Here is a 72,089-nt window from a genome sequence, read left to right on the forward strand (position 1 = left end):
AATTCTTGGTTCAGTGGAAGTAATGGCCCTAGTATAAGTTTTTACGCCTGGATATGCAAAGTTTACACCTTTGTCTTATAGCAAACATTAACCACCAAATGTTGCAAATAAACAAATGAAATCTGAAGGTGAGTTGTAAACCCACTAAACTGATAAAAACCACCACATATAGCGTCATATTTCTACCTTACCTTTTCAACTGCAGAAAAATGAAATACACCACGATGACAAGCAAATTTAGTGCTGTAAGAGGATACAATTAAAAAAAAATCACCTGTAACGTAATGAAGCTATTACGCACCCACAAGGAGAGTGGGTTCGGCGGGAAAAGAAACACTGAATTTATCCATGAAATGATTATTATTGTATCACACTTTCATTCGTTCAATAACAATATCTGTCCTTATCATACTAGTCACAGTTTTTATAAACACTCTATCACGCTTAAACCTATTATGTACACAGCACAATGTGCGCAAATAATTTGATAATTGAAATCTACTGCAACAAACCCAAGACATACCCTCATGTGTAAAAAAATAAGGGTTAAACCATGACTCGGTCCTTACAGTACATTTAATAAATTATAATTTCCACTAAGTTGAATTTTACTTAAACAGAAAAATGACTGCGCAAGCGTGGCTGTGTAACGAGCGACACCAAGCACATTTCTGTTTACGTAAAACACCCAAAAAGAAAACAGGCTGGTTCGTAAAAGAAACCTTAAGTTAAAGAAATTGCAAAATAATTTACTTAGGAATAACATACAAAAAAATTACACTAGTGTAGTGATTGATATGGATTTCACTTATTAATTACCCACAGAGCGTCCAAGCAAGAAACAATCGACTGAACAAAAAATGCTAAACGAGCGTTTCTTGCACACCCTGTACAAATGATAAATAAAAACGCGTCAACAAATACACACGAGCTTTGTTCTTGCAACTTACAGTAATGAAATGAAACAAACTTTGGGCATGACAATACTTGAAACAAAAATTTCAAAACGGAAATACTACAATGAAAGAAACGTCACCCGTTCAAGTTGAACAAGTAAATAATCAAATCCTCGCTAATCCTGACGATGAAATGAATCAGGAGAATGACACCGAACATCACCTGGTACTTGCAATATTGATCCTTCGAGTCCTGACCTCAGTCTGAGTTCTGCGTGAGGGGCGGGTATTCCTGGTCGTCGTTGAAGTGGAACGGTCCCTTTGGCGGCGACTCCGTCGCTGCTGCCATCTCCCTCAGCTTCTCCGACTCTGCGCAGAAACAAACGAATCCGCGTTTAAAACGCACCAATCGACCGAACGGATGATAGCGTGATTAAAGAGACACCGGCACAGCAATTCGGGCCCGAATTCGGCATCGTTTGCTAGTGGCCAAGCAATGGAACTATAAGCAACTAAGGAGATACTGGGATGATGAGAGACGATTATGGGTGCGATGAGGGAGACAAAGACAACGCAAGAATGTGCTGCGTTAGGGGTTTATGATGCGTTTATCGATGTCTATTTATATAATTGAAACATTAAGTGTAGATTTTATACTGACCAGTACCTGACATTTGGCCCACGGGATTGCCCTTGACGATGCCGGCGTAGCTAGCTAGTATGGCAGAGCCTTGCACGGAACAGAGAAAATCATAATGGGTGCGGGTTACAGCATAACTACAGGTGGTGGGGAAGTTAAGTCACTTTCGCAGGCGGCGGCTGCTTTTCTGCTTTTTGACGGTCAACACCAAATCCACAAGCTCTTATTTAAATTTTTTAGCAGAGTCGGCTACAACTATAGAGAAAATACGCCTCACCGGTTTTACAACATCGAAAATAAAACACAGTGATTTTCACTATTAAAAAAAAAAATTACACTAAAGTATGTTTTCGACAGTTTATTAACTTCAAAGGAATGATTTCACGAGGTTTGCCCAAACAATTGGCAGGTACTGGACGAAAACAATTTCAAATTTACCTTCAGTTGGCAATTCTGAAACTGAACTAAAAATTTTAAATTACGGCATATCACACTTAAAAAACTGTTCCCCAATTATTTTTGTACATAGTTTATATAGGTGTCCTTTAAAACAAAATCCACATTTTCTGTCTGTGTCTTATCCCCCTACATAAACAAGGTGATCTTAATGATATAAATAATTATCGACCAATATATTTGCTTCCTGTCTTTTCAAAAGTTTTTGAATCATTAATGTTTGATCAAATACCAAAATATTTTGATAATAAATATTTTTTTAATAATGTGATTAAATCTTTACAATATGGTGAATACTTTTTAGCTAGACCTTAGTAAAGCTTTTGGTTGTGTATCCTACAACATATTATTACGGGCACTTTTTTTAATAATTTTGGTACTAAATTAGTACTTTCCGATCTCTCAAAGAGATATCAAGTAGTTAGTGTAGATGGTAAATTATCTAACACAAAGTTATGTACGAAATGCCATAGAGTTCCATATTAGGGCCTGTGTTGTTTTTGATTTATGTCAGAGACTTACCTAATTATTTATCCCACTTTTCAACAGTATTGTACGCAGATGATACAACAATTGGCAACAGAGAGACATTACCCCAGTCTCGACTCAGTGGTTTTTATACAATAAACTTTCTTTAAATAAAATTAAATACAAAAATATGGTGTTTACTTAAAAGAAAAATGATTTATCCGTCAATATATGTATATCAAAATATACATATTAAACTCGATATCAAAATATAGATAATCACAATCAAAATATACATATCAATTCACATACTCCATTTACCGAACAGATGGAGTTGTAAAAGTGCGTGATATTGGTATTTAGATTAAATTATTTTGGATCATAGTATTTTTTTCAAAGATAAGGAATTCCACCGTTACTTAGGCTAAAATCGTTAGTTTAAAATTTCCTCATGAGCGCTTTTACATTTTTATTTTTTAACCTAATCGTAGAAATTTGCTTTCCCTTTTTTCTTAATAATTTGATAATACTAAAGTTATATTTAATTTAGTGTAAATATTATTAAAAGTTTGCGAAAAATTTGAACCCGCCTTTAGTGGAATTGATAAATTTTCTCCATTTTCTATGGAATTGTCAATTATCATACAAAAACAGTTATATTGTTAAAAAAATCTCATTTTCGGGTTTTCAAAAACTGGGAAGAAATTTAGTATTGATTATATCTGAAACGGGGAAAAAATTGCGTTACTTACTCAATGTCATCGTTACATCCGCGAAGTTGTGAATGTGTTGTCACGGAAATAAGGAAAACAAAACTACTCAACTAAACAAAAGAAAATTTGTCTAAGGTTGTTTCGACAGAACTTCCCTCACCCCTGAAGAACAATGAAGTGAAACATATCCAGCATTTTCGAAAAATTATAAAATTTGATTTTGCAAATTTTATTTTTTTATGAGAAAACCTATAAGTTGAAATAAACACATGTATGTAATGTTAAAGCAAAAGGATCAGTTTTTTTTTTATTTTCGCAGCATCTTATCTATTTTTTTAGCGCGATGTCTTTCTTTGTTTGGCTTATGTTTGCCCTATATTCCTGCTGATATTTTCGATTGGTTGATTTTAGGTATGTGACTGCCGTTATAAGGTTATTACGTATTTAATAATCCAATTACTTAATTTTTGGATCTTTTTTCAAATAAATTTATAGCTTGTAAACAGGGTTGGAAAAATGTTTTAGTTTAATAAAAAATAATTACAAAAAACAGTTTTTTTTTTATTTTTAGTTATTCGGTATTAAAACTCTAAAAGTGGCAAAGAAAAATCAAAAGTTGGATTTGGAGTTATGTTTATTCAATTTTTGATAACACTTTATATTTTATTTAGTGATTTTAATTTTCGTTTTCACGTATTTTAACGCACTTATCATATTTTGTGTAGATTTATTGGGCAAAAATTTTAGATGTGGTCATCAATTTTTTGGGGGGAATAAGCGGATATATTTTGATTAACAACTTACCAGGCTTACAATACCTTTAAAACGTCTGCAAGATTTTAAAGTATTCAGTTTTGCAATTCTTGATTAATTCAATAAAATAAATTGACTGATCAATAATTTTTTTGAGTCACCCTGTATAAGCTAATCTAAAAAATATACATTTCATATTTTGCACATTTTAGACAGGATTTATTCGGCAAAATTTTGAGCCGACGTCATCAATTTTTTGGAGGGGATAAGCAAATATATTTTGGTTAAAAATTTGTCATGCTTAGAGTAGAAATCTTTTGAAAACAGCACTGAGGCATCGAAAGCTGCGCGGAGAAAATCGAACAGTGGCGTCGAGATTTTTGTTCTTTTAGGGGTCAATGTAAATGTTGAAAATGAAAAAAAAATTGCATTAATTATTTACTTCACCTGCAAATACAGTTGTTAACGTGAAATATTTCTTTGTTGACATTGTTGTACAGCAAAAATCGAAAAATGCACTGAAAATATACCAATTTTTATTTTTATATTTACCAATTATTAGGTTACCCTAAAGTCTCTGAAAAAAAAAACTGCGGGCTAAACAGCTGACTGTGACAGATGAAAGCACTCCTCAAATCTGAAAGTGGACTCGCCCGAACCAGAATTGGTCGTCTGCGCAACTTTATTGGTGTGCTGTTTTCAAATGATTTCTACTCATAACTTTTCAACATCTGCAAGATTTCAAAGCGGACTCATAAACTACATATGTAGGATTATGTTATTTTATATACAATTTAAAACACATTTACTATGTACAATTTTGTAACGTCATCATATTTTTGGTTAGCGTTTCATCATCCTAATATAAATATAAAATTTGATCAGTACTTTCGGAAATTATCTGAGACTTCTGAGAAATTAAAAAAAAAGAGAAACATGATTTAAATCAGTGATTTTTTAATCACTTAATTTAAATCGGGCCAATCGTATTTGTAAATGATTCAAAACATTGTAGAATTCATTTTTTCTTAAAAAATCGAGATATTTTAATAGATTTATGTCTAAATAATTTTCCTTCCTGTCCGGGAATTTTTATTCCAATAGGTCTGAATAACAAGAATCCTTCTCAAATTTTGCAACAAATTGGGGAAACGATTTTCAAAATAGGAAACATTTCTCCAAAATTGGATGTACAAATTCTGAAAGAATTTTTCGAGAAATTTAAAATATATTTGCAACTGAATTGGAAATTACGGAAATTATTAACACAACTATTTGTGTTACTTCATGTCAAAATTTTTGTTAGCAAGTTTCAGATTTTATTTTGGCTTTTATTAATGTTACAGAAGGATTTAAATATGAAAAATTAAAGTACAATACATCAAAGAATTAAACAAAAATCTCTACGCGAGTCTCTAAAAAAATGACATAATGCTACGCTCGAAAACAATTATGTTATCTTTCATACGGTAATTCTGAAATCAAATATTTTAATAGCAACGTGTATTTTGTACATTTTACAGATACTAACCAGTTATATCAAAAAATATCTATATAAAAATGCATTTTTATGGCTTTCGGTTTACTCTTGAATACAAAATGATGGGAATTCATTAGACCTAATTTACACAAGGTACTGTTATGCAAATTTCTAAGGCTCAAATTACCTGGCGCCTAATGCAAAGTATTGTTTCCTTATTGTTGTCAATTTTACAGTAGTACATTGAACTGAGTAAAGTAACTTAAGCACATTTAAACAGTTGTCACACAAAATGTCAAAACAACTTACCCTTAATGCCACATTTTATTTTTATAAATAACATAAGCTTAATTTTTATGCATCTAATTAATGAATTAAACACGGACACTGTAACAACATTATCAACTATACTTTTTTTTTTTTTAATTTGTGCTTATTTTTTGTCTGACTGCATAAAAGTTCAGCTCACAATTTAGTAGTTTATTCCAGTTTATGGGAAAATGAAAGAAATTGGGAACCTTGATTATTAATTTTATAGAAGATCCACCAACACCCAAACTCCAAAATTATTCTCTTATGCAATAAATAATACAGCTTGTAAACTTAAAATCGATTTTACATGTAAATCGTAGAAAATCCACAAATTCTTGACAATTCAGTTTTATCGATGAAATAAAACCGGCCGAAAACATCCCGTTACCGACTCTGCATCAAACATGACCCTTAAAGCAACCGCCCACCCGATCAACACAAAGCGCCCTCTGGCGCATCAGTTTCGCAACGCCCCAACGCTTGCGAAGCTGATCCAGAGAGACGGAACACATTGGTTTTAAAACTATACTTAACTGAAACAAAAACAAATCAATTCAGAGAGGACTGAAAGGTAGAAAATTAACACAAAAAGGCTAAAAGGATTGCTCAGGTTTGTTGGCGTTATTTTTGGTGAGAAGTCAAAAGTCGACTGTTCACTAGTACTTAACGCCTTTTATTTTCGCAAGACTTTCATTTAAATTACTTTATACAAACTAGACGTAAACGTGGAGACTTTTCTTAACTTAAAACCATTGCCTCACATTTACAATAACAGAAGAAGAATAAAAAAAAAAATAGAAAAGGAAACGTACGAGTTAAGATTGATTACCTCCGTCGATGCTTTGTGGTTCGGTTGTGGTTGTACCTTTTGATGAGTCTCGAGAGTCGTTTAATCGGAGCTGCTTGTATAGGGTGAGGTCGCCGCCTTCGTTAGGGTCCACGTTGTAGACGTAGAGGTTGGCTTCCTCGGTTGCTACCAATAATCTCAGCTGGTTCTGGGCCCTGAGGACAAGCGACACGAAAACCTGCTATTTACTAAATAACAAGAAACGTTTTTTATTTCCATAAGTTACTAATAAGAAAAAAAGAAACAATTTGATATCTGAAAAAGTCTAAGCTGTGATAAGCGTGCTTTGTTGTGTTTGCTATAAATAAATATACAACTTTAACGTCGTTAAACAGAATTCAAACAACTTTTTTTTTCTGAACGAAACTGTCGACACGACCCACTTACGTCATGATCGAGATGACATTCCTGACGCCCTGCGTTGGCAGATGGGCCGCAGCAAAGGCCCTGCCTTGAGTGAAAACATCCGTAACCTGCGTTGGCAAATACGAAGAAAGATACCCCATCCAGCTGCTCTCCTCGACGTTACGCCTCGGGCTAAAAAAGCGACATAAATTACCGCAAAAAAGCAACATACGCGTACTCGCACCTGTCCTTCGGCTCCTCGAATTTAAACACGTGTACCGTTTCCGTGTTACTGCTGCAACACAAGTAATTGCTACACGTGCTGAATGCCAAGCACGAAATGTCAACGCAACGCTTCACGCCTCTCCTAAATTCGAAGAGTTTTTGTCCGTCGGCCGAATTGAACACCCGGATCACGGTGCCCTTTTCCGAGGCGGTGGCGATCCTCGAGCCGCTCGGGCTGAAAGCTAGCGCCGCCAGCGGGCTGTCATGGGCGGGGATCATAGTCTTGGCGTGCTGGACAAAAAAAAATGGGTTAGTTTTGTTGGGTTTCGACGTTGATTTCATGCGATGGCATATATTTTAGTCCGTTTATCGAACAGATGGAGTGATCACGTGCGCTTCTATTTTTTTTGACGTTTTTACGTTCCTGTCACGTAGTTCAAGTAAATTGATCATTACATGATTTATGACTAGTGCTGGATGTCATTTAAATCAAAAGTGATTAAAGTTTAGTCGCTCACGAATACAATTTTATCTGCCTTTGCTCTCTGTCTTATCTAAATTGAATAAAAAACGATTCTTTTAAATTACCAAAATATAAATTTAATTTGATAGATTCTAATAAAGAGATAAGTATGATTTCAATAATGGCGGTCATAAAGTTTGATACTCTGTCTGAAAAGATTTAACGTTATCAGATTGCCTTCAAAATGTCGACTTAAAATTCCAAAAACAACGTGAACTGACATAACGGACGTTAACAATGAAATTAACAAAATGAGTTGTTTAAACAAATTTCCTCATGTCTATATTTTCTTGGAATATTTTAACAACGAAAATCCATAAAACTGAGTCTTAGCATATAGAGTTTATTATACATTCTAAAATATTGTCACCTATGGGTTTTCTAGTATGTACGGCGATGACCGGTAGCTCGTCATGAGTGACGGCGTTTTTCCGGACGCAGTTTGCCGCAAGTCTGGGGAAGTTTCAGAGGTGGGCTCCAGAACAACCACGAAAGTGTTGATTGTATAGGTTTAAATTAAAAAGGAATCAGTCTAGTCTAAGCCAGCCAAGTCAATTAATGAGTATAAGTATGTATATATTAAATACGTAAGTACTGTGTTATAATTTGATGGTTTTTTTTTGGTAAAATATTTCAAGAAAAGCGGAAAAACTTGGTAACTTTCATTTAGAATTTCAAAAATAAACAATGGTTATAAAGTCTACGAAGAGGTCGATCAGAGCATATAAAAATTAAAAGTATTTAAGGTGTTCTATTTAAGAGGACTCGCTACGTTTGGCTGCTATGGTGTTGTCAATATATTTTCATTATGTAATATCTAAATTATTAAGAGACTTATTGTTTTGAAATTTTAAATAAAACTTGTCCAGAATTTCCTTTATATAATGCAAGACCAGTTTTTTAAGATTTTTTTTTTCATTTTGGTGAAATTTTTCATCACATATAGAGTATTATTTAAAAATTAATATCTTAATTATTCTTTACGGAAATTTCGTAAAATGGTTTTCACCTCTGTTTTCAACAATAAACCTGTTTAAATCGTACCAAAAATATTGTCGACGAAATGAACAAAATTTGAATTAAAATGACTTAGTTGACACTAATCGTGTCTATGTAATTTTCCCAAACGGTTTCAGTTTAGAATGTCTAGTTTATCGAATATTTAATGTGTTGACTTTCCAGTTTTTCCATTCTTCAATTTTTCAGGTTTTTGGTTTTTATTTTTCAATTTTTCGAGTCTTTAATTTTTCCATTTTTTAAAATCTTAGATTTTTCAATTTTCAATTTTTACGTTTTCCAAATTTTCGATTTCTTGATTTATCGCTATTTCGATTTTCGATTTTTTGATTGTCCAATTTCTCGACTTTTCAATTTTCAAGTTTTCGATTTGTAGATGTTTCAGTTTTTGAATTTTTCGATATTTCAATTTTTTGATTTTTCGGTTTTACACTTTTTCTACTTTTTGGTCTTTCAATTTTTCGATTTGCCATTTCAATTTTGGAATTTTTCAATTTGTTCGTTTTTCGATTTCTCAATATTTCGATTTTTAAATTTTAGTTTTTTGATGTTTCAAAGCTTCAAGTTTTCGATATTTCAATTTTTTTAAATTTAGATTTTCCAATTTCTCGATTTTTCAATTCTTAAGACATTTTAATTTTTAATTTTTCGAATTTTAAAATCTTTGATTTCTCAATTCTTCGATTTTTTAAGTTATTCGACTTTTTGATTCTTAAATTTCTCGATTTTTCAAGTTTTCGATTCATCAATTTTTCAAGATTTTAATTTTGGGAATTTTTCAATCTCTGGATTTTTTAAATTTTAGAATTTTCAATTTTTTGATGTTTCGACTTCTCGATTTGTAGATATTCTAATTTTCCATTTTGTAAAATCTTAAATTTCCCGATTTTTCAATTTTTCAATATTTCTACTCTTCAATTTTTGGAATTTTTAAATTATGGATGTTTCGATTTTCGATTTTTTGATTGTCCAATTTCTCGACTTTTCAATTTTCAAGATTCGATATTTTAATTTTTTAAATTTAGATTTTGCAATTTCTCGATTTTTTAATTCTTGGACATTTTTATTTTTAATTTTTCGAATTTTAAAATCTTTGATTTCTCAATTTTTCGATTTTTTAAGTTATTCGTCTTTTTGATTCTTAAATTTCTCGATTTTTCAAGTTTTCGATTAATCAATTTTTCAAGATTTTAATTTTGGGAATTTTTCAATCTTTGTATTTTTTAAATTTTAGAATTTTCAATTTTTTGATTCTTTAGTTTTTTGATGTTTCGACTTCTCGATTTTTAGATATTCTAGTTTTCCATTTTTTAAAATGTTAAATTTCCCGATTATTCAATTCTTCGATATTTCTACTCTTCAATTTTTCGAATTTTTAAATTTTAGATTTATTCCATTTCGACGTTTCGATTTTTTGATTGCCCAATTTCTCGAATTTTCAATTTTCAAGTTTCGATTTCTAGATGTTTCAGTTTTTGAATTTTTCGATGTTTCGATTTTTTGTTTTACGATTTTTCTACTTTTCGGCTTTTCAATTTTTCGAATTCCCATTTCAGTTTTTAAATTTTAGATTTTTTGATGTTTCAATGCTTCAAGTTTTCGATATTCTAATTTTTCAATCTTTGGATATTTTTATTTTCATTTTTCGAATTTTAACATTTTTAATTGTTCAGATTTTTCACTTTTTCGATGCTTTAAGTTTTTTTAATTTTTCAATTTTTTAAAAAATAGATTTTGTGATTCTCGATTTTTCAATTCTTCGATATTTTTGTTTTTAATTTTTCGATTTTATGATTTTTTAACGTTTTTCGTTCTTTTCATCTGGGTTTTTCGATTTTTAAAATTGTTCAACTTTTGGATTTTTAGATTTCTCGATTTTTCAAGTTTTCGATTTCTCAGTTTTTCAAAATTTTAATTTTGGGAATTTTCAATCTCTGGATTTTTCAAGATTTCGATATTTTGATTTCTCAATTCTTCGATATTTTTATATTCAACTTTTCGAATTTAAAAATTTTTGAGTTTTCAATTTTTCGATTTTGGGAATTTTTCAATCTTTGGATTATTCAATCTTTCGATTTTAAAATTTTTTGATGTCTGGATTTCTGGATTTTTCAGTTTCTCGATGCTTCAAGTATTCGATATTTTAATTTTTCAATTTTTTAAAATTTAGATTTTGCGGTTCTCGACTTTTCAACTTGATATTTTTATTTTTTCGAATTTAAAAACCTTTGATTTCTCAATTTTTCGCTTTTATGACTTTTTAATGTTTCTATTTCTTGACATCTTGGTTTTTCGATTTTTAAAGTTTTTCGACTTTTTGATTTTTAGATTTTTCTATTTCTCAATTTTTCGATGTTTCGATTCCTCGTTTTTTCAATTTCTTAAATTTTTCAATTTTTTAAATTTAGATTTTGCGATTTCTCGATTTTTCAATTCTTCGATATTTTTATAATTTTTCGAATTATAAGATTTTTGAAATTTCAATTTTTCTATAGTCTAATGTTAATATTTCTTGACATCTAGGTTTTTCGATTTTTAAAGTTTTTCGACTTATCAATTTTTTGATTTCTCGATTTTTCAAGTTTTTGATTTCTCAATTTTTTGATGTTTCGATTTCTTGATTTTTTAATTTTTCAATTTTTTGATACATATTTTAATTTCTCCATTTTTTATGTTTCCATTTCTTGATTTTTTAATTTCTCGATGCTTCAAGTATTGGACTGTTTCAATGTTTCAATTTTTTTAAATTAAAATTTTTCAATTTCTCGATTTTTAATTCTTCGATATTTTTAATTTTTCGATTTTACGATTTTTTAATGTTTCTATTAATTGACATCTTTTTTTCGATTTTTAAAATTTTTCGACTTTTCAATTTTTAGATTTCTGGATTTTTCAAGGTTTTGTTTCTCAATTTTTTGATACATATTTTAGTTTAGTTTAATTTGTATAGAGTACCCATAAATAAAATATTTTAATTTTTCCATTTTTTGATGTTTTGATACCTCGATTTTTCATTTTTTGAAGTTTCCATTTCTTCATTTTTTTAATTTCTCGATGCCTCAAGTATTGGACATTTTAATGTTTCAATTTTTTTAAATTTAAATTTTTCAATTTCTCGATTTTTAATTCTTCGATATTTTTAATTTTTCGAATTTTAAAATTTTTGATTTTCCAGTTTTTTGAGTTTTCAATTTTTCGATTTTACGATTTTTAAATGTTTCTATTAATTGACATCTTTTTTTCGATTTTTAAAATTTTTCGACTTTTCAATTTTTAGATTTCTGGATTTTTCAAGGCTTTAATTTCTCAATTTTTCAAGATTTCAAATTTGGGATTATTTCAATTTTTGGATTTCTCAATTTTTTGATGTTTTGATTTTTTGATTTTTCAATTTCTCGATGCTTCAAGTATTGGACATTTTAATTTTTCCATTTTTTGATGTTTTGATAGCTCGATTTTTCATTTTTTGATGTTTCCATTTTTTTTAATTTAAATTTTTCAATTTCTCGATTTTTAATTGTTCGATATTTTTTTTTTTGAATTTTAAAATTTTTGATTTTCCAGTTTTTTGATTTTTCAATTTTTCGATTTGACGATTTTTTAATGTTTCTATTAATTGACATATTTTTTAGATTTTTCATTTCTCGATTTTTAATTTTGATATTTTTATTTTTAATTTTTCGAATTTTAAAATTTTTGTTTTTCCAGTTTTTTGATTTTTTAATTTTTCGAATTTTAAAATTTTTGTTTTCCCAGTTTTTTGATTTTTTAATTTTTCAATTTTACGATTTTTTAATGTTTCTATTTCTTGACATCGCGGGTTTTCGATCTTTAAAATTTTTGGACTTTTCGCTTGTTAAATTTTTGGATTTTTCAAGTTTTTGATTTCTCAATTTTTCAAGATTTCAATTTTGGGAATTTTTCGATCTTTGGAATTTTCAAAGTCACAGGAAATTTTGTAGAATATTACAGAAAGAATTTACAGGACATTGTTTCCGAAGAAGTTCGGCCAGAAGTAATGACTGGAAAACTTGATGAAAAAAAAAGAAATTGAAAATAATATTTCAACACCAATACTGTAAATTTCAAAACCACAATTCGTGAAAGAAAAGAATATTTCCAGTAAAGTCTTGGGTAATTCTTCTGTTATATTTCAGAATTGGACAGTGTGCATATAATATAAATTAAATCCTGACATTTTTTATTAGCCCTTCTTTCTAAAAAAAAAAAATATTTTACGTGTTTTCAAAATAAAAAATATCGTCGAATAAAAAAATTGAAATATAAAAACAAAAAACAACAAAACCCTAAACACACGAAACCAAATTGTGTATAAAATTGCCACACATGTTATGCATATCGCAACCCAAATCACAACCGTAAAAACCACACACCGCATAATCCAATTAGTTTCACTCACCAAGTGGTCGGCATCGAAAATCTGCACTTCTCCTATAGTCGCCGACCCCGGATACGCCAGCAAACAATTGTCGTGGTTTATGCTCAGCGCACAGAGCCCTTGAGGATTCGGCGGCGTGTCCCTGATGGTGTGCAGCACCTTCATGTCGCGTATGTTGTGTATGTAGAGACTCTCCTCCAGGCAGACCACCAGTCGCGACCTGAAAAACCCTAGTTTCGAAAAGTTCGACCTTACGGTGTTCGGGGGTTCACCTGTTCATGCGTACGGCCAGGATAGTGTTTGAATAGGAATAGTTGCATATTTCGGTCCCCTTCTTGAAATGGCACACTTTCAGCTTCCTGGGAGACGACAGCGCCACGGTCGCCACCAGACTGCTGCTGAAGAGGCGCTCGACCATGAACGTTTCCTCGACATCGTTGGAGTAGATCAGTTCTAAGTCGTCGACGTTGTTTAGGGAGTAGAGACGATAGCCGCTTTTGCTGCCGACAACTAGAGAGCTGTGGGGTAAAAAAAGAAATTAAAATTGTGCAACATTTTACAATTTAACTTTAAAATTGGAAAATCGGATGTTTTGAAACCTTGCAAACGTTTTAAGGTCATTGGAAATATAGTAAATCGTTGATCAAAATTTATCCGTCTAAGCCCCCCTCCCCAGGGAGTGATGGTGTCAATGTTATTTAGACGTTAAAAAGTAACAGTTCTGAACTTGTGATTTATGAATCCGTGTTGAATTTTTATCCTAGACATCACGAGATTTTTGTAAAAAAAAATAGTTTAGTTTTCGAATCTTCGATTTTTTGGCTTTTCGATTTCTCGATTATTCAATTTTCGATTTCTTAGTTTTTCGATATTTTAGTTTTGGGATTTTTCAGGTTTCTAATTCAATTGTGCGATTTTTCAATTTCTTGATTTTTTCAATTTTTGAAAATGTCGATTTTCAGTTTTTCGATGCTTCCATTTTCGATTTCCCGATTTTTTTTCAAGCCTTCGATTTCTCGATTTTGCAATTTTTCAATTTAAAAAATTTTTGATTTTTCAATTTTTCAATTTTAAGATTTTTAAGGTTTTTAATTCTTCGATTTCTCGATTTATCGCCATTTCGATGTTTCGAGTTTTTGATTGTTCAATTTGTCGATTTTTCAACTTTTCAGTTTTCAAATTTTCGATTTCTTGTTTGAAATTTTCGATGTTTCGATTTTTTGAATTCTCAGTTTTTCGAATTTTCTGCTTTTCCGTTTTTTAATTTTTCTATTTTCCAACTTTCGTCACATCAGTTTTGGAATTTTTCAATTTGCCTGGTCTTACATTTTTCGATTTTAAAATTTTTGATTTTTGATGTTTCGATTTCTCGATTTTTCAATGCTTCAAGTTTTCAATAATTTAATTTTTAAAATTATAGATTTCTATTGCGAGCTTTGATGATTTCTCAATCTTTCGACATTTCAGTTTCAGATTTTTTAGTTTTTCAACTTTTCGATCTTTAAAATTGTTGATTTTTCGATTTTTCAATTCTTCGATTTCTCGATTTTTCAATTTTCATGTTTTCGATTTCTAGATGTTTCAGTTTTTTAATTTTTCGATGTTTCGATTTTTTAATTTCTCGGGTTTTCGATTTTTCTACTTTTCTGATTTTCAATTTTTCGATTTTCCAACTTTCGACAATCAGTTTTGGAATTTTTCAATTTGTCCGTTTTTAGATCTTCCAATTTTAAAATTTTAGATTTTTTGATGTTTCGATTTCTCGATTTTTCCATTTTTCGATGCTTAAAAGTTTTCGATATTTTAATTTTTCAATTTTCCAATTTTCGTCATTATTAGTTGTGGAATTTTTCAATTTGTCGGCTTTTAGATTTTTCAATTTTTAAATTTTAGATTTTTTAATGTTTACAATTTAAATTTCAAATTCTTGATTTTTCAATTTTTCGATTTGACGATTTTTTGATGTTTCTATTTCTTGATATCTCGATTTTTCAAGTTTTTGATCTGCCGACTTCTCAATTTTTCGATGTCTTAAGTTTTCGATATTTTAATTTTTCGATTATTTAAAATTTAGATTGTTCTTCAATTTTTCAATTCTTTAATTTTTCGATTTTTTGATGTTTCGATTTCTCAATTTTTTTGTTTTATCGATATTTTAATGTTTCAATTTTCAAAATTTTCAAAGTTTTGGTGATTTCTCAATCCTTCGACATCTCAGCTTCAGATTTTGGTTTTTCAATTTTTCTGTTTTTAAAATTTTTGATTTTTCGATTTTTCAATTTGCAACTTTTTGATTTCTAGATGTTTCAGATTATGATTTTTCGATGTTTCGATTTTTTAATTTCTCGGATTTTTGACCTTATTTTTCGATTTTCAATTTTTGGATTTTCCAACTTTCGTCAATCATTTTTGGAATTTTTCAGTTTGTCGGTTTTTAGCCTTTTCGAATTTAAAATTTTGGAGTTTTTGATCTTTCGATTTCTCGATTTTTCAATTTTTCAATGGTTCAAGTTTTCAATATTTTAATTTTTCAATTCTTAAAATTTTTGGATTTCTCGATTATTCAGTTCGTCAATATTTCTATTCTTCAACTTTTTGAATTTTTAAATTTTCGCTTTTTCAGAGTTTTGATGATTTCTCAATCTTTCGACATTTCGGTTTCTGATTTTTATATTTTTCAATTTTTCGATTTCTCGATTTATCGCCATTCTGAAGTTTCGATTTTTTGATTGTCCAATTTCTCGATTTTTCAATTTTTTAGTTTTCAAGTATTAGATTTATAGATGTTTCAGTTCTTAAATTTTTCAATGTTTCGATTTTTTAATTTTTCGGGTTTTCGATTTTTCGATTTTCCAACTTTCGACATATCAGTTCTGGAATTTCTCAATTTGATGTTTCGATTTCTCGATTTTTCAGTTTCTCGATGCTTCAAGTTTTCGATTCTTTGATGTTTCGCTTTCTCAATTTTTTAATTTTGTGACGTTTTAATTTTTCAATTCTTAAAGTTTTTGGATTTCTCGATTATTCAGTTCGTCAATATTTCTATTCTTCAAATTTTTGCATTTTTAAATTTTAGATTTTTCAGAGTGTTGATGATTTCACGATCTTTCAGTTTTTTAATTTTTCGATATTTCGATTTTTTAATTTCTCAGGTTTTCGATTTTTATACTTTTCGGATTTTCAATTTTTCCATTTCCCAATTTTCGTCATTTCAGTTTTGGAATGTTTCAATTTTTTGATGTTTCGATTTCTCGATTTTTGACTTTTTCGATGCTTCAAGTTGTGGATATTTTTCAATTTTTAAAATTTTAGATTTCTCGATTACTCAGTTCTTTAATATTTGTATTCTTCAATGTTTTGAATTTTTAAATTTTAATTTTTTCGGAGTTTTAATGAATTCTCAATTTTTCGATATTTCAGTTTCTGATTTTTCGATTTTCCAACTTTCGTCAGTTTTGTAATTTTTCAATTTGCCTGTTATTCGATTTTTCGATTTTAAAATTTTAGTATTTGATGTTTCGATTTCTCGATTTTTCAATGCTTCAAGTTTCCGATAATTTAATTTTTCAATTTTTAAAATTTTAGATTTCCCGATTATTCACAGCTTTGATGATTTCTCAATTTTCCGACATCTCAGTTTCAGATTTTTTGGTTTTTCGATTTTTAAAATTTTTGAATTTTCGATTTTTCAATTCTTCGATTTCTCGATTTATCGCCATTTCGATGTTTCGATTTTTTAATTTCTGGGGTTTTCGATTTTTCTACTTTTTTGATTTTCAATATTTCGATTTTCCAACTTTCGCCAATCAGTTTTGGAATTTTTCAATTTGTCCGTTTTTAGATTTTCCAATTTTAAAATTTTAGATTTTTTGATGTTTCGATTTCTCGATTTTTTAGAAATTTGATTTTGCAATTTCTTAATTTTTCAATTCTTCGATATTTTTGTTTTCAATTTTCCGAATTTTCAAATTTTTGATTTTTCAATTTTTCGATTTGACGATTTTTTGATGTTGCTATTTCTTGACATCTCGGTTTTTTAATTTTTTTAATTTTTCGAATTTTCGGTTTTCAGATTTCTCGATTTTTCAAGTTTTCAATTTCTCAATTTTTCTAGATATCAATATTGGGAATTTTTCAATTTTCAAATTTTTTGATTTTTCAAATTTTTGATTTGTCGACTTCTCAATTTTTCGATGCTTTAAGTTTTTGATATTTTAATTTTTCAATTTTTTAAAATTTAGTTTTTTCTTCAATTTTTCGATTTTTTGATGTTTCGATTTCTCAATTTTTTTGTTTTATCGATATTTTAATGTTTCAATTTTTAAAATTTTAGATTTCTCGATTATTCAGTTCTTCAATATTTCTAGTCTTGAATATTTTTTGAATTATTAAATTTTAGATTTTTCAAAGTTTTGGTGATTTCTCGATCTTTCGACATCTCAGCTTCAGATTTTTCGGTTTTTCAATTATTCGATTTTTAAAATTTTTGATTTTTGGATTATTTAGTTTTTCAATATTTCCATTCAACTTTTTGAATTTTTAAATTTTAACTTTTTCAGAGTTTTAATGATTTCCAAATCTTCCGACATTTCAGTTTCTGTTTTTTCGGTTTTTCAATTTTTCGATTTTTCGATTTTTCAATTTCTCGATTTTTCAATTTTTTAGTTTTCAAGTATTGGATTTTTTAATTTTTCGGGTTTTCGATTTTCCAACTTCATATCAGTTTTGGAATTTCTCAATCGGATGTTTCGATTTCTCGATTTTTCCGTTTCTCGATGCTTCAAGTTTTCGATATTTTAATTTTTCAATTCTTTGATGTTTCGATTTCTCAATTTTTTAATTTTGTGACGTTTTAATTGTTCAAGTCTTAAAATTTTTGGATTTCTCGATTATTCAGTTCGTCAATATTTCTATTCTTAAATTTTTTGAATTTTTTAATTTTCGCTTTTCAGAGTTTTGATGATTTCTCAATCTTTGGACATTTCAGTTTCTGATTTTTCGGTTTTTCAATTTTTCGATTTTTAAAGTTTTTGATTTTTAGATTTTTCAATTTTTCGATTTCTCGATTTATCGCCACTTCGATGCTTCGATTTTTTTATTGTTCAATTTTTTGATTTTTCGAATTTTTAGTTTTCAAGTTTTCAATTTCTAGATGTTTCAGTTTTTGACTTTTTTTGTTAATTTTTTTTTTGGGTGTTCGATTTTTCTACTTTTCGGATTTTCAATTTTTAGGTTTTCCAACTTTCATCATCAGTTTTGGAATTTTTCAATTTGTCGATTTTTAGATTTTTCAGTTTCCCGATGCTTCAAATTTTCGATATTTTTATTTATCAATTTTCTAAAATTTAGATTTTTCAGTTTTACAATTTTTTGATGTTTCGATTTCTCAAATATTAAATTTTGGAATGTTTTAATTTTTCTTAAAATTTTAGATTATTTTCGATTTTTCTACTTTTCGGATTGTCAATTTTTCCAGTTCCCAACTTTCATCATTTCAGTTTTGGAATTTTTAAATTTTTTGATGTTTCGATTTCTCGATTTTTCAATTTTTCAATGCTCAAATTTTCGACATTTTAATTTTTCCATTTATTAAAACTCGGATTTTTCAATTTCTCGATTTTTCAATTATTCGATATTTTTATTTTTTCCGATTTTAAAATTTTTGATTTTTCAATTTTTCGATTTGACAATTGTTTGATGTTTTGACATCTCGGTTGTTCAATTTTTTTAATTTTTGGACTTTCTAATTTTTAGATTTCCCTATTTTTCAAGACTACAATTTTGGGAATTTTCAATCCCTGGATTTTTCAATTTTTCGATTTTTAAATTGTAGATTTTTTAATTTTTCAATTTTTTGACGTTTCGATTTCTCGATTTCTTCTCTCAGTTTTCGATATTTTGATTTCTCAATTTTTTAAAATGTTAATTGTCCGATTTCTCGCTTTTTCAGTTCTTCGATATTTCCATTTTAAATTTTTTTGGTTTTAAAATGTTTGATTTTTCAGCTTTTAGAGTTTTCAATTTTTAGATTTTACGATTTTTTGATGTTTCCACTTCTTGACATAATATCGGTTTTTCGATTTTTAAAATTTTTGGACTTTTCGATATTTAAATTTCTCGATTTTTCAGGTTTTCGATTTCCCAATTTTTTAAAATTTCAATTTTGGGAATTTTTCGATAGTTATCTGCATTTTTCAATTTTTCGACTTTTTGATGTTTGAATAGCTGGGAAGTTCTGTCGAAATAACCTTCAACCATTTTTTTTTGTAAAGAAAGTGTCATAAAATCAAGGCGGATTCATAAAGCACGCGTACAAGAGTATATTAATTTATAAATTTAGATAAACCTTTATACGCAAAATGGAGAGGACGTCATCAAATTGTTCATGGGGATGATTATACAGACACGGGCGACGTATTCTTTCGTACTCTAGGGGTCATGAAATGTCGAGAAAATACGTACCTAGCCATTCGTCAGCTTACGCTCAGAAAATAAAAAAAAAGTTTTTGAACTTAGAAATAACTCTGGAATTCCAAAAAACCTAGTACAAACAGATTTAAAAGAACATAAATATGCGACATATTAAAAATCGTTACGTAGATCACCGAATACAAATAAATTATAGTCTAAAAGCCCCGACGACAAATTTCAAAAAGTAAAATAAATAAACATCATCCATTGGGCAGAAATTTCGGTCACATGACTACAGTGCAAAAACCGAAATATTCATAAAATTTTTGACAAATTTAATTTTTCCTCATACTAATTCTGCACTGATATTTATACCTGGTTTTTGTGTCTTACTTTGCAACGAGTACCGGTTTCTTCTATGTACCTGGACCTTTTTCAACCCGCTTCTACTAAATATAATCCGGCAATAAATATCAATTGACAGACGTTTATCTTTTAAATCTATTGCAAAAATTCGAGATAAGTTCGAAATAACCTCATGGAAAATTTCTTCCAAACTGAAAACAATAAATTTTTGCCTGGCTAGGGATTAAACATGGTCAAAAGTGGTATTTCCATCGCCAGAAGGCACAATTACACAGCTGCAGTTTTGTCAAGTCAAATCGAACAGGTAGAGACGCACCTGAAGCACCGTTTACACAGTTGCAGATTTCAACTTGTCAAACTACTAAAGCGATGCTTACACAACCGCAGCTTTTCCAAGTGAGGTCGAAAAAATAAATTAAAAAAGCAAGGAATCTTCGTCATTGATTTATTGTCGCAACAAGCACGAAGTCAAGTACACCCCGTGAACGCTATACATTTGGATCACCGCCACATACTCCAACCAACATATCTTTAAACTTCTCAAACGAAAACGGCAACATACACAATTCTTTAAATTCAGCTTCCACGTCTGCTTCTTCGTAATACGGATTATTGAAGCCATAAATCGTAAAACTGTCCGGCTGCGTGAACCACAACCATCTCGGTACAGGTATTGTCTTAGATACCCCCAAAAACAGCTTCACCGTCCCTTTTTGAGAACTTTGCAGTGTAGCCACATCCAGAGTGCCAACTTGGTACACTGTGGCATTTATCCCTCTCTCACTAACAAAATTGTTAACAAATTCAGCAAACACGTTCCGAAGCGTACTCCATTGTGGCACGACATTCGCATAATTAAAAGCTGCGTATTTTTCCAGCGAATACGAAAAGAGATAGCTCGGTAAAAGTTGCCCTTTTATCAAAAAACTCTCGTTAGTGTGGTATTCGGGAAGTCCCCAGTTTGTAAATATCTGATCCTGCCTTTCGTAAAGCGCGTCCAAGTCGACGTCCGGGTACAAATGACCGTCATCGACAAAATAGTGATCTGTTGTTTCACTAGAAAACGCTCCCCATTGGTCAATTGGAACGTTGAAGGTGGCATTCACGGGAACGAGCTGTTTTTGGTCGAAACACACTGTATACATTACGGTAAATACGTTTAACATCTCGAGTCCGATTTGGACGTCAGTGCCCCCATTATGACACTTCGCATCGCTTATTTTAAGGGTAGCGGGAAGCTTTTGGACGCACTTGATGCTGGAGAAGTCAATGTAACGCGTATTTCTGAGAATCTGAAGTATTGTGCCTTTATCGCACTGAGTATTTTCACCATCATCAGAAAGCAAAGGAGTTATGGATCCAGAGGGACATCTGATCAAAAGTTTTTCCTGATAGCGCAAGCTGATTTCAGTTTTATTGGTGGCAGGAAGGCGGATTTTGTAAGACTGGTCTAGGATTATGAGGTCAGTTGTGGATACGTCAAGAGAACAGGCGTCTGAAAGGCCAAGTTTTGTTAAATAATTTTCAGTTTAATTATAGTACTCACTTTGTGCGTTAATCGTTGACGTTAAACAAAGAATTATGATTAGAAATGGGGCTAGAAGTAACATCTTTGCTCGTGGAAGTTTTCTACATAACAGGATGAACACTTAAGACTTATCAGTATCGTATCATAAAAGTTTATCTATCATATCCGTTAGTTACGAAACATGTTTTCGTTGTTTCTATGACTCATTCATTAATTTTTTTGAGTCACCCTGCATAAGTATTTCTAAAAAATATGAATCTATTGATAAATCATAAGTTTAGACAAATTTTGGAGATGATTAATAATATTTCATATTTTTTATTTGAATCGTGATTATAGAGGTGGATTATTTTAAGTTCAACCTGGTGCGTCATCAGAATCTGACAACGGACGGTCAGTCAGTAGCGTAAGATGCACACTTCAGAAGGGTTTTTTTTTTAATTTTTTTTTCAATAACACAGGGAAATACATAAATCAATTAGGCACTAATCCAAACAGGTACCCTTACGCAGGTAGAAAAGTTCGCTATGGCAGAGAAACGATGACGGACGCCTCTGACGGTGCGTCCACCCTTTAAATTTGAAAGTGGATTTGGCCCGACCGATTTTGTGTTTTTACACAGGTTTACAGCTGTGTTGATCTGACAGTGAACGATGTCTAATAAATTATGAAAAAAGCTTTCAACACGGATTCATAAACTACACGTGTAGGAATAGATTATTTTATGCAATTTAAAGCACATCTAACAAAAATCCACGCAGACAGACAGCAACGGGAGACCTACTTTTTCGCACTCTAGAGGTCCCAACACATTGAGAAAATATAAACGTAGCCGGTCGCCCGATGGACTCGATTACAAAACAAGAGTTTGAAAAATGCTGTTGTCAAGAGAGCGTAAAATGACCGCAATTTCAACTCTCAAAACATGGAAAATCGTATACTGTTTTCACTAGAAAAACTTAAAACTAATACTCACTGGAGTGGTGGTCTTCCTTCGTCGCAAAAATGATCTATCTGCATGAAATTGATAAAACGGTTCTTCCAAGCCCACATTTTACCGACTTTAAAATACAAAATTAACTGTTGAAGTAAACAGCAAACTATTGCACAGCTCACAGGTAACTAGCGTTCACCTAGCATTGTCGATAAAGGACCGAAAAGTATGTACCCCTAACCCCCACCTACATCTTTCTGTAGGTTGGGTCTAGGTAAAACAATTCTTCGTGGTGAAGGATTAAGATGGTCGAGGGTTTATTTTACCTCGTTAAATTTGCTGAAAGCTTGAATTCGAAGAAGTTCGTTACAACGCACAAAAAAAAAATTCTATGTGAAGTGTTCAAAGGACGTTATCAGTTTAGAGGCAATTTTTATCGAAGAGAGACAAAATTCGAAAGTGTTTATTGAAGGATTATGCTCCTCTTCGATAGCTTGTCTGAAAGTAACACAGGTTCTATGAATCAGACATGCATGAACACATAGATGTGAATCACCGTTTCGTCGTCCTCACCACAACTTTACGGTCTCCTCTAAAATGTTAAAACGGATCAAGGGGGTCTGGTAAGCTCTAGTGCAAATTTAATTTCCACATTTTTCACATTCACTACGTTTTTGCTATTTTTTTCCAAACAGGAAGACCTAGAACCTCAAGATTGTTTTAAATTTTTTAAAAAGAAAACGGGGTCCCAAAATTAATTAAAAAACATGTCAGGTCAAAATTTTCCAAAAATAGAACACCAAAATCTCCCAAAATTGTTTTAAACAATTTACAAAAATTTACATGGGTCCCCAAGAGTCCCCCGAATTAAAAAAAATGGTCGAATGTTATTTCCACTGAACTTCCTTCGACCCTGAAGTATCCAAATAAATTTCACTTCTCTGAAAAATTATCATTTTTTGCGATTTTTGTTTTCTGATAACCTCTGTAAAATAATAACCACTGACGTAAATAACGCTCCCGCAGCTTATTTAACTTGATTTTTTTCTTCAATTTTTCATTTTTTTGTTCCTTCATTTTTTCGAGTTTTCAAATTTAAATTTTTCAACTATTTAGATTCAATTTCTAGATTTTGCAATTTTTCGTTTTGGGTTTCTCAACTTTTCAATTTTTAATATTTCCATGTGCAGTATTTCGTTTCAGTTTTTTATTTTTACAATTTTTCAATGTTTCGATTTCATAATGTTTTGTTTTTTCAATTTCAATTTTTTCATAAAATTTTTAGATTTTGCAGTTTTTCGATTTAGAGTTTCAATTTTTAATTTTCAATTTTTAGATTTTCCAGTTTTTCGAAAAGTTATTTTATGTGACTTACATTAGGAGTACAGTCCAAATTATTGAATAATAGATTGACTTTATGATTTTTTTATTATAATATCTCTTGTTCTTTGCGCCAAAAAATTGATGAAAGATTACGTATATAAAAAAAAAAAAGATTAAGCACCACCCACCCACCCCGATCAAAATTGTGATGAGTTTTTCATTCCTAATCAAACCGAAGGGCGGGGTTTAATTGTAACATCAATATTTCTCTAAAAAATTCTACCCTTTTAAAAACATATTTCATGTGGAAATTTCTTGTAGAGAAATGAGGATTTTGCAAACTAAAGTCCGACTTTCAGCTCATGATAATAATAATAATAATAATAATATTTTATTATAACCCAACAAACATAAATGTTTTTGTAGGGTATTAAAAAGAATACAATGATGAATAAAACATTCATCAGAATTGAGAAGGGGTGGGTGGGCGGGGCTTATATTTTGTCCTTTTTTTCTTAATATACGAAGTCTTCTTTTCGCGACAAGAAACTGAAAACATGTTTAGTTATACTGTTGAAAAAAACTCTATATATTAAAAAAAATAAAATTAAGCCCCACCCACCCGCCCCGATCTCAATTGTGATGAATTTTTCATTCCTAATCAGAGCGAAGGGCGGAGTTTAACTGCAAAATCCTCATTTCTCTACAAGAAATTATCATATGAAATATGTTTTTACATCAATATTTATGTAAAAAATTCTACCCTTCTAAAAAATATTTCATATGGCCGTTTCTTTTAGAGAAATGAGGATTTTACAAACTAAACTCCGCCCTTCAGTTCATGATGAATAAAATATTCATCACAATTGAGAAGGGGTGGGTGGGCGGGACTTATATTTTGTCCATTTTCTTTTAATATACGAAGTCTTCTTTTCCCAACAAGAAACTGAAAACATGTCTGACTATTCTGTTGTTGAAAGAAAACTCTATATATTTAAAAAAAAAAAAAATTAAGCCCCACCCACCCGCCCCGATTTCAATTGTGATGTATTTTTCATTCCTAATCAGTGCGAAGGGCGGAGTTTAACTGCAAAATCCTCATTTCTCTACAAGAAATTATCATATGAAATATGGCTTTACATCAATATTTATCTAAAAAAATTCTACCCTACTAAAAAATATTTCATATGGCCGTTTCTTTTAGAGAAATGAGGATTTTGCAAACTAAACTCCGCCCTTCAGTTCATGATGAATCAAATATTCACCACAATTGAGAAGGGGTGGGTGGGCGGGGCTTATATTTCGTCCATTTTCTCTTAATATACGAAGTCTTCTTTTCCCAACAAGAAACTGAAAACATGTTCAACTATACTGTTGTTGAAAAAAACTCTATATATTAAAAAAAAAAAAAAAAATTAAGCCCCACCCACCCGCCCCGATTTCAATTGTGATGTATTTTTCATTCCTAATCAGAGCGAAGGGCGGAGTTTAACTGCAAAATCCTCATTTCTCTACAAGAAATTATCATATGAAATATGTTTTTACATCAATATTTATCTAAAAAATTCTACCCTTCTAAAAAATATTTCATATGGCCCTTTCTTTTAGAGAAATGAGGATTTTGCAACTAAACTCCGCCCTTCAACTCATGATGAATAAATATTCATCACAATTGAGAAGGGATGGGTGGGTGGGGCTTATATTTTGTCCATTTTTTCTTAATATACGAAGTCTTCTTTTCCCAACAAGAAACTGAAAACATGTTTGACTATTCTGTTGTTGAAAGAAAAGTCTATATATTAAAAAAAAAAAAAAATCAGCCCCACCCACTCGCCTATATCTCAATTGTGATGAGTTTTTCATTCCTAATTAGACCGTAGGACGGGCTTAAATTGTAACATCTATATTTCTCTAAAAAATTCTACCGTTTTAAAAACATATTTCATGTGGAAATTTCTTGTGGAGAAATGAGGATTTTGTAAACTAAAGTCCGACCTTTAGCTCATGATGAATAAAACATTCATCACAAATGAGAAGGGGGGGTGGGCGGAGCTTATATTTTGTCCATTTTTTCTTAATATACGAAGTCTTCTTTTCCCAACAAGAAACTGAAAACATGTTGAAAAAAACTCTATATATTAAAAAAATAAATAAATTAAGCCCCACCCACCCGCCCCGATCTCAATTGTGATGAATTTTTCATTCCTAATCAGAGCGAAGGGCGGAGTTTAACTGCAAAATCCTCATTTCTCTACAAGAAATTATCATATGAAATATGTTTTTACATCAATATTTATCTAAAAAATTCTACTCTTCTAAAAAATATTTCATATGGCCGTTTCTTTTAGAAAAATGAGGATTTTGCAAACCAAACTCTGCCCTTCAGTTCATGATGAATAAAATATTTATCACAATTGAGAAGGGGTGGGTGGGCGGGGCTTATATTTTGTCCATTTTCTCTTAATATACGAAGTCTTCTTTTCCCAACAAGAAACTGAAAACATGTTTAACTATACCGTTGTTGAAAAAAACTCTATATATTTAAAAAAAATAATAAATTAAGCCCCACCCACCCGCCCCGATCTCAATTGTGCTGAATTTTTCATTCCTAATCAGAGCGAAGGGCGGAGTTTAACTGCAAAATCCTCATTTCTCTACAAGAAATTATCATATGAAATATGTTTTTACATCAATATTTATCTAAAAAATTCTACCCTTCTAAAAAATATTTCATATGGCCGTTTCTTTTAGAGAAATGAGGATTTTGCAAACTAAACTACGCCCTTCAGTTCATGATGAATAAAATATTCATCACAATTGAGAAGAGGTGGGTGGGCGGAGCTTATATTTTGTCCATTTATCCTTAATATACGAAGTCTTCTTTTCCCAAGAAGAAACTGAAAACATGTTTAAGTATACTGTTGTTGAAAAAAACTATATATTTAAAAAATAAATAAATTAAGCCCCACCCACCCGCCCCGATCTCAATTGTGATGAATTTTTCATTCCTAATCAGAGCGAAAGGCGGAGTTTAACTGCAAAATCCTCATTTCTCTACAAGAAATTATCATATGAAATATGTTTTTACATCAATATTTATCTAAAAAATTCTACCCTTCTAAAAAATATTTCTTATGGCCCTTTCTTTTAGAGAAATGAGGACTTTGCTACTAAACTCCGCCCTTCAACTCATGAGGAATAAAACATTCATCACAATTGAGAAGGAGTGGGTGGGCGGGGCTTATATTTTGTCCATATTTTCTTAATATACGAAGTCTTCTTTTCCCCACAAAAAACTGAAAAGATGTTTAACTTTCCTGTTGTTGAAAGAAAACTCTATATATTAAAAAAAAAATTAAGCCCCACCCACTCGCCTATATCTCAATTGTGATGAGTTTTTCATTCCTAATCAGACCGAAGGGCGGGGTTTAATTGTGACATCAATATTTCTCTAAAAAATTCTACCGTTTTAAAAACATATTTCATATGGAAATTTCTTGTAGAGAAATGAGGATTTTGCAAACTAAAGTCCGACCTTCAGCTCATGATGAATAAAACATTCATCACAATTGAGAAGGGGTGGGTGGGCGGGGCTTATATTTTGTCCGTTTTTTCTTAATATACGAAGTCTTCTTTTCCCAACAAGAAACTGAAAACATGTTTAACTTTCCTGTTGTTGAAAGAAAACCCTATATATTAAAAAAAAAAACAAAGACAACGTTATTATACCGTGCAATTGTTTTTGTGAAGATTTGAACATTAAGTGAAAAAACTGAAAACGGATTCGTATACTGCAAGTGTGTGGGAGTTTTTTTGTATAACATTCAACTCATTTTAAAGTACAGTTCATTTAGATGACGTTATCAATTGTAAAAGTTTGTTCTACAATTTTGAAAAAAAAAATAGTAATAATAAATAATAAAAAATAATAATAATTGATAAACTACAAAAGTAGAGACATATTTTACACATTTAAGGTCATCTTGCAAAATTTTGTGATGACATCATCAAGTTTTTGGAGGGAAGATAAATTTCGATTAGCCATTTACCATGTCTGTGTATCTTATTAAATAATTAGTGAACGACGACTTTTCTGTTTCCAAAAGTGTTTATTGAAACTCAACTTAATGTTGAAAGTTATAACAGCCTGCTAAAACGCGTTCTTGCCAGTCTGATTCATAGAACCGTTGTTCCTGTCAAGCAAATCATCATTACCATAATCCGAGAGAGTTTACTGAGGGTTTCCGAAATACAAAAAATGTTCACTAATTCGTGGTCTCTACTTTAAGAGGACTCGTCAGAGAAGGTATAACAATTTTTTCTCTATAAAATCATTTAATATAGATGTACTATATATATGTGACAGAGAAATTCGTAAAAAAGCACAATTTTTTTGCTGTTTTAATATAAAATCATACACCCACACTAAGAATGTTTTTCCCGTAAAGCTGCGTTGTGTAAAAGTCTAAAATTTTAATTGGTGCTGGCACTTAAAAAACTGATCTACTGGTAGAGAATGCAACACATTTTAATCATTCAGCTCATATAACTATAATTAATTTTATCTTTAGTAGGTTGGTATGTGGAATCGAATAAGCCACTATACATTTATCGTTGTCTTTTTTTTACAACCACGCAACTGCATTATCATTTCTACACAACATACCCGAAACATTTTTTATTGTTTGTGCGTTACCGAACACCAAAACGTCATTAAATCCATGCATATTCATTGGACTCAGTAAGTCACAAGATATTCAAAATACGATCATTTTCAATCCACACACTCAACTACAAAATATATGCACATCAATTAAAATAAATTCCAACGATTCAAACTTAATGGACCATCTCACTATCCCATTTAGATATGCATACCGATGTAGATGTTAATAAAATAAAAATTCATTCGACTTAATCTTCGCTTCCGCGTGCTACCTACTCATTAAAATAATGACTTAAAATTTTATTTGATCAATCCTTGCATCAACAAAATACAAACTACTTGTTCTAACTTTCTCGAATAGCGAAAAAATTCTGGAAAAACCGTTCCCCTAGAGTTCCTCAATTTCAATTTCACCAGCCAGCGAGTTTATATTTTTCACGTGATATAATAATAGCGCAGCCAAAAAATACATATCTGATTTGGATTTATCGTCACGTTAAATGACAAGCGGTTTAATGTGCAGCGTCACGAATCATTTTCGAAGAAAAAGTTGAAAAAGTTCACGAAATTGAGAAAAAGATTGTGCTGCGGATGATCAAGCTGGAAGCGGATTATGCGATTTTGTGGGGAAAGTAATTGCTGAAACGTAATCCCTGACTGAAATTGGCTAACGTGATAAGTAAATATTGTGTTTCTAAGTTGACGTTTTTTATTTTGTGCACAAAGTTTTATTTTAAAGCCAATTGACTAAATTTGGCTTTGGATTTAGTCCCGTTCTACATATCTACTCAAAAAAATTTTAATTTTTATTTTCAGGCGTGAAAATAATAGAAGTCCAGCATTCGTACACTTTTACCTGCGAAAGAACATTGGAAAGGATTGCTGTCACAGATTACACTGACCTTTCGCAGTCATCGGAAATTATATTTGAGATAATAACGAACTGCGCCGCTTTACCTAATTAAATAACTACTACAAAGATCTGCCTGAATCGATCCTTTTATATTCAAGTTGCGTTCTTTTATACTGTATTAATAAAAATTAATTATTAAATATTACCTTGTATAAAATTTGATTTGGTAAATTTTATTTTATTTTTTTAAGAAATTTAATACGTTTGCAGCCATCTGATCCTTCCAGGTGGGGCAGACTGTATATATTTTTATAAATTGATCTCACTTTTGTCTCTATGATCAACTTTTACTATCTAAATTGATACTTATTTTCTCATTTATCAGTAAATGTAAATGTAAATAAATAAAACAGACAAAAGAAGTTCGCACGTCATTGATAATATGATAATCGCACACAACAGATGTTGTCAAAAAAAATACACCACGCAAACTATATTTTGATTAACCTAGAGCCCTGACGAATAACCGAAAATAGGTTCGAAACGTTGATAAACATATTATAATTTGCACATTGGTATTTTTCTAGTGATTATTATTTACTGTATACTGATAAACACCGAGAATTCCTCATACTAATAATCATAGTTAATTGCGCACAAATAAAATAAATTTTTCTCGGAATAAAATTATGACTTGTCCAAATCCAAGCCATTCTGAAAACGCAAAACATTTTCTTAATCTACACTTATCACCACACGCAATACAATAAACTTGACAATGAAAACGTTTATGTGTTTTTATCGCAACAACAAAAGCTGCTCACACTTGAAAACAGCCCCAAGTAATTAACGTACAATTAATGTAAAAAAATCGCGATCTTTGCACAACCCCCCTTAGGGCTTATCGAATTATCATCTGCCACCTAACATGAAAAAACAATTAAGCACCAGCTCAGCCTACGCAAAAAACTCGCTACAACACAAAAAAATCTCCAATGACGCAATTTTCGCAATTTTGTGGCAACGTGGTCAAAACGAGCTCGAGGTGGCCAAATCCTTGACAGGTGATCATGGCAAGCTGCGACCTCAAAAATTCGGTAGCCACTCGAGAGCGCTGCAAATTATTACCGACATGACAATATGATGACATCATCCAGTTTCCTTGTTTGTAACGCAAAATGTTGTAACATTAACCTTTCGAACGCCGCAAATGACACCACCAGCGAAAACTGGGAACGGGAAATCAAGTGGGCTCGGCTCGTGCTCCTGTCAAGCAATCAGCTGATTGTGCGTCCGTTTGTTTATTGTCCACGACCTACTTGATATTGTCGCAAGAGCTTTGCTAATTCGCGACTGGAAAGGACCTTTCACCTCTTCGAAAAGAGGTCATAATTCGCGCGGATTCTCGGTGTCTTTGTTGGCTTTGTTGCATCGCAGTCGGCTGGGGGGCCGCTCGGAAAAGGGGCTTACATAGCGGGAGGCGGCTGACAGCCGCCAGTTGGGGGCGCGGGGGCGGGCTGCGAGCGCTGGGGAGCAAAGGGGAGGAGACTTACGTGCTGTCCTGGTTGTAGTTTACAAAATAGTTCTTAGTCCCATTAGAATCCGATGACGTTATATTACTCATGAGTTCTACGTGATGATTACACCGTTGCAATACAAAACCACTAAATCTACGACACTAATTCGAGGATTTACTCGCTGTTACTCCAACTTTCTTGTTATTTCTCACACAAAGGCTGACCTTGCTATTCCAAACAAACACCAACTCTACTACACATCCATATTGTATTGAACAGCTGATAATTTTTTCGATTGGCGCAGGAGCGCTGGGGAGGCGGGAAATTTGAAAAAAAGGGTGAGGGTAAAGCTGGGGGGATGGGAGTGTGGATTACTGAGAATTTTGGCTGATTGTTATTAACGATGTGTATATGACAAATGTAAATGACATTTGAAACGATGACAGTGGTGCATTTTCGATATAACTTGACTGTTTTTTTTTTAGTTGAAAAATACAATATAGATAGGCAACATATTATACATACGCATCATTATTTGATGAAATAAGTTGGATATGCAACCCAACATAGACATCGAGAATCAATTTTAAAACTTTATTCACAACAAAATCATGAACATTTCATTATATTACCTATTAACGTCGTAAAATATAATGCAGAATAAAAAAAATTGGTCTAAAGTTAGTTAAACAGAACTTACTTTCCTTACTACTGCTTCTAAAAATTATATAAATTTAATTAATTACAACTATTAAAAGTTTCGATGAAAGATTAATTCTTTATTACTAAGATATGTATTATTATTATAATCACGAAATTCAACCACCTCATTCACATTCAGCCAAGTTCAGTACAGCCTCATAAACCGAAGGCGAATTCAACCAAGACAGGGAACTCATTAGACCTTAAATTACCAGACTTATGTTCACTAAATCATTCAGATAATTTCTTAATAACTTCAAGTTATCATTTGCAAATATTTCACAAAAAATGGAATTTGATAATGAATATAAATGACAAACGATGCAGAGATCCGAAATTAATATCGGAATATTTACCGTTTGTAAGACAAATTTTTCACATTTATCAAAGACCTTCTAGAGAAGTTGTAATTTAGCTGAAAATAAATATTATTTTATTGGCTTTCTTAGTTTTCAAATGAAACAGTCTGGAAACATGTATGAGTTAGGAGCCCCTAGGAATAAAAGAATTCAAACAATTTTTAATTCGTACACAGGACGTACGTTTGTATTTTATGATACTTAATTATTATTTATATGTGTTTTTTTGTAAGCGCTTGTAAGCAAGAATATCTGGCCAAATACCGTCGTTTAATAATTCAAGAAATATCGTTAGAAGCTCACATTAGAGATGTAATCACCTGATTTGTTCAAACTGGCAATGTCAACAAGGGGAGGTTTCCTGGAAGTTGTTGATGATTTGAGACCACTTGAGCAGAATCCGCAAACATCTTTGACAACATTTCCTCACCAGTCAGGAGTTCCTGTTGTTACATGAAATTGAACAGTGGGTATTTCTTAACCGTAATAGATTTGTTTATTTTTATTGTAATAAATTAGTTTTATTTTTTAGTAAGATATGAAACATTTAGGCAACCAGTTATACAAATGCGTGTGGTCTTTGTTATGCATCCTTGGGCAATTTAGTAAAGTTCAAATCTGAGAGGCGGTACGATTCATAACCTACTTGCCTACTTCGACCCTATAATCATTTATAGAAACCCTGTACATTTTTAAAAAGAAGGATAACAAAGCGATTGCGTACGAATATGATGAATTTTCAAATATGTTACTAACAAACTGCTCCGTTTGATTTTAGTGCTTTCAATTTTCACTGTCCGATTTTAAGTATATTTCAACAAATGGAAATTTTATTAAATAAACTGGCTTCTTATATTTTTGAAACTGATTAAAATTATATGTATTATACGGAAGTGTGAAAAACGTCTTTAATGGTAGAAAATAATAAAAACATATTTTTGAACGTTCTATTAGTAGAAAATCTCAGTTTTTAAGGTCTTCCCAAAAATTCGCAACCCCCAAACTAATGCATTACTTTAACAATTGCTTTTTGCACTTTGAAAAATTTTATGAAGATACAATTTTAGATATTTGTTGTATGGAGCCAAAAGGTCAAGAAAAAACGTGTTAGAATGTAGAAGGAAGTGAGTTATTTATTTTACTAACATTTGTTACATATTCACATCAGAAAATAAAAAAAAAATAAAACAAATAAATACTTCACGCAAGAGGACTATATTCATAATTTAAATTCAATAGTAACTGACATTCAAAATTTTCGTCAGCTAAGGCATCCACGGCAACACTAAACATCCTTTCCATCTTACTTGGCGTTGTGACTTACAGATTAAATTTACAAAATCTTAGAGGGTGGACACTCTCATAAATTTTTATTGTCGGATTATGAGGGGTGTAAAAAGACGAGCTCTATCAACTACCTGTTATAGATTTGAGTGGACCAGAAAAATGGCTAAAGTTTATTTGACCATAAATTTTAAATATTCTGCTCCTGTTTACTCAATTATTTATTAAGATATTTTATTTCTGTAAAGTGCAATGGATTACTACTAACAACAATTGAACAATTAAAATTGTTCCATAAATAGCAAAAACCAGATAATCTCATACTCATCAAAATTTTAACGCGTTGTAGTTTTTTTTTTTAAGAACAAAATATAAAAAACGGAAAAGCACCCAAGCAGCAGACTGTCGTCTAATTCACGTCAATTTTTGGTCATAACTCGTCGGCGACGTCATTCGCCCAAAAAATCACGTGAAAATGACGAGATTTTTATGACTTACTTCTGACGTCAATTAATGACGACAAAAGGCCGTCCTTTCTTCGTCATTTTTTATAGATTATATGATCAATTAGATGTGGGTCGTCGTATTCTTTAAAAAGTGGCCTTCATAATGCTTGATTATATTTAGAGGAAAAAATACAACGGCAAACGGCTTAATTTGAAATACACCAAAGACAAGTTTTTTCATTCTAATAATTTCTAATAAAATAATTATTTCTGAAAACTTGTTTACTCTGGAAGTGTTATTTTGTAAGTACCTGCTTGACAAATTATAAATAGAACATCTGGGGTTGAGCGAAAAAACCCAACGACACAAACAAAGTCATAAAAATTCTTTGTCCATTGTCCCTAAAACGGGACAAGGTTTTGAAGAATTCCTTCGTCGAATTTTGATTTTATAAAGACGTTTATAAAGTGATGACGGTTACCAAAAAAATTCGAGAGTGATTAATAATCAGTTTTATTAAATTTATTCTTATCCGTATTTACTATACAATACATCCGATGTTTGGGGTGTGCATTCGGACTTTCCCTTTTTTCGGCATTTATGTTTATTGCACTTCACAGAGAAGCATTCCAATATTTCCAGTTGGTTCTCAACCACCGAAACTTTCTCGTGTATCCGTTACTCACTTCATTTTTAACGCAGTTTTGTGCAAATTTATGCCATTCAGTGTGGGTTGTACTTATTTATAGTAGGTAAGTTAATATCTAATAATGTAATCATTTTAATTTTTACGTTATACACTTCTCCTCCTCTCTTACCCTTTCGGTCAGATCTATAGAGCTCATAATCCTGCAACGCTACGATAGAATCAGGCAAGTCCTTATTTAACCAAGTTTCAGAAATTAGGATCAAATCTGGGAAGTTTACGCAGACCAAAGAAACAAAATCATTCAATTTAGCTAAAAGGGAGCAAAAATTTGTATAAAGCACACATGAGATAAATGATTCTTGCATAATATCCTCTTGGTCCATCTTAAATTTTAAATTGGGTGTGATTCATCATCAACAAACGATGACCAATCAGTAGTACAGTAAAACCTGTCTATGCCGGAATCGCGCGGGTCCAAAATTTTTATCCGTCTTAAACAGGGTTCCGGCTTTTACAGGAAACCCGGCTATGACGGAAAGTAAACCTCTATAAAACGGAAATCAATTTTTATTAAATTGAATACATAGGTACATAAAAAGAATTATTTGAAATAGTTGTTTATTGTTATTTGCTTTTTCGGCCATTGAGATATATTTTCCATGCATGTTCTCAACTGAAAAAGATTGGCTAGACGCTCACCGCTTTGCCATTATTCTCTAATTTATTTTAGGAATATGTTTTATAATTTGATACACTTGCGTTTTTTGCAACCGAACTTTTGCAAATTTCTTTAACACTCAAATTTTGTTGCTCGTGTTCATTAATTAAATCCATTTTGCTGTTATTGTTGGTCGCTTTTTGTGCCATTGCGAACATACATACAACCACGAGAGACACCAATTAAATGAGAATTGAGAACAGTGATTTTCTGTTGACAAAAAAATGCACGTGCAGATCCACGAATTGAATTACATATTTTTCGTAGAAATCATCAATTTTGTTCTCGCTTCCGTTTTACACAGAGTTGAGTGCATGTATTTTGACACGTTGGGACTTACAAATATTTTCCGTTTCCGCGTTATGCAGTTTCCGGCTTATACGGACCAAAATACATTAAATTAGGTATTTCAAAAAACGGGACTGCGGAAAATTTCCGCGATGAGCAGTTTTCCGCCTTCTACAGAGTCCGGCATAGACAGGTTTCACTGTATTGTCCTTTAAGAATCTGTCATGAGCTTTTTTCAGTCTTTTACATACCCTTGGGCAACGATTTCTGATACTACTATGAGTCAGTGACAATAATACTTAACATATTATTAGTATATTTATAAACTAAATTCAGAATGTCTCTTTCACCTGTACTTTCGTCCATAAATTCAACAGCTTGAGTAAAACTCAAGGGATACTGACGGTCCTGGTTGTCAATTAAATGTTTTACCGACAACAAAAGTTCAGGGGTAGGTGTCAAATTTTCGGTAGAATCAAAAGCTCTAATTTTTTTAATCTGTTTTTCAGCAGGGGAAGAATTTAACGAAAAATCTAATGGATTATCTTCAGCAAATATTCACAGCAGCTATGCCATTTTTAGCTATAGCGCCAGGACAGTCTTGAGCAAAAGATTCATTGGGTTGTACATGTATCTGCCGACGAAAAGTCAAAACGTGGCTATAATCTCCTCCTAGACTATGAAAAAGTAGGTCTTGCGGTTCCGTCTGTCTGTATATGGTAAAACGTTAACCAAAGTTTGTCTAATAATCCGAGTCAACAATGTAATGATGTCACCGCAAAATTTTGCATTGTATTTTTTTTTTAATTTTGTGAAATACCATACCCCTAAATTGTGGTTTATAAACCTATCTTCATTTTTTATCCTAGACATTCAGATTTTTGTAAAAAAACAGTTTACAATTTTAATTTGAAACCGCAAGTCCAGATTTTTGAAAAAATAAAACTGCAGTAAAACTTTGCAATTTTTCTTATAAAATACTAAACTAATCTGAGGGAAGTTCGGTGTAATGAACATTAGACAAATTTTTACTTTCCGAGCGTAACCTAAGGAAGTATAGCAATTGAATCCATTGGACAACTTTGTTTTGTCGACGTTTCATGACCCCAACAGTACGAAAAAAGTAGTTTCCCGTTTCCCTCTGTCTGTCTGTCTGCCTGTCTGTTTTTTTTTTGCACTAGTGATGCGCTGTTACAACTTTTCTTTTGTGCTTTTATCCATATTGATGGCGTCATCACAAATGTTTTATTGGTCAAATTAAAAACGAATCAGTTACCCCACGTCCACGTCTTTATATAATAATGATAAAATAAGAATGTTTAATTTTAGTCCCCTGTTTTGAGAAGACAAACTCATTCAAATCAACAGAGAAATATGTATTTTGCAATTACGCTCCGCCTCTCGGTCCAACACCGAATGAAAAATTCATCACAGTTGAGATCAATCTTCGTTTTTTTTAATATATTTTTTTTTCTTTCAACAACAGGAGAGTTAAACATGTTTTCAGTTTCATGTTGGGAAAAGAAGATTTCGTTCGATTAAGAAAAAATGGACAAAATATAAGTAAATTAATAAAGAAATATTAGTTATGTGACGTTCAGCGAGGTATTAATTATAATTACTTACTGAAACTATTTTTATGCAAATAGATAAATTAACTCTACTTATTTTACGACTCTCATTTCAAACCTTGTTTTTAAAGCAATGGTGATTTATGTAAAAATATAAATACGTACCTACATAAATAATAAAGATAAGTTTATTACAACACATTATTTTGTATAGAGCTATAACAAAGAAGAAATATAACATCAAGAAAGTCAACCTTCTACCAATTGGAGCGAATAGTTTTTTTTGTTTTTAAATAGCTATAAACTGTTTCAAACTCAACTTTTTTTATGGCCATTTTTAATCAAATGTTCAAAATTATCATATTTCGACTTTTAAATGTTTTAACTTATCGGGGAATGAAAATAATGTGTTCAACTGCCAAAGTCAGAGTGAAAAGCAACATTTTTAAGTAAATAAAAAGGTTTTACAGTTTGTTCTTGGCCGTTCCAGATGAAAGGTAATGTTGGTTGCATACATTTAGAAAAATACATTGGTTATTTAAATTTTGTTTTAATTTACAAAAACTGAAAAGTGGACAATTGAACAAAACAATAAAAAAAAAAACAATAAAACCTGCAAATCTCGTCGTCAGCAATATACGTTTCGTCTAAGAAAAAAATTTAAACCAAATACAACAAAGAGCTCCTATTTAAGTTTGGGATGGTGCGATCAATTTGCATATAATAAACTGCATTATTCGTTGACAAGGGTAATAAAGAAGTCAAAGTCATAAAACTACTATATTTCCTGGCACACTATACTTATTAATTAGAATTCAAGTACATTAGATAAATTATGTTTTCATTTCATTATATATATATTTTACGGACAAAGAACATGATTTGCCTCTGAATTAAAAATAACTTTAAACTATAACTACATATATATTTGCTACAAGCTTTCTTTGTAACGTCCATACATATTTGACTTCCACACGAGCAAAGGTTGTGTTCCATTGTTTGCACGTGTAGACGATGTTATTTTTATCATAAAAATGATATAAACCCGGAAAATCTAATCTGTTGATGACCTGTAGTACGAGTTCAGATTTCGTGTTCCATTCGAAAGTACCCCGTGACAATAAGCTTGAAATATTTCTGAACAGACGAACTTCGAGATGTTAGTATACCGATAAAGTACGTATTGTTGTTAAATTTAATTATCAACATGTAAATTACTAAGTTATCAGTTATGTGTCTTCACTTAGTATGGTACTTTTGCGGGCTTCATAAGTCAGATAAATGATTTCAATTAAAATCAATGAACCTAAAGTAACTTCAAACAACATAATAATCATAATAAGTGTGCTGGAATCTGAACATAAATGATAAATGATGTGAGTCTGAGCTGAGTGGTTTGTTTAGTTGGAAACTATAGTAGTTGTCGCGAAGTAGGTGGCGAGAAATTCTTAGGATTGAAAACTATGGGTAAGTATGTTTTTAAGTTAATTAATACTTAGCTATCGTTTGACACAAGTATTCCATTAAGGTTCGATTACTCTTTTATAAAAAACTTAGTGAACGTTCGTGTGTTAAGACTACTATATTTTTTTGTAAACACCACACAAAAAAATAGTTGATGAAACAAAATACCGTAATCACTGCGTGCGGTAATGTATATCCGAAGTATATTAAAGTGACCTACTAATTAAGTTGCCATAATTATTTCAATCTACATTCAAGGATACGCGACATTAAACGACTCATTAATGTTCGTGCTTGCTGTGTTTTCCACTTAATTTAAGTTAAACTATGTATTCACGTGAAGTAATTCAACCCATTTTTTAAATTAACTGGATCGCATATATTGTCGGAAGGTTTTGATATTGATTGAAACCATAAAAATTAGATCTTATGTAAAGATGCCTTTAAATAGAACCGCTCGGAGGTTGCTGAGGAACATAGGTAATCAGTTAATGTTATCGACATTTATTGTTAGGCTGTCGACCAGTGATCATAGAAAAGTTATAGTGAGATAGTTCCACTAGCAAAAAGTGAGTACATACTCAGATCAGATTTCACAGTAGTTGGAATGTTAGCCTTGTAGTGTCGTCAAGTACTTAAAAGAATTTTTTTTGTTGTTGTAAAGGTCAACAGCTTTTACATTTTTTAAAGAAAACCCAAATTAGTGTTATGTTTTTGGGTCTTCAGCATTTCTGTTTTAGTTTTTTGACTAAGTTTTCTTTTTACTTTGTTGTTGCTTTCTTTTTATCTCTTATATAGCGGCAGCTACATTTTTCTGACAAATGTCCAATGTCCAATTTAAATTAAGGTTTCCCATTTCCGGCTATTGATTAAGATATCCCCGAAATGATAAAACACAGACTTTAATTTCAGAATGTCGTCCCAAAATTTTATTAGACAACTCTCACTTGACATGTCTTATTTTTATACACTTTTGCAAGGTTACTTTATAGTGATTTGAATTGAAAATCTGATTCACTATCAAAGTCATTAAATAGAACCTCTATTAACTAAACCTGAACCACTATAAAGCTATAAAGTAAGTAACTTTGACACTTTGGTGAAATTGTGTTTGACAGTAACACTGATGTAGGGATAAAATTAAATTAACTCTTTGATTATTTCAGAAGTAGCACATTTCAGTTTTATAAATTCCTAAATAAGTATATTTATCCCCACTACAATGTTAATGATATTTAAAAAAAATGTTAACTCATTAATTATTAGAATAATGTTACGCTTTAAAGATTTTCTTAAATGTTTTGTTTTCATCTTTAATGATGAAGGAGATATCGAGGACTGTGATTTTAGTGAGTCAGCCTGTATATGATATCACAGAATCACTCCGTAAAATATAAAAAAAATCTGCAGTTTCAGAACTCATTTGAGGCTACAATTTAAAATTATTTTCAAATATTCAGGGTATTTCGTTTGAAGTTACACTTTCTATATACAGGGTAAGTCACTACGAGTATTCTAACATTATTTTCAAGTATACAGAGTGTTCTATTTTTAAAATGTAACACACAACTTAGTTTTTTTTAAGTGATACATCTATATCTTTTTACATATTGTCATTAGCTTCTTCCTAGGATTTATAACCAGAGTGTGTTACATCGTAGAAACAGAACACTCTGTATAGTTAAAAATAATTTTAAAGTATAGTCCTCAATGAACCGTACACTTTTGGTTTTTCACTTTTTCTTCAACCTGTATTTTTGCGGACTTAGATTCTTTATTGAAAAAGAAGTCATGATAACAGGTCAGAGGGTTGTTTAATAGTACTTGTTAAGATGAGACTGATTTTGGCAGATGATATATTCTTTAAAAAAAGAGAGGGCGGGTGGGCGGGGCTTGTATTTGCTAAAATAAGACTGATTTTGGCAAATGATATTCGTAAAGTGAAATTCAAAAGTGTAAAAGTGTTTTAAGTTATAAGTACTAACCCCGCCCATCCTCCCTCTATTTTCTTAGAGGGTATATCATTTGCCAGAAGCAGTCTTATCTTAGCAAATACGAGCCCCGCCCACCCGCCCTCTCTTTTTTTAAAGAGTATCTCATCTGCCAAAATTAGTCTCATCTTTAGACAAGTACTAGCCCCACCCACCCACCCTTTATTTTCTCAGAGGATACGTCATTTGCCAGAATCAGTCTTATCTTAGCAAATACGAGCCCCGCCCACCCGCCCTCTCTTTGTTTAAAGAGTATATCATCTGCCAAAATTAGTCTCATCTTTAGGCAAATACTAGCCCCACCCACCCCCCTTTATTTTCTTAGAGCATACGTCATTTGCCAAAATCAGTCGTACCTTAGGAACTACCAGCACGGTCCTCTATTTTCTTAGAGGGTGTGTCATTTGCCAGAATCATATATTAAGAAACAAAAAAGCAAAATATAAGCCCCGCCCACACGCCCTCTCTCAATTGTGATTTTTTTTTTAATTGTCGTGAAACTGGGGCGGAGCTTAACTGCAAAATGGTTATTTTTCTGCAAGAAATTAGCATCTGAAACATGTTCTTAAATAATCGTATTGTTCAAAGAAAACTAAGTAAAAAAGAAAGACAAAGATTAAGCCCCACCTATATCCGCCCCAATCTCAATTATGATAAATTTTTCATTGGTTTTTAGATCTAGGGGCGGATCGTAATTCCAAAATCCATATTTCGCTTCGAAACTTACCATTTTAAACATATTTTAAGGGTTTTTGTTATGAAAAGACGAACGTACAATTGGATCTCAAGACATTTAACAATTTCCATACATTCTAGCGATCCTGTATAAATGTGTATCTGAGAAAATCCTTTTATTTGAGCCCTACTTGTTTTGCTTATTTGTCTATTTTTTATTATGAGTGCCTTTTTTAATTTTTTGATGTAAATATTTTACTTTTTTCTATCTTATTTTGTTCTAAAATCTGAATTTTTTATACCCCAAGCACATGTTTCTTGCGAAGGGCACATTTTTTATTTTTAATGTTTTATATCTCCTGTACTATAAAGTACTTGCTAAGATAAAACTGATTTTGGCAAATCATATACCCTCTAAGAAAATAGAGGGCGGGTGGGCGGGTCTAGAATTTGCTAAGTTAAGACTGATTTTAGCAAATCATATACCCTCTAAGAAAGTAGAGGGGGATGGGCGGGGCTAGTATTTACTAAAATAATATTTGGACAATATCAAGAGTAGTCACTAGAATGAAGAAGGGGTGTAGAAAAAAATAAACCTAGCAAAGTATATCATCTGCCAAAATCAGTCTAATCTTAGCAAATACTCGCCCCGCCCACCCGCCCTCTCTTTTTTGAAAGAGTATATCATCTGCCAAAATCAGCCTCATCTTTACAAGTACTAGCCCCACCCATCCACCCTTTATTTTCTTAGAGGATACGTCATTTGCCAAAATCATTCGTACCTTAGGAAGTACTAGCACCGCCGTCTATTTTCTTGGAGGATATGTTATTTGCCAGAATCATATATTAAGAAACAAAAAAGCAAAATATAAGCCCCACCCACCTGCCCTATCTCAATTGTGATCTTTTTTTAGTTGTCGTGAGAAATTACAATCTTTCAATAATAATAATAATAATAATAAGAATATTTATTGATTTTGGCAGGAAAATCAATTTACAAAAGGTAAGACTAAAATAAATAAGACACATTTTAATCCCTACGTGTAAGCTGCAGCTTATCGTCTGCTTTTGGCAAAAAAAATACAGCACCCAGATGCTGACTCGATGATATTAAAAATTTTACACAAAATTCGTCCTTTTTTTTGTAAAAATATTACCTTTGTAGAAAATTTACAACATAAAATAGGTTAAAAACTTTATTTCGAACCTCCATCCTAAATGCCTGAGATGTGAATTTTGGTGTCATCATTTTTCCATCAAAATGCAGCTATTTTCGCAAAAATTGAAATCTATGAAAATATATAAAGTCGCGATCTTTTCTATAGAACCACTCCCTAGTGTAAATTTTCAAAATTTGTTTGGTGTAAGTGACCTTGACGGGTTTCTGGGGGAAAACATATGTGTCAAAAATTTGTAAAATGAACAAAACATAGTCTGCACGGGATACAGTGCGGCATAGCTGAGGGCAACCGAAACATTCGTGTTGTGCTAGTTTCGATTGCCATATCAACTACCGCTACCAACCGCGTTCGGCGTAAAGTACTAGATGACAGGCTACCAACTTGACTTTTTATCGAGTGGTTCCGTAGAAATGACCGCTACTGTACATAGGGGTTCATTTAAAAAAATGCAAATTTGATCTATACAAGAATGCAAGATCTCATTTATTTTGAAAAGCTGACGTTTGTTAAACTCCTACCTTTGTTATAATTTCCACTGCATATTCATAAGATGCTACATCATAATCAGGTTGTGTCTGTTTTTAGATTTATCAGAAAAAAAGTTGCTATTAAAACAACTCATAACCTTGAAATTACAATAGACTCAGTCTTACACTTATTTGGAACAGAATTTACTCATTTTAGGTTTTTGCTATTTTTTTTAATGAAATAAAATGTTTGTTTACGAAATATGCGGCCCGCAATCTCCCCGATACTCCCCTGACCCCTTCATGTCAATAGCACCTCTGTGGATCGCCGCCAAAAAACAAACGTTACAAATTCCAACCAACCGCCAGCCCCCATTTCAAACACGTGCCAAACTCCCTGCCGTCCCATTGGTTGCCCTTGCAGCGCCACACGCACACGACCTAAATGTCACGGCTGTCAAAGAAATAAATAAAAAACGAGCCAGGGGCAAGGCTAAGGGCAGCCGAGCGGCGGCTTGATTTTTGTTTATCCATTAGTTGGTAAGAAACACATTGGCGGTCCGAAGTTTGCCCTAAATCCACTAAAATGCGTCTTTTCTTTCAGGAATGATAAGTAACACTGTCATCCAACAGTGTTGCTTCTATTTCAACAAAGTCATCTCTCTGGACACCTGGAAAAGGTAACGAAACAATCAATATCGAGTGGTGAATAATAAAGTGTGTGTTTGAAGGATACAATGGATGAACAAAAAAGCCCCGCCGCACCAAGCTTACAACCCAGCACCCATCGAGCACGTAGCCAATGTGCTCACCCATGGTGTGTGGGTCGTTCCGAGCGTCCTGGCCACACTCGAATTGCTAGAAAGATCTCATAATGGTGCTCAAACGTTGTCGGCGCTGGTCTATGGGGCCACACTTGTGTTTCTGTTTAGCATCTCGACTTCCTTTCATTGTAGTTTTTTCTGTAATCAACGTGGGTAAGTAGGGTGAAAGAATAGAGTTGGGTTAGACACATGACTGTATTGAATAATATGAAGCAGTGGTGTAGAGCGTATTTTTTTCTCAAGGGGTCATGAAATAATTTTTTTTTTTATAAAACAACGCAGAGAACAGAGATCCATGATATTTTGACAAATATTAGAGTTCTACAGTATATCTAGGGACTCTAACAAATACTATTTTTGAAATCACAAGTCAGAATATTTTTATATCATAAATTTAACAAACAGAAAAGTCACTTTATGAAAGAATAAACACTTACAAATACTCAAAAAATAATAATCTTTATTTAATAATATAGTAATAATATTAATAAAGATATTAACATGCCATATAAGTGTATGAACAACAGCAATCCGCTTACTCAAGATTAAATTTAATTTTTTTAAACCATGAAATTAATACAAGTCGTGTTTTTTCTTTTTCTATGTATAGCCACAATGTTATTCGTCGTTACGTGGAAGCTCAATAGGTGGCCCCACAGTTAAGAATTTTCATAGCCAACTCTATTGACACGTCGCTTCGCTTTGTGTGTACTCTCTAAGAAAATAGAGGTATTTCATGCGAAAAATGTGAAAAATCTGACAATTTGCAAATTTAATCACCCTGTATACATAATTGTTGTTATCTTTACAAGTACTAGCTCCATCCACCTATCCTTCATTTTCTTAGAGGGTCTATGATTTGCCAAAATCAATCTTATCTTAGCGGGTACTAGCCCCGCCCACCCGCCCCCTATTTTCTCAGAGGATGTCATTTGCCAAAATAAGTCTTATCTGAGCAAGAAGTAGCCCCACCCTCTATTTTCTGAGAAGATATGTCATTTGCCAAAATAAATCTTATCTTAGCAAGTACTAGCCACGCTCACCCGCCTTTTATTTTCTTAGGGGGTACGTCATTAGCCAAAATACTAGTATTTGCTAAGGTAAGACTGATTTTGGCAAATGACTTACCTGTGAGAAAATAGGGGGTGGGTGGGCGGGGCTAGTTCTTTCTAAGATAAAACTGATTTTGGCAAATGCCATACCCTCTAAGAAATGAGGGCGGGTGGGCGGGGCTAGTACTTGCTAAGACAAAACTGATTTTGACATTATTTTCTTAGAGGATAGGTCATATGCCAGAATCAATTTTGTCTTCGGAAGTACTAGCCCCGCCCTCCCACCCTTTATTTTCTTAGAGAGTAGGTGCCTAAAATTTGTTAGTATTCTTGAAAATACAATACACTAGAGATCCCCGAGATTCTTTCAAACTTCACTAAAAACAAATTAAAGCACTAGGGACTCTAGAGATTTTTTCATATTCCCCAAAAGTCAAAACACCAGGAACCTTCGAGACTCTTTCCAATGTTTCCAAAAATAAAACCCCAAAGGCGTCGGAGATTCTTGAGTATTTAAAATACCAGGGGTGCGATTTTGTTTCTCGATAGAAGTGATAAATTATCACTTGCGACAAATGTCATTGCGTAGCTTTTAAATGCAAAAGTTTGCATATAAGCTTATTAAATGCTCAAAAGTTTACAATTACCTTAATTTTAAGAACTCAGAATTACGATTTTGAACTTCTATTTTGACATAAATTTCGAGGTTATGTCTCCAAAATTCATCACTTCACTCAGAGCTATCGAGAAAATATCACTCCATGAAGACTTGATTTCGTGACAGAATCGAGAAAAGTGACAGAAATGTAGTATCTCAACCAATCAGCAAACGATATTTTATCGCTATCGAGTTTTTTTCGACCGAGAAGCAAAATCGCACCGCATGAGTACTCGAGATTCTTTCAAAATCCGTAATATAAAATACTAGGGACCCTAGAGATTTTTTCAAATTTTTCCAAAAATAAAACACCAAAGGCGCCCGAGATGTCTTGCGTTTTCTTAAAATAATAAAACCCGCCCTTTGTTGTCTTAGAGGGTATGTCATTTGCCAAAGTCAGTCTTATCTTGGGAAGTGCTAGCCCCGCCCACCCGCCCTTTAATTTCTTAGAGGATTTGTCATCTGCCAAAATCAGTTTTATCTTGCTAAGTTGATTTTTGTAAACGTAGATTCGACCACTTGATAAAAAAATCAGTCTTCATCTAATCAAATAAGCCAATTAAATTCAGAAACGGAGGTGGGTGGGGCTAGTTTTACCTTTTCGTCTATAGATTCCACTGTTTATCGATAAAGAATCCACTTTTTGTCCAATAAAATGAGCCATCAGAAAGAAAACCGGATGGGTGGGCGGGCTGATTTAAAATTTTTGTGAGCGTAGATTCTACCACTTGATAAGAAAAAATAGTCTTAATCTAATGCAATAAAGCAAGGAATTTCAAAAGCGGAGGTGGGTGGGATTAGTTTTAACTTTTTTTTTTTTCTATTGCCAAAATCAGTTTTATCGTGAAGACAAGTCTAGCCCCGCCCACCCTCCCTTTATTTTCTGCTTTCAAAAATTTATATTTCTAAAAGTTTAAAAATACATATTTATTTAAATGAGGTATAAAAAGGAGAACATTATTTGAAAGAAAATTCTACAATAATGTTTAATTTTGCTATTAAAAATATTTCGGTCTTTTCTAAAGATGTGAGAAACTAAAAATGGTAAAATGATTTTGTGAATTCTGAAATATGCTGAAATCGTTATTCTTGAAAACCTGAAACTTCGGTAAAAATAAATAATTCATTCTCAAAATTTTATAAACTTGATATTATACGAAGAATACTCAAAATTCTGACAGAATCGAGAACTTACAATTTTGAAATATTCGAAACTGTTTGTTTGTAATAATTAATACATTCAGTTAAGGTGATAATTTTACTCAGTTTTTATTGTTAGTGAATCAATCCACATCTTAGAAAAGTCTTTAAAAGGTATGTTAAAAGATCTTCGTTTTTGACATCTCTGAATTATCCGTGCTTAGAATTTTTGAAAATTACCGAATTTTTTCTACAATAATGTTTAATTTTACTAAAAAAAATATTTCAGTCTTTTCTAAAGATTTGAGAAACTAAAAATGGTAAAACGATTTCGTGAATTCTGAAATATGCTGAAATCGTTATTTTTGAAAACCTGAAACTTCGATAAAAATAAATAATTCATTCTCAAAATTTTATAAACTTGATATTAAACTAAGAATAATCAAAATCCTGGCAGCATCAAGAGCTTACAATATTGAAATATTGGAAATTGTTTGGAATAATTAAGAAATTCAGTTAAGTTGTTAATTTTACTCAGTTTTTATTGTTAGTGAATCAGTCCACATCTTAGAAAAGTCTAAAAGGTATGTTAACAGATTTCGTTTTTTCGCATCTCTAAATTATCCGTACTTTGAATTTTTGAAAATTACCGAATTTTCGTTACAAAAAATCATTACACTTTTGTAAAATTACATTGGTCAACAACCAAAATACTCCTTCAATAAAAATGTGTGCACTTAATGCAGTTTTTTATGTAGATTTCAAATCTGCTCTCCAAATTTTCCCATCACGTCACATTTTTGTGCTACACGTAATTTTATATCGTAAAATTGCCATTTTTCACATAAAACGTGCATCTGTACTGCCCTTATTACACGAGTTGAAAAAATCAGATTCGATGATTTAGTCAAGTAGGCATGTGTCACAATTTAAACGACATTTAGAAGTTACGTCAAAATTCTCGTTGTGTGTAATTTTGCAAAATGAGTGTAATACTAAAAAAAGATCGCACTTACAATTGGTTTCACAAAAAACGGGACAAGATGAGTAAATCAGGTGCTCATAGATCGTAAAGCAATGGGAATATGACGTCTATATGTCACTTTCATTTGTCCCGTTTTTTTTTTTGAAACCAATTGTACATGTGTAAGAACAACCCTAATGTATTTTGTTACATCTGCAATCAATATGCTATAAAATGTCAACGTCTGCATATATCGCATATTATTAAATTGATATATCACCAATATCTCGGTTTCGAAGTAAGGGATCAGGATAAACAATGGGAGATTATTGTTGGTTCCTGCAAAGGGAGTGTTCATCGAATTGTTACAGTCGTCAAGCAAAAAGAAAACGATTTTAAGCATCTAAAATTAATTAAAACTATTTATTCAAATCCTTATAAATAAAATTTGCTAATTATTTCATAAAAATTATTATTATTGGGCAAGGTATTATTTTTTTGATAAGTGTTAAAATCGTGTTTTTTCGTATTTCGGACTCAAATAAAAATTAAACTAGACGTGCACAAATGGCAAAAATCATTTTTATGGAAGTTTTAGGATACAAGGAAGTCATTTATGCTCAAAAAACAAAAGGCGTATGACTGCGATTTTTTTTTGTAGACCTGTGATTATTAAAGAAACTTTTTCCATGAAATATGTTCGCGGTATTCCTACAATTCAAAAATCTTCTTTAAACTAACTTCGTCCAAATACAATAAATGCAATTTAATTATTTACTATCAGAAAGTTAGGGGGTTTTGCTCTAGCCCCGCCCACCCGCCCTTTATTTTCTCAGAAAGTATGTCATTTGACAACATCAGTCTTATCTAAGGAAATACTAACCCCGCCCACCCACCCCTTTATTTTCTTAGAGAATAGGCCATATGCCAAAATCAGTTTTGTCTTCCCCTTATTTACTTCTCTCAAAAATGTATATTTCTACAAGTTTAAGAATACATTTTGATTTAAATAAGGTATAAAAAGAAGAACATTATTTGGACGTTCTAAAATATCCAGTACTTCAAGCATATCCAAAAATACAGATATTTCCACAAAACGTCATAATCTGAAAATTTACTACAAGTCATAAAGAGAATAACATTGCATAGAAATAGAAAATTCTACAGTAATGTTTAATTTTGGTATTAAAAATATTTCAGTCTTTTCTAAAGATCTGAGAAACTAAAAATGGTAAAACGATTTCATGAATTCTGAAATATGCCAAAATCGTTATTATTGAAAACCTGAAACTTCGATAAAAATAAATAATTCATTCTCAAAATTTTATAAACCTGATATTATACTAAGAATACTCAAAATCGTCACAGCATCAATATTTTACAATATTGAAATATTCGAATCTGGAATAATTCATAGATTCAGTTAAGTTGTTAATTTTACTCAGTTTTTATTGTTAGTGAATCAGTCCACATCTTGGAAAAGTCTTTAAAAGGTATGTGAAAAGATCTTCGTTTTTTCACATCTCTGAATTATCCGTGCTTAGAATTTTTAAAAATTACCGAATTTTCGTCATTACAAAAAATCAGTTCACTTTTTTAAAATTATTAAAGAAACTTTTTTCATGAAATATGTTCGCGATATACCTACAATCCAAAAATCTTCTTTAAACTAACTTCGTCCAAATACAATAGCCCCGCCCACCCGCCCTTTATTTTCTCAGAAAGTATGTAATTTGACATTCATTGAACTATTTTCAGACAGCAAATCGATTAGTTCTTTACATGTCATCAACTAAGTTCTCGATCTCCCTAACCTAATGAAGAAAACTTTTTCCAAAAATTGTTAACAATTTTAGATACACACTTAATACAAAATCCAATTTTTATCTATAGTTCCCACAAGCACAAGGTTTGTGAAGGTGTTATTGAAACTTAATGAAACCAGTTCTGAGTAACAAATTCCTACAAAAAACATATCTTGTTTAAAAAACAGGAACGAATAAACCCATTAGTGGAAAGATTTTGAAATAATAAAAACGTGCTTATTCTTCGTCGTTCCATGTTCCTTTATTTGTTATTTTTCTTTTGTTCCTTTGTAGTGTGTTCGTATTTTTACACTTTGTTATTTCAGTTATGTTAAATATGTAATGTTCTTTTTAATTTTATAAAATTTCATTATTTTCTCTTTGGATTGATACATTTTGCCTACTTTGACACGTTTGAAAACCAAACTTTATGCAGAGATGACGTTAGCCCCCCAACGAACTTTTGACGTTAGTAGAATCAATTTCAGTAATGAAATTCGACATAAATGCTTAGTAGGCCTTGGTTATTCGATTGTGAAGGATTTGATGTCACATTAATAACTAGTATTACAGTGGTCAGAATTATGTCACTTAAGATCACAATGTCAGCTAGACTTTGACCAGTGGCGTATCATTTGCATTCAAAAAAATAAATGTATATTTTCATACGTATTTTATAATCAATATCAAGTTGCGCCTACTAGTAACAGTGTAAATTTGTTTATAGAAAGCTCAAAGATGTCCTCCATCGATGTGATAGAGCTATGATTTACGTTTTCATAGCCGGATCTTATTTCCCATGGTTAACCCTCGAACCACTCCCCCAAGAGGGATGGGCTTCCTCCATGAATTGGTTCGTGTGGTTTTTGGCAATTCTGGGCATAATCTACCAGCAAACCTTCCATGAAAAGTACAAGAGTTTAGAAACGTGCTTCTACTTGGTGATGGGAATAGGTCCCGGTCTTTTAATTATATCAGAGGTGAGGTTGTAAATTTTGGTTTATATCAAGTACTTAATTGTTAAATTTCTAGCATGAGTTTCCCGGGCTGTCGGAGGTGAAAATCGGCGGCGCCGTCTATGTTATAGGGGTAATGTTTTTTAAGAGTGATGGGGTTGTACCATGTGCCCATGCCATCTGGCATTTGTTTGTCGCGATGGCAGCGGGCGTGCACTATTTTGCCATAAGGAACCACTTATATCCAGCGATTCCGTATGCCAATTCTGTTCAGTTTAGTTAATAGGGTAGGAAATAACTCTGGGAACAAATGATTATTATTAGTTGTAATTAGTACGTTGTAGACCTTAAAGTCAGTGATGGCGCGAAATTAAGTCACTGTTTTCTGGGCGATTTGAGATTATAGGTGTATTCTCAGATACAGGGATGTTCGTAATTTTTTTGATATTTATGTGACGATCTGTTTGTACCAAAGTAGAGTACCAAATGTCTCATTAATAGAAATTGTGATTTAGAGGGTTGTGACTCAAAGGCGACATTATTACGTGAAATTCCTGATAAATAAATGCCGATGTGTTGCACAATAGTAAAGTTTTATCTCCTACTACTTTAACTATGACGTTAAAGTATTCAATAGAAACACTGTTGAAGATTATGAAGCTTGCTATATTTTTATTGTTGTTATAGCGACATAAATAGTAGCTGTTACTTATGTCATCGTTTTGCTAGTTATTCATTATGATAAACAAAATGGCTGATGTTCGTCCTAAACAATGCCCAGTGTAGGATTTTAAATCTTTTATGACCTGACGGAAGTAGATGAATTTGATGTGAATGATTAAATGTCCCAGAAGAGACAAAGTACAGCAGGAAATACATTTCCTAAGATGAAGATGTTTTATTAACTTTCAGGGTAATGGATAAAGCAGCATTATTTGATATTCCCATTTACCGTTTTATTAACAATTTTTAAATCGGAGTGTACATTAAGATAACATAAACCCCACCTATTTTTTAGTGGTACACTAATGAAAAAATATTTTCTTTTTACAAGAATAAAACTTTTGGGGATTGTTTCCTAGTTAGAGTAGAATTAATTGTTTTAAATATCTTTTTATGCGATGATTGTTCCCAAAAAATGTTGTAAACATCTAACAAAAAAAGAGCTTCCTCTATAAATATACTAAATAAGTACAAAATACAACATGAGCAAAAATAGTATGGTTTAATCAGCTAAATAACGAATATTATTAGCAAATTGTGTTTCTAAACACCTCAAAATTTTGACCTTTTTGGGAAATTACTTCGAGCATAGGATTTCCAAAAGATTAATTAAAATTAATGTGCTCAAGTCAACTGTGACTTTCCAAAAATATTCGTTGTCTTTTAGAAAAAGACAGAAATACTGGGATACGAATGTGAATAAAAAAAGGAAGCATAGTAAAATTATTTGCTCAAGTCTTGAATATTCAATTGAGATGAAACTAGGTTTATGACGTGATTACCAGAAGTCTGGTATATTTTATGATTTATGTATGATGAAATCAGATAACTTGCGAAAATTCCAGGATTGTATTTAGGAAGATAGGTGGTCTAACATAAAAACACACAGTAAGTTAATATTCATATTACTGTAAGTGACCTTTAAAACACTTCAGTTGAATTCGTTATAAAATAAAGCAAGTTCGGCTCTGTTTGCCGTGTGTCCACCCATTATGAGTTTAAAATACTCACTGGTGTCATTCTAATATTCATTTTTAGCAATGTATTGCGTCAGAGTTCAATTAGACGTAGGTAATTATAGTACGTGATAAAGAACTGACTCAAACTTTATTCAAATAAAGTCTAAACTAAAAAATCTAGAGAAACTAAATTGAAACATTTTCTTTTATAAAATTTAATGTTGGTAATACTCGTAAAAAGTCTATAAGGGACGTTGTATGCACAAATTTAAACATTTTGATCACCTGATAGTAGTTTCTCGACAAATATTTAGAATAATAGTTGTGATACACAAAAAAGAAATGTGCCAAATTTTTATTATATGGTGCGAAAGTTAACAATAATAAACTTGATCTGAATAATTTGTAATCGAGTCATCCCTATTGGTCTGTTGCCAAGTATAAGTAGCTGAATTCTAACTTGATTACAAAATATTTTGGTTGTACACATTTCTTTGACATGTTTTACATGTTTGTGAAACTGCCGATGTAAATATTAAAGGTACTTTCGCAAGACAGAGTTACAGGAAGAAACAGGTATTGAGTACTAGTACCTATATTGTTGTATGTACATAGTGTGACAAGTATTTTCTTTGATTAACGTACTAATGTCGCTTTTGGGAACACGTTTTCACAAAACCCAAGAAAGGGAGCAACTGTATGCTCGTATTTCGACTCTTCCACTGAGTAGAAAGTAGATGTCTCCTACACCAAAAGTACTGCTCAATCTACCGATTTTTAAAATCAAGGAATTTAAATGTAATTGTCAAACAATCAATGTACTGTGAAAGAATACTCACTTTCAAACCTATGAATTTTAACGTGTTAGACACTGTTTGGTCCGATTCTGATCACAACGGGATGTTAATTATACCCAGAATCGGACTAAAAAAATAGAAGTCAGTATTAATAGATAAACTCTCCAAGCTTTTATTGTTGTTGTTTGTATCAGACTGATGCAAATCTCACTACCAGTGATTTTCATCTTCCAAAGAAGCTCCACTATTTTATTTGTAAATTGTAAATACAATAAACGGATATGTGTACATATTGGTTTTTATTTAACACCCTTTTTTTAGTCGCTTAAAGATAAACAACATTTTTGCAGAAAGGACCTTTTAAGATTTTTAGAACAGGAAGTCTGTCCTCTGTTGATTGATGTTTTATTAGATAATCTCGAAAACTAGTAGACTCATTATTATTATTGAGAAATTTCTGGTGAAATAAAGTTTTTACTATTACCTCACATCACATTTATAAATTACATGAAGGCTCAAAGTGTTGCAATTTAGTTGTTACCTACAAATGTAACAAATATACAAGGTTAGCATTAAATATTCAACATGAACTATTAAGCATCATAAAGTAAAATTACTGTTTTGGTAAAAGGTAAAATATTGTATCTTTAACGTAAGAATAATAATTAAGAATGATTCTGGAACATAGTACTATTTTAAATTTTAACACATTCACGTTATCAAAAAAAAACTTGTAATTAAGGGAGGAGAAAAAATAAATAAAGCTACAAAAGCCAGAACGTCACCTTTTCTCGAAAAAGGTCTATTTTGCATATGGTAACTGCATCAAGGGGTTTCGAATGCCTAAACATTCAAAAGATAGCTCAGAAATTATAAATTTCAACAACTAACGTAGATTTGGACACTAAGGTAGGTACTTACATAATATTTCATTGGATAAACTACATCTGTACAATTTTTCCCGGCGCTCATAGGAGACTACAATTTGCCAAATTTATCTTTTTCTAGTGCACCACGTAATTGTATGATAGCAGCTAGCGATAAAGATAAAATTATTTGTGATGGTTTATCTTCCGTTCAAGTTATTTCAGCTAGATCAGGGGATAAATAACGATAACTAGGTACAATATGCTACATACAAAATAATATTATTATTAGTATCCTATTAATACTCAAGTGCTAGGAGATTTCATGAAATTCACTTAGTCAGGAAACACCTTATTGTTAATTACGAATAAGTTTCTGGATGCATATACGTAAGTGTTACATTATAACACTTCTAAATTCTTCACACAAGATTGCTAATAGTTCATTTACGGCAGTTAAACAAGTTCATTATACTGCGAACTGGCGGGAGGGGTTTAAAATGTTTTCTTCCCTTAGGCGGTTATCATCGTTATCATGATTAATTTATCAAGGCATGCCCTCACAACGCTATAGATTCATAAATTTATCAAGGCATGCCCTCACAACGCTACAGATTGATTAATTTATCAAGGCATACCCTCCCAACGCTACAGATTGATTACATCACCGAGACGCTTTTTCCCTCGGAGCGATGATTGGATATTTTTGTGTTTGTTTATTATGTGTTTTGTTCGGGTAACCAGTTCGCGGTATTTTAAACTCTCAAAGTAAATTGTTTTTTGAAGTAACCAATCACTTAGATCATGATATAGTTTGACATAATGTAAACTCTTTGTTTGAATCATTGAAAACGTGTGCCAAATATTAATCTCATGTAAATTTTGTTAACTTTGCAAATTCTCACCTCATACAATATTTGTCAATCCCATAGTTTTAACCTCACAAATATTTCCATCTGTGCAAGTTCATTTCACACCAGATCTTTTGTTTCATAAATCCTTGCTAAGTTTTGTTTTGTAAATATTTTGTTGATGAATGTTTCGATCATATAAATTATTTGATGTCCCATTTTTAATCTCACATAAGAATTATTTGTAGTTTAAATTTTCATAAGATTGTATGGCGAATTTAAATCTTGTTTATTGCTCGTTGAAACTTTAACACTTGTTCAGTTGTTGTTAATATTAGAGTTGTAAGAGATTGAATATTTAAAAATGGAATTGAGATTAAATAACACAGAAAATGTGGCAGAAGCGAAGTTCGGTTCCTAGTCGAGTTGGCGAGATTGATCGTGTCACCTGTACAAGTCCACAGGTTTGTAATGGAGATATGTGTGCGGGTAGGCTTTGCGATAGATAGAATCACCGTCGTGGGGGGAGAACAGCTCCAGACCGGTAGCCCCAAACTCCGCTTATGCTACAACGCCCCAGGGGTACTTTTGTTGTGCTCCTGTTAACTGCCGTAACTTTAAAAATCTGCCGCCACACGCCCGTAATAACTTGTGTATTTGCATCCAGTTACTTAATTCAGTTTTTGCTTTGTTGTTTTATTAAATTTGTGATATTCAAATATTTACATTGATTCCAAACAGATATATAGGATTTTGCGTTTGTTCGTTTTTCATATGTGTATGGCTGTCAATTTGCGAATGTTTTTCTTTCATATATCTTAAGGTGTTTGAAATGTAATATTTCGGTGAATAAAGCCCTAGGGGATTTTTGGGAATGAAGACTGATGACGCCTTGGCCCTGCGGAACCACCAGAAGGGCATGCTGAGTCACTTTCGCTCTTCGTTCTGAGCTCTTAAGGATCTTCAGTGCTAATCCCAAGACCACTCTGCAATGCATGCACTCCAAACTAAGGCGTCCCCTGCCTCCTCGATGTCGTGAGAAATACAAACGGGGAACGGACGACCTAGGATCCAAACTTCGTTGCATGTGCATCATCTTCCGGGTATCCCTGTCGACCTTGCGCAACTTATCAACTTACCACTTCACTATTCCAAAGGAGTAGAGCAGGACTGGAACGGCAAGCATATTGGGGCTGACACTTTGTTTTGTCCCGTGAGTTCGGAAGACCAAATGTTCCGAAGCAGGTTCCTATACTCGCCGAGAAGAGTTTCTTTAACCTTGGGAGCGTCATGTGCACGCTGATATTTGTTGCTCTATCTCAAATATTGGAGTGAGGCTTTCGTTTGAATTGGAAGGTTTAATTTTTTTCCCCCGTACACGTACACTTTGGTCTGTGTCATCAAGGTTCAGCTGTGGTTAATTTGGGGGGGATGAATTCAATCGAAGGTTGGTCAGGGGCAGGGCGCCTAGCGGTAGTAGAAGATGAGGTGGTAACCAGATTAGAAGTGTCCAATTGGTCGTTCAAGGCATGAGATTTACCAATAGACAAATCCAGAACAGTATACGAGTTGGAAGTATCCATTTGGTCATTGGGTTCACTTGGTTTGGACGGTCACTGAGGAAATGGCCCGCGACTTTACATTTGAAACACACATCATCATAGCTAAGAAAGATCCTGTAATTCGTGTTATCATAGTTTATGAACATGGAAGAAGGGAGCTTAATAGAGTCATCAGGCTGAATGTTTGCCTCTGGAAACTTTGCACACGGTGAAATTCGTCACCTTCAACACTCGCTCTTATGAATGACATTTTCGATACTGCAGTAAAACTTAGGGTTTGAACGGGTAGGTGAGCAACACAGATAGTTACTGCAAAAAGAGGGGAAACCTGTCAGCAATATTTGGTACAAAACAAAATCATTGAATTATCAAATGATTTTGTTGAAAAATATAAACTAACTTCTGATTTGGTTGACGTGCAACACATTAAAGATTTTTGTGAAGAAGAAGGCAAATTTGAGCTGTAATTTGCATCTAAATTAAATGTGGATGTTTTACAATGTAACCATTTTAACAAAATGAAGGTGTCAAATTCTCTAAACGTTTTGAATCGAAATATTAGTAGTGGAATAAAATTTGATGTGGAAGAGGAGAGAGAAGACGAATCCTCTCTAACGACAACTGTTTTTATTGATGTTGTACATAGGTGGTTCCAGTTGATTAGTTCTAGATCAACTATTTTGGCCTTGAGCAAGTTTAATATGGCTGTCTACAGGGAAACTATAGAATTCCTTCAAGAGTTCATTAAGTTATTTGTAAACTTAAAAGTCGCTCCTGACAAATTTGGAAAAGCAGTTTGGAAGCCTATTCAAACAGGTGTCATACTGACTACAACATCAATTTTAGACTTACAAAACTTGTTTTTGAACGTAAAAAAAAACCTCATTTATTAACATCGAGATTTTCTCAAGATTGTTTAGAAAATGTATTTTCCCAAAGTTGGTCAAAAGGTCCGGTTATTCAATTTAAATATGACTTAAAACATTTTATCAGTTTCTCAATATTTGGACGTTTCAAATAACTCAAGTTACAAAACCGACAAAACAACACCTTTAGTTGTTTTTTTGAGTTATATTAAAAATAATAACAGAAGGAAAGCGATGTTCCTAAAGGAAAAGAAACTTAAGCTTTACCTAGAAATTGGAATTTGAAGAAAAAAGAACTTTCTTTGAGAGAAAAAATGCTTTGTACAGTTGCACAGGTTACGTTGTTACAAGCTTGATAAAAAATCAAAATTTGTGCAAAAAATGTATTGTTGCTTTGGTCTCTAAGAAGAATTGTAATGAAAATTATGCAAAATTTGTGGCATTAAAAGAATATAAAACTGGTGCTTTACATTACGCTTCAGAGAACGCGTTGCAAATAGCAATTTTAGTAAAGCAAATATTTTGCAATTTGAGAGATTATTTAAAGAATAATAATTTTTGCACTGGTAATGTTTTGGAAGTCATGAAGAAAGAAATTAGGAAACATTCGACTTATCCCTCGATACAATTTCCAACATACTGCAACACAAAACAAAATTTACTGCAAGAATGATAGTTTACCGTCTGAAAATCCATACCAGAAAAGCTGAAGATGAAATAAGAAAAAAACAAAGAATAAAATGGTCCAGCAAAAGCCATGTAATGAGGGTTTTGGTTGAAAAAGCAAATCAAAAATTTGAAAAAAAAAAGAGTAACAGTTTCGTTGTCCAAAATTTCTTGAGTTTATGTTGTTCATTATATGTATTATGTAAATAAGCTTAACCACGAATTCAATAATAGCCCCTATTTAAAATTTTCTTAGTACCGCCACTGACCTTTTGGCATTAGTTTATTTTTTTTCTAACCGCTTCTTCGGGAGACAAATCTTGCGATTTTGAAGGGCTTTTAATTTCGACTAATGCACTCCTATCCTATAGAATTTCTTTTGTTAATTAATTTGAGATTTTGTTACCACAGTGAGGCCCATTTTTTACCTTTCAAAGCTGCCCTTGATACGATAATTATTTATGATGTGCTGTTTAAATATTTCTTGTTTTTAATAGAGTCAGGATGCACCACGTCAAAAAACCGTACAATTTTATTCTTTAACTTTAGATTTTTTGTCTATCAAAAAATTGAGTATTAATTTTTTTGTTGTTTTCAGACATGGAGCAAATCTGAAAGTGACTTAAAACAGTTCAGAAAATTCAGCCTGAACAATTCAATTTAGAGTGTGGAAGTATGGAGAAGAACTAGCCCCGCCCACCCACCCTCTTCGCATTCTAACGACTAGTTTTATTTCTGTTCAGTATAAAATCATTAATTTCACTCAGATTAGATAAAATCAATCACTGAAAAAGAGACAGGGTGGGTGGGCGGCGTTAATTATGTCCTTCTGTCAAGTAGGAGTGGAAAATAAAAAAATAAAAACAAGCGCTGAACGCATTTTTTTTATGTATACTATTTGCTATAAAATCTATTTCTTATTTCATGTACCTGACCAGACTCCAGATAATTTTCAAAAATAGTTGAAAAATGGGCGAAAATGTCAGAAGTGCCAAAATCAGTCTTGTCTTAGCAAGTACTAGCCCCGCCCACCCGCCCTTTTCTCATTCTAACGACTAATTTTATTTCTATTCAGTATAAGATCATTAATTTCATTCAGATTGCATAAAATCAATCACTGAAAAAGAGACAGGGTGGGTGGGCGGGGCTAATTATGTTTTTCTGTCGAGTGGGAGTGAAAGCTAATAGAATCTAGGATGCGAAAAAAATAAAAAAAGACCTACCCAGATTCTGGATAATTTTCGAAAATAGTTGAAAAATGGATGAAAATGTCAAAAGTGCCAAAATCAGTCTTATCTTATCAAATGCTAAAAAATAATTATCTTCGATATTTTGATCATTATATTATGTAAATTTAAGCTTAATATCACTAATTCAATAGTAGCCCTTATCTAAAATTTTCCTAGTAGCGCCACTGACCTTTTGGCATTAGTTTATTTTTTTCTAACCGCTTTTTCGGGAGACAAATCTTGCGATTTTGAAGGGCTTTTAATTTTGACTAATGCACTTCTATCCTATAGAATTTTTTTTGTTAATTAATTTGAGAGCTTGTTACCACAGTGAGGCCCATTTTTTACTTTTCAAAGCTGCCCTTGATACGATAATTATTTATGATGTGGTGCCTAATTATTCCTTGTTTTTAATGGAGTCAGGATGCACCACGTCAAAAAACCGTACAATTTTATTCTTTAACTTTAGATTTTTTTCTATCAAAAAATGGAGTATTAATTTTTTTGTTGTTTTCAGACATGGATCAAATCTGAAAGTGACTTAAAACAGTTTAGAAAATTCAGCCTGGACAATTCAATTTAGAGTGTGGAAGTATGGAGAAGAACTAGCCCCGCTCACCCACCCTCTTCGCATTCTAACGACTAGTTTTATTTCTGTTCAGTATAAGATCATTAATTTCACTCAGATCGGATAAAATCAATCACTGAAAAAGAGACAGGGTGGGTGGGTGGGGCTAATTATGTCCTTCTGTGGAGTGGGAGTGGAAAATAAAAAAATAAAAACAAGCGCTGATCGTATTTTTTTTTTTATTATATACTATTTGCTATAAAATTTATTTCTTATATCATGTACCTGACCAGACTTCAGATAATTTTCAAAAATAGTTGAAAAATGGGCGAAAATGTCAGAAGTGCCAAAATCAGTCTTATCTAAACAAGTACTAGCCCCACCCACCCACCCTCTATTTTCTTGGAAGGTATGTCACTTGCCAAAATCAGTCTTGTCTTAGCAAGTACTAGCCCCGCCCACCCGCCCTTTTCTCATTCTAACGACTAATTTTATTTCTGTTCAGTATAAGATCATTAATTTCATTCAGATTGCTTAAAATTAATCACTGAAAAGGAGACAGGGTGGGTGGGCGGGGCTAATTATGTATTTCTGTCGAGTGGGAGTGAAAGCTAATAAAATCTAGGATGTGAAAAAAATAAAAAAGACCTACCCAGATTCTGGATAATTTTCGAAAATAGTTGAAAAATGGACGAAAATGTCAGAAGTGCCAAAATCAGTCTTATCTAAACAAATACTAGCCCCACCCACCCACCCTCTATTTTCTTGGAAGGTATGTCATTTGCCAAAATCAGTCTTGTCTTAGAAAGTATTAGCCCCGCCCACCCACCCTTTTCTCATTCTAACGACTAATTTTATTTCTGTTTAGTATAAGATCATTAATTTCATTCAGATTGCATAAAATCAGTCACTGAAAAGGAGACAGGGTGGGTGGGCGGGGGTAATTATGTTCTTCTGTCGATTGGAAATGGAAACTAAGGGAATCTAGGATATGAAAAAAATAAAAAAGGCCTGACCAGACTCTGGATTATTTTCTAAAATAGTTGAAAAATGGACGAAAATGTCAAAAGTGCCAATATCAGTTTTATCTTATCAAGTGCTAAAAAATAATTTCCTTCGATATTTTGTTCATTATATTATGTAAATTTAAGCTTAATATCACTAATTCAATAGTAGCCCCTATTTAAAATTTTCCTAGTAACGCCACTGACCTTTCGGCATTAGTTTTGGATCAAAAATTGCTGTCACTTGTCAGTGTTTGCTCTACTCTTATCATTATATTATTTAGGTACACTAGTTTATCATAACTCTGTATAATGAATACACTTAAAATTTAAAATTATGTATATATAAAATTATTGCTCATTTGTAATTTTTTAAATATTAATTTTGGTACGATACGAATATTGTTAGTCATTATTAAATAAACAGAAAAGTTTACATTTGGGGCGTGAAAAGCAGCTAAATGGTCCCTGTTCAACTCCTTATAAAGTCACTTAAAAATTTTTTTTTCTCGTGGCCGTTTTTTAAAGAATTCCATTCTTTGGAAACTTTCAATATGTGAAACATAATGGATATTATATAGACCTGAATCAATTTCATACTGTACATTATTTCCTTCCTCTCTCCATCATTAATATATACCTGTCTTTCTCTAATAGAAGTATTTACGCGTCGCTTATTCACCCCAGCCCCTGTCTAAACGAACCCACTTTGTTCGTATTGTGTTCCCTTTTTCGCAATTTTCCTCCACTATAGTCTTCTTCACGTGTCGAGTCCCTGATTTATAACCCATCGCCGATCACCGTATCGACAAAACTTGCATGTTTTTTTAATTAAACGCCGTTTCGTCCCTCTTTGTACCGAAATACCTTCACAAAACCGCCTCATTCCGCCGTCGCCGCCTCCATTCACTTGTTGTTTCGTCAAAGCGTGAATTAGACCGCTACCATGGAGACGCACCATCAAAACAAACCCAGCAGGTTTTCGTTTGAAATCCGCAATGTCAGATTAGGATTAGAGCAGTAGAGTGCAATGTGAGCGGTCGTCGTGCTTCAAGAATTTTGCTGGCAAATTGGGTAAGTGGTGGTTTACGAGGTGGAGGGTCGGTGGACACGGTGTGTTTAGTAGAGAGAAATTTAAGTGCTGGTGAGGACCATGGATCCGAACATCCCGATGAAGGATGACGGACACGACAGTGTCAGAAAATCAACAGATATTCCGTCCCATGGGACCATGCCGAAGTGGCTGGAGGACATTTCACAGTGGGTTTTTGGGTTTGTGCTAATTTGGTTTGAGGGAGTTTTCGGTTTTAGCAAAATCGTCCAGAGTCAGAATCTTCGCTCGCAGAGGAATAAGAGTTTGGCTTATAATCTTGATGTGAAGAGCTTTTTCGAAGGGCTGGATCGAACGAGTCGGTAAGAATTTTGGTTTTTGAGTACGTGTGGAACAATTATTTTTCCTGGAGAAATGTGTTGACTGGAATGCTCATTGAATATGTAGTAGTTTAATTTTAGAAGGTTACCCTCAGAATAATTTATCTCCAATTGACTTCCGAAAAGCGTCGGTATTGAACAAATGTTAGCTTTTCAGTTTCTTGGCGATTAAAACGTTAATCGAGGGTAAGCAGACCATGAACGTCCGAATTTTGAGGTATTATTCATTAGAAGTGAGTGGTTTTCTATGTGGCGTTAAAATTATTGGAATTTTGCTTTCGATAAAAATCGCATAATTCTCGAAATCGTACACTTGGAAGGTAGGTAGTCGTTTCTCAATTTCACAGTGTACCTGTTCAGGAGAATTTGATTAAAGAATTCTCTACCACAAAAAACCATTATAATAAAAATTTACAGAACAAAATAATTTTTAGATGTAAAATTTATAGAATTTATGATCACTAAATTATAATGAAAAGTAGAATTTTAAGGATTCAATAATACGTTTTGATGATATTTTATTTTGAAAAGTTAAAATTTTAAGGGTTTATGACGATACCAAAGTGAGTATCAAAATTACAAGAAAGGAAGCAAGCAAAATTAATTTAACTGATGCTAATTCTGTCAAAATGGATCAACATAAATAGATCGTTAGTACCTAAGAAGTTGTGAAGTGTAGACAACATAACTTAAGTAAAAACTTTTGAGCTATACCGTGATTAAAATTATTTAAGGTGAGTCTGAATAAGTGAATTTTCTGCTACGTGTTTTATTATTATTATTATTATTTTATTAATTGTATGAGGACCATGAAACGTTAAAAATTTTAACAAGGACTGTGAATTGACAAACATTAAAACAAAAATAACATGTGTTGATGGAATAGTCAAATTTTTACACATTTGATATTAGAAAATCGCTCATTAATGAGCTTACACTAATTACACTCATTAAAGGGGGATCGTGGCGTCGAATGCGATGCATTTTTGTTTAAACAATTGCCGTTTCGTAGTAAATTAGTTTTGGAAGATCACAACAGGGAGGCTTTCCCTAATTCTCTAAACGCTAAAACAGGGGTGATTGCTTACGTTATTGAAGTGATTTTTTTAGTGGCAGGTGTATTTTATGTATATTTTGTACCATAAAACCGGTTTTTTGGACGCGCTTTCCTCTTTTTGTCACTTATTTGTTGCTCTTTTTGTTAAGTTTTTTACTCTTCCCTTTTTTTATCTTTTTCTGTACCTTTTTTTGTTGTTTTTCTTTGTGTGATTTTTTAACTCCTTCTTTACCGTTTTTTGTTGATCCTTTTCTCTTTCTTTTTTTGTTTTCTCTATTTTTTTTCTCTTGCCTTCGTTTTTTTTGTTTTTTAGTCGCCTTTACCTCGATTTGTCTTTGTCGCCTTTTTATCTCATTATTTTGTGTCTCCTTTATTTATCCTTGTTATTATTTCTTCTTAGTTGTCTTTCTCTACCTTTTCTTTTGGCTTTTTGTGATCTCTTTTTGTATTTTTTTGATGGAAATTTCGTAGATTCTTTAATGGCGTTTTCCGATCTTTTGCCTTTTTTTTTAAGTCACTTTCTTATCCTTTTTTGTCCCATTTTTATCGCTTTTTTATGATCTTTTTTGTAGTTTTTTTATAATTCAAATTTTAGTTAGAAATCTTTCTTTTAATTTTATGAGTGCTGAAGAATAGTTCGACTTGTTTTGACACATCTGTCTGGACTTATTTTGCGAAAAAGGAGACGATTGGAATAATTTTTCACATTCTGGCGTTTGTAGATCCAAGAAATTTGTTAAAAAAACTTCGGAAACGTTATTTTTCAAGTTTTTTCTGTGGTTTGTAGCGTTTTTGGCACCAAACGGGTTCAAAAATATCTAGGAAAGCATTACATTTGAGAGAGAAATCTGAATTTTATCGCACTTTAGGAATACATATCATACTGTGATATCACTGAAAGTATGCAACCAATTATACACTTAAAATGTTCGAAAACTAAAACCACGTTTTTGAAGCAATATGGACTACAAAATAAAAAATAATCTTTAAAAATTAACTTTAATGTTAAAAGTGCTCTCGACAACTGATATCAAGCACCCCACACTGCTTGTTTTACATTAAGGTTAATTTTTAAAAAACATTTATTTTTATTTTTGACTCCATATTGTCACAAAAGCGTGTTTTTTAAACTATATTTACTTATTACTTTTTTGTAACATTTTTCGTGGATTGTTTTTGGCGCTTTGGCATTTTTTTGTAGACTGTATTGTCGCTATATTTTTTTTGTCACCACTTTTTACTCATTATCGTTTTTTTGGCACTTTTTCGTTGCCTTTTCTGACCTATTTTTATCGACTTATTTTTTTGCGTATTTTTTTCTGTCTCCTTTTTTTTCACGAGTTTTTTGTAGTAATTTTTGCCGCAATTTGTTTTTTAGTCGCCTTGTTTTTGACTATTTTTTACAGCATTATGTGTTGTATTTATTTTTTGTCGCTTCGTGGTTTCTTTTGTCCCTTTTTGAATGGCAGTTTTGCATTTTTTTTAGTGGCATTTTCCCCCCATCCACCCCCACTTTCTGCCACCTTTTGCGTTTTTGCATTTTTTTCGTGAAGCACTTTTGACGCGTTTCTGTCCTACTTTTGTCGCCCTTTTTTTTGTTGTGCTTTATTGTCACAATTATGTTGCTTTTTTAATCGTCTTTTTCGTGTTTTTTCCTCACTGTCTTTTATTCCTTTTTTATCACATTTTTTTGTTCGTTATCGTATTTTTGTGGGTATTTTGTGACATTTTTTGTCGCTTTTTTATTGTTGTTTTTGCGTTTTATTGGCTTATTATTTGTGCCACTTTCAAATAAAAAAAAAAAAAAACTAAATAAAATAAAAATTGATACACTGATAATCCCAAAATCCCCCCACAAACTCCTGTTTTTAGTTACGTTTTTATTTTTTTTTTAATTTTTGTTGTTGTTTTTGTCTTATTTTTTGTTTCCTTTTTACTGTTTCTTTATGAGTTTTTTTGACGCCTTCCTTAATTGCGATTTGGTTTTTTTAGTCACCTATTTTGTGTCTCCCTTATTTATATTCCTTTTCTGTTACTTTTTTTGTAAATACGTACATATCTATACTTGGCCGAAAAATCGAAGAATTTAAGAAGTCGAAAAATTGAAAGATCGAGCAATCGAAACATCAAGAAATCGAATTATCGTAAAATTAAAATATGGAAAAATTCACAAAATTGAAATTCCAGACAACGAAAAATTTTAAATATCGAAAAACCGAGATGCCGAGAACTCAAAAATCGAAAAATTCAAATATGAATTTAAAAGATGGGGAAATTGAAACAGCAAAAAATCGTAAATTCGAAAACCGTAAAATTTAAATAATCGAAAAATTGATAAACCTAAGCAACGAGAAATCGGGAAATCGAAAAATCTACATTTCTAAAAATCGAGGCCGAGAAATTGAGAAACCGAATAATTGATCACTGAAATATCGAAATAATTTAAACATCATTAGATCCAGAAATCCAGAAGTCGACAAGTCGGAAACTCGAGAAATCGAAATCGCTCAAAATCAACAATTCTAAAATAGAAAAAATGAAAAATTTAATCGCCTTCTTTGCGAATAGTTTTTTGTCTTTTTTTTTCGCATTCACTGTGAACTTTTTGGTCGCTTTTTCATTTTTTTGTTGCTTCCTACTTCGTTTTACTTCCCAAGTGTAAGCAAAGGAAGTATTGTAATCGAGTCCGTCGGCCGACTCTCTACTTTTGCATTTTCTCGACCTATCATGACCCCTAGAGGACGAAGAAGTAGGTCTCCCGTTTCCGTCTGCCTGTCCGTCTGTCTGCTGTCCTGGATTTTTATTAGGCAGATGATTATTTCCGAGATTTCCGAAAGTACTAAGCCGATTGTTGTCAAATTTTATATTTATACTAGGTATATCATGTAGATGGTAAAACGCTAACCAAAATGAGAGAAAGAGGGTCACGAATGCCATACAAATACAATTTATCTAAAAGCAATTCATTGTGAACTTTGTCAAAGGCTTTATGAAAGTCTGTGTAACTGTGTAAATGTACATCATAACCACCTTCAAAAGCGTCAGTTATATCACTAAAAGTAAGATAAGTTTGCGTAGATCTGCCAGCATAAAAGCCATGTTGAGACTCAATGATAATATTCTTAAAGGAATGACGTAATTGTTGAGAAAAAATTGTTTCAAATAATTTGGCAGGAACCGACAATATACTTACAGGTCTATAATTATGAACAAAATGCTTAGAACACGATTTAAAAATAGGCACCACATGAGCAATTTTCGAGATGTCTGGGAAAACCACAGACATTTTGGCGCTTTCGCATTTTTTTGGGGACTGTATTGTCGCTATTTTTTTTTGACACCATTTTTTACTCGTTATCGTCTTTATGTCACTTTTTTGTTGCTTTTTTTGACCTATTTTTTTTGGGTTTTTTCTGTCTCCTTTTTTTCACGAGTTTTTTGTAGTAATTTTTGCCGTAATTTTTTTTTAGTAGTCTTGTTTTTGACGTTTTTTTATCGCATTATTTTGTGTCTTATTTATTTATTTTTGTCGCCTCGTGGTCTCTTTTGTCCTTTTTTGAATGGCAGTTTTGCATTTTTTTTTAGTGGCATTTCCCCCCCTCCTCCACTTTCTGCCACTTTTTGCGTTTTTTGCATTTTTTTCGTGAAGCACTTTTGACGGGGTTTTGTCCTATTTTTGTCGCTTTTTTCTGCTGTGTTTTTTTGTCACAATTATGTTGCTTTTTTATTAGTCGTCTTTATTGTGTATTTTCCTCACTGCCTTTCATTCCTTTTTTTATCACATATTTTTGTTCGTTATACTTTTTTTGTGACATTTTTTTTGCCTTTTTATTACCATTTTTGCGTGTTAATTGACTTATTATTTGTGCCTATTCCAAATAAAAAAAAAGGTAAAAGAATCATACAAACTAAAGAAAATAAAAATTAAACCTTTGAGAGTAATAACTTCTATGAGCACGAATTAAAGAAACCCACACTGATACAACCAAAATCCCTTCACAAACTCCTCTTTTTAGTTACCTTTTTAGTTTTTTTAATTTTTTTGTTGTTTTTGTCTCATTTTTTTGTTCCTTTTTCACTGCTTCTTTACAAGCTTTTTGTGATGCCTTCTTTAATTGCGATTTGTTTTTTTTTAGTCACCTATTTTGTGTCTCCCTTATTTATATTCTTTCTGTTACTTTTTTTGTTTTTTTTTGTGGCCCCATTTTGCCCATTTTTTGATTCCAGTTCTGTAAATTCATATCTATACTTGGCCGAAACATCGAAGAATTTAAGAAGTCGAAAAATTGAAACATCGAGCAATCGAAACATCAAGAACTCGAACACTAAAATGTGGAAAAAATCACAAAAATTGAAATTTGAAACAGCGAAAAAATTTTAAATATTGAAAAACCAAGATGCCGAGAAATCAAAAATCGAAAAATTTTAATGTGAATTTAAAAGATCGGGAAATTGAAAAACGTAAAATTTAAATAATCGAAAAATTGATAAATCTAAAAAACGGGAAATCCTAAAAACAAAACATCGCGAGGCGAAGCCGAAAAATCGAAAAACTGAGGAATCGAAAACTCGGGAAACCCAAAAATCGAAACATCGAAAAATTGAACATTGAAATATTTAGAAATCGAAATGGCGCAAAATCAAAAAATCTAACGTAGAAAAAATGAAAAATTTTGAACCGAAAAACTGAAAATTTGAAAAATCGGGAAATTGAACAAGCAAAAAATCGAAACCTCGACTGAAGTCGAAAAAAGCAAAAAATCTAAAACTAAGCAGTCGAAAAATGTAATAATCGAAACCATCAAAAGCGTAAAATCGAAAAATTGAGAAATAGAAAACCTGAAAAATAAAAGAATGCGAAATCGAGAAATCGAAGAATCTAAGATTTAAAAAATTGAAAAATTCAAAAATCAGAAATGGCCCATAATCAAAAAATCTAAAATAGAAAAAAATTAAAAATTTAATCGTTTTTTTGTGGATTTTTATACCCTTTTTGTCGCAATTTTTGTGGATTTTTTGGTCGCTTTTCCATTTTTTTGTTGCTTCTTTTTTTTAGAGTAATTTGTTCTCTATTCGCTTTCTCTTTGCCTTATTTTTGTTGCCTTTTTTGTGGTTTCTTTTTTTGTTCTCCACTTTTTTTGTGGTCTCTTTTTGTCCCTTTCTTATCGCATTTTTTGTTTTTTTGATCCCATTTTTGTTAATCACTTTTTAACGTTTTATTTTTTCTTGGTTTTTGTAACTTTTTGGGCTTTTTTAAGTCTTTTTTACCCGTTTTTTTATCCCTGTTTTACTTACCGAGCATAAGGAAAGTAAATTGTGATCGAGTCCATTAGCCGACTCTCTACTTTTACGTTTTCTCGACCTTTTATTACCCCTAGAGTACCAAGAGATAGGTCTCCTGTTTCCGTCTGTCTGACTATCTGTCCGTCGGCCCGTCTGTCCCTCTGTCCGTCTGTCTGTCGTTCCAGGATTTTTAGATAGTCTCCAAAAGTACTGGACCAATTGTTGTCAAATTTTGTATTTATATTAGGAATATCATCAAATTGCTAACCAAAATTTGTTTAATCATCCACACCAATAATGTGATGACATCACTTCAAAATTGTATATAGTAAATGGGTTTTAAATTGTATAAAATAACATAGTCCTACACAGGTGCTAGTTTATGACTCCGAATTGAGTATTTACCCGAAACGTCCAGATTTTTTGGATAAAAAAAATCAAAATTATGAAACAACATTTTGCAATTGAATTATGAATCTGCAAAACCAAACGCTTTGAAATCTTGCAGATGTTTTAAAGTTATGATAAGCATGATATATTTGTAATCAAAATATATTTACTTATCCTCTCCAAAAAAATTGATGACGTCAGCTCAAAATTTTGCCGAATAAATCCTATCTAAAAGGTCCAAAAAATGATGAATTTGTACCTGTGATTGATCATTCTATTCATATTTTTTGGATTCGCTTGTACAAGGTGACTCAAAAAAAATAATGAATGCTTTAATTTATTTTATTGATTTAATCAGGAACTGCAAAACCGACTGCTTTGAAATTTTGCAGATGTTTTAAAGTTATCATAAGCATAGTAAATTTTTGTTTTTGCTATTTGTTCATCCCCCCTAAAAAACTGATGATGTCATCTCAAAATATTGCTGAATAAATCTTAAATGTGCAAAATATGATGAGTCAATACTTATTGCATTAATATTGTCCTTTATTGTTTTTTTTTTTTAAATATCGTTCTTGGTCTGTTTCTGTTATTTTGTTAAATTAAATTTAATTCTGCGTTTATTTGTCTTCTTTTTTCTGCTAATTTGTAGATCATGTGTCAATAGTGAATGGTTATTTAATAAAATAACGATCACTAGACTTAAATTAATAATAATTTTTAAAGTGGTTTTGCGAATTTTTTGTTAGGGTGGCCGCTTTTTTTTGCTAGTCAGTGTATATTGTTACTTGGAGGGGTAGTCATAAAAATAAAATAAAATTCGTAAAAAGTATTTAAGAAACTGGTTTTGGAATTACTAATTCTAAACCAGACATTCTACAGTTTTCTGGTGGAGGTGCCGGGTTACACGCACGCTTTTACATTTAAAATAATAATCATCTTTTAACAATATTTTCTCTAGGCGCCAAGCCGAATCTGCAAAATACGGCCGAAGATCGTCCCTCACTTCCCAAATAATGGACGAAAACTTAACTAGCATATCCCACGCTAGATCCGAGTATCTCATCCCACGACTAGACAACAAATTCGACATGAAATCCCTCCGGCCGGATCCCTGCCAAGCGGATTTAGAAAAATCATGGAAAAGTCTAGACAACTTCAAACAGTCCCACAAAGGACGCCTAGACAGTGCCAAAAACTTAAACCTAGATCCAAAGATCGGTAAGTGATGTCCGCGTGTTGTCCTCACAAAATAAAATGTAATTAAAAATAAACGATTCAACGCACTTTGGTATTTTTCTGCGAGTTGCCTCGACTCATTTCTAGATTACGATTGCGTTCTGTCACCGATTTCCTCCAGCGAGTTCGAAAGCGAGGTCGGTACAGTTTACAGCCCGTCTTTCTTGGACAGCACCGTGCCAAACAGGAGCAGAAGCGAGATGTCCAATTACCCGTTTAACGAAGCAAAGTTTGCCCTAACCTCGAAGAGCCAGACCGACCTGTTCCCGAGGCAGAGGTACGACCCGATCTTCGAGCGAAAGATTAGCGAGTATCAGCTGAAGGTGGACAAGGAGAACAAGCTGCGGGAGGAGATCATCTGCGAGCTTTTGGCCGAAAACGAGAGAATCACCGAAAGACTGAAGCGGTACAGCTTGGAGAGGGGCGAGCCGGACGCCATCGCGGCGTCGTACCGGAAGTACAACAGCAACTCGAAGTATAAGAGCAAAAGTTCGAAGAAGAGTAGCAAGAAGGAGAGTGTTTTTATCATTCCGGAGCTGCCGACGGGACATACTTTGATTATTGATATTTTGAGTACTTGGGGTGACAAGTACTACGTGGGGTTAAACGGGATTGAGATTTTTGGAGTTGACGGAAAGCTTGTTCAAGTGAAGCGAGTAAGAGGAGTTAGGGGGAGTTGGATTGTGTTTAAGGGGGTGTTTGCAGATAACCGCAGTGCCTCCAGATGTGAATGAACTACCTGAGTGTAATAATGACCCGAGAGTTGTGGCCAATTTGTTAGATGGTGTGAATCGTACTCAAGACGATATGCATATTTGGTTGGCACCGTTCGAAAATGGCTGCAGTCATATCATCACGGTCGAATTCGAGGAAATTTCTACGCTGTCTATGATTAGGATTTGGGTGAGTGTTACCTATGTCGTCCGTTGCTTTTCCTCGATGATTTTACTCTACACACACCACATTACGATGTCCAAAAAACCTGCCGCATATTATACTCTATACCCCGTCTTCGCCTCGTCTTTGATTAAAAATAAGAAATGAAACAAGTAACACTTAATTACGCTAAACTATATCAAGAATTTCAATGATTCTCCCATATCACATAACAATAAATACATAAGGCACATACTGAATACGGTCAAAAACAAATAATAGTTTGAGAATAAATGTTCAAATTCAAGCTGCGATAAAATAATCGGATGCAGGAAAATAACACACAATAAAGACAAAATACACCTTCCATATCGAGTCCATGATTATATTAATTTAATTGATGATAATTTTCAACGTCTTTCCTCTCAAATGCGGTAATGTTTAAGATTAGTTTCAATGTTAAAGTTTAAAGTATTGTAACCAAGTCGATCGGGCGACTGGATACTTTCTCGACGTTTCGTGGCCCCTAGAGTAAGAAAAGATATGTCTCCCGTTTCCGCTTGTCTGTTTGTCTGTGCGCCGTCTGTCCGGGTTTTTATTGGATAGACAATCTCCGAAACTACCGGACCAATGGTTGTCAAATTTTGTACGTATGTTAGGAATATCATATAGATGGTAAAACGCTAACCAAAATTCAGTCAATCATCCCCACCAACATGGAATGACGTCATCTCCAAATTTTACAATAGTAAATATTATTTAAATCTTATATAATAACGTACTTCTCCATTTGTGGTTTATGAATCCGTCTTGGTTTTTACGTTATAGGCATTGGAAAAAAAAATTAAAATAGCATTTCCGATTTCTCAATTACTCGATTTTTTGGTTTTTCGACTTTTTCGATTTCCTGATTTTCCGATTTTACGGCTTCGATTTTTCAACCTTTCGATTTCTCGATTTTTCGTTTCTTCAATTTTCTTCGATTCCTTAATTTTTCGATTTTTTATTTTTTCGTTTTTTCAATTTTCCGATTTTCAAATTTTAGGTTTTTCAATTTCTCGACTTTTCAATTTCCCGATTCTTCAATTTTTCTTCGATTTTTCAATATGTATTTTGATATTTCAGTTTTGGGATTTTTCAATATTACGACTCTTCAACATTTTGGTTCTTCAATTTTTACATTTTTGAATTTTTCGTTTTTTTTTATTTTTTACTTTTTCTATTTTTTCGTTTTTCCACTTTTAAATTTTGGGTTTTTTAATTTTTCGATTTTTGATGTCTTGATTTCTTGATAATTCAGTATTTCGAGTAATCGATTTTTTGGTTTGTCGACTTTTGGATATCCTTATTATTTTATTTTTGAGGTTTCCGATTTTTAAAACTTTCGAATTTTTGCTTTCGATTTTTTACTTTTGGAATTTTTCAGTTTTACGTGTCTTCAATTTTCGTCAATTATTGAATTTTTAGATATTGCAGTTTTGGGATTTTTCACTGTTTCGATTCTTTAATTCTTCGATTTTATTTTTTCGTTTTTTCAATTTCTCGATTTTAAAATTTTAGGTTTTTCTGTTTTTCGATATTTTTGATGTTTCGATTTCTCGATTTTTCCTTTTTTCTTTTTTTTTATTTTAAATTTTTCAATTTTTAACTTTTCGATTTTGGGCCATTTTGATTTTTCAATTTTTTGGTTTTTCAACCTCTCAACTTTTCGATTTCCCTATCTTTTGATATTTCGTTTCTCGGTGCTTCAGTTTTTCAATTTGTCGACTTTTCGGTTTTTCAATTTCCCAATTTTTCGTCATTTTTCAATTTCTCGATTTTTCAATTTTTCAATTCTTCAGTTTTCCAATTATTT

At 32.2% G+C, this 72,089-nt stretch overlaps 4 protein-coding genes across 15 annotated transcripts in view; 2 read left to right on the forward strand and 2 right to left on the reverse strand.

The window, feature by feature from the left end:
• Window positions 1–341: 341 nt before the first annotated feature.
• On the reverse strand, window positions 342–31,064 carry LOC135123446 (WD repeat domain phosphoinositide-interacting protein 2). 5 transcript variants are annotated; one of them, XM_064048088.1, is made up of 8 exons: window positions 30,709–31,064; window positions 13,347–13,592; window positions 13,096–13,294; window positions 7,155–7,426; window positions 6,953–7,102; window positions 6,548–6,720; window positions 1,558–1,626; window positions 342–1,265 (listed from the first exon to the last, which is right to left on the reverse strand). In XM_064048088.1, exons 1-8 carry the CDS (start codon window positions 30,777–30,779, stop codon window positions 1,156–1,158), a joined length of 1,290 nt encoding a protein of 429 aa, XP_063904158.1. In that variant the 5' UTR covers window positions 30,780–31,064; the 3' UTR covers window positions 342–1,155. The 5 variants fall into 5 exon arrangements, with proteins under 5 accessions (XP_063904158.1, XP_063904159.1, XP_063904160.1 ...); XM_064048089.1 differs by having other exon boundaries at window positions 1,564–1,626; window positions 30,709–31,063; XM_064048090.1 differs by lacking the exon at window positions 1,558–1,626 and having other exon boundaries at window positions 30,709–31,061.
• Window positions 20,283–21,509, reverse strand: LOC135123032 (uncharacterized). The gene is made up of 2 exons (XM_064047533.1): window positions 21,398–21,509; window positions 20,283–21,346 (listed from the first exon to the last, which is right to left on the reverse strand). Exons 1-2 carry the CDS (start codon window positions 21,459–21,461, stop codon window positions 20,340–20,342), a joined length of 1,071 nt encoding a protein of 356 aa, XP_063903603.1. The 5' UTR covers window positions 21,462–21,509; the 3' UTR covers window positions 20,283–20,339.
• A 6,621-nt stretch (window positions 31,065–37,685) lies between the features above and the next one.
• On the forward strand, window positions 37,686–52,634 carry LOC135123447 (monocyte to macrophage differentiation factor 2). Of its 4 annotated transcripts, none has more exons than XM_064048096.1 (5): window positions 37,686–37,866; window positions 43,073–43,148; window positions 43,200–43,445; window positions 49,639–49,891; window positions 49,944–52,634. In XM_064048096.1, exons 2-5 carry the CDS (start codon window positions 43,075–43,077, stop codon window positions 50,148–50,150), a joined length of 780 nt encoding a protein of 259 aa, XP_063904166.1. In that variant the 5' UTR covers window positions 37,686–37,866; window positions 43,073–43,074; the 3' UTR covers window positions 50,151–52,634. The 4 variants fall into 4 exon arrangements, with proteins under 4 accessions (XP_063904166.1, XP_063904163.1, XP_063904165.1 ...); XM_064048093.1 differs by lacking the exon at window positions 37,686–37,866 and adding an exon at window positions 37,940–38,157; XM_064048095.1 differs by lacking the exon at window positions 37,686–37,866 and adding an exon at window positions 38,637–38,723.
• An 8,261-nt stretch (window positions 52,635–60,895) lies between these two features.
• The window catches only part of LOC135123448 (katanin-interacting protein-like), a 17,537-nt gene continuing 6,343 nt past the window's right edge, over window positions 60,896–72,089 (forward strand). For 3 of the 5 annotated variants that reach the window (XM_064048098.1, XM_064048100.1, XM_064048099.1), the window contains exons 1-6: window positions 60,897–61,032; window positions 61,082–61,218; window positions 61,270–61,371; window positions 69,081–69,340; window positions 69,446–70,014; window positions 70,064–70,261. In XM_064048098.1, the coding sequence (XP_063904168.1) occupies window positions 61,112–61,218; window positions 61,270–61,371; window positions 69,081–69,340; window positions 69,446–70,014; window positions 70,064–70,261 (1,236 nt within the window). In that variant the 5' untranslated portion in view covers window positions 60,897–61,032; window positions 61,082–61,111. Of the gene's footprint in view, window positions 61,033–61,081; window positions 61,219–61,269; window positions 61,372–69,080; window positions 69,341–69,445; window positions 70,015–70,063; window positions 70,262–72,089 lie in introns of all 5 variants that reach the window. The other 2 variants (XM_064048102.1, XM_064048101.1) reach the window with 2 other exon arrangements.

This window comes from Zophobas morio, unplaced genomic scaffold, assembly GCF_036711695.1.
Source record: "Zophobas morio isolate AGI-343-1 ecotype UQ-CSIRO unplaced genomic scaffold, CSIRO_AGI_Zmor_V1 ptg000006l, whole genome shotgun sequence".
Taxonomy (NCBI): domain Eukaryota; kingdom Metazoa; phylum Arthropoda; class Insecta; order Coleoptera; family Tenebrionidae; genus Zophobas; species Zophobas morio.

Bases quoted from the DNA above. Each gene is read 5' to 3' on its own strand.
- LOC135123032 (XM_064047533.1), bottom strand. From the start codon at position 21,461: ATGTTACTTCTAGCCCCATTTCTAATCATAATTCTTTGTTTAACGTCA. The intron at 21,347-21,397 runs GTGAGTACTATA...TTGGCCTTTCAG, and splicing joins GTCAACGATTAACGCACAAA to ACGCCTGTTCTCTTGACGTA.
- LOC135123446 (XM_064048088.1), bottom strand. From the start codon at position 30,779: ATGAGTAATATAACGTCATCGGATTCTAATGGGACTAAGAACTATTTT. The intron at 13,593-30,708 runs GTAAGTCTCCTC...TTTACCCCACAG, and splicing joins AACTACAACCAGGACAGCAC to CTCTCTAGTTGTCGGCAGCA. The intron at 1,266-1,557 runs GTCAGTATAAAA...GTTTCTGCGCAG, and splicing joins GGGCCAAATGTCAGGTACTG to AGTCGGAGAAGCTGAGGGAG.
- LOC135123447 (XM_064048093.1), top strand. The intron at 43,149-43,199 runs GTAACGAAACAA...GTGTGTTTGAAG, and splicing joins TCTCTGGACACCTGGAAAAG to GATACAATGGATGAACAAAA. The intron at 49,892-49,943 runs GTGAGGTTGTAA...TTAAATTTCTAG, and splicing joins GTCTTTTAATTATATCAGAG to CATGAGTTTCCCGGGCTGTC.